Below are 60,392 nucleotides of genomic sequence, written 5' to 3' on the forward strand. Positions count from 1 at the left end.
CTGTATCAACCCTCATGAAAAGCCAGTGTTTCTTCTCCTGCCCTCTTTTGAGACACTTCTCTGCGATTGGCCCGTGAGTGCTGATGACGTTGTGAGGCTCTGGGCTGCAGCTGGGGTTTGAGGGAGCCCAGTGCCTGGTTCTGTTCTCTGTACGCCTCCTTCCTCTGTGCTGCGCCCCACAAACAGCCACACAAAGGAGGGGCCATTTAATTAGAACAGCTTTCTCACTGTCCCCTGAGAGACCCTAGGACCATGCGCGATCCACTCTGCTCAGCACCTGAAGAGTTCCGAGGCCAAAGGCTTGCTCCCGTCACATCCAGCAGTGCCACTGAGCACCTGAGACAGAAGGTCCCCACATCCTACCCCCCACCCCACGACTGTCTTCCCAGCACTTTCACTCAGGGTCCCCCACCCTGGTGACTCTTCGACTCCGTCACGACCCCCAGTCTGCTGCCCCTGCTGCTGTGTTCCTGTCTTACCCCCTGGCTGGCCCGTGGGGTGTCTGAGCCCGAGCAGTCAGCCGAGAGCGGCTCAACCCAGCCCCCAGACGCCACTGCTCAGCCTCCTCCCAGGGTCTGCCGGCCGTGCGCACTCCTCCCATGGCTGGGGTCGGAAGACAGGACACCGCGCGCGCGTGACTTAGTTCTAGCCGCTGGAGTTGCCCCTCGCTGGCGGTGGGCGTGTGAAACAGCGCATCCTCTTTGGGAAATCATCTGGCAGCTTTAAAACTAGAGGCACAGCCGCCCTGAGACCTGTCAGTGCCATGCCGGCATGTTCGGTCAGGCAGAGAGCACGTCCACACAAAGGCTGTGGAGGGGTGTCCGGCCTCACCCACGGCAGCCCAACCTGGAGACCCCCCAAGTTTCCATCACAAGCTGTCGCCCATCCCCACGAGAGACCGCTCATCATGACGGAGGATGGGGGCGGGACAAGCACACAGGCCTGACAATCCCTGTCCATCCCCGACTGCTGCATCAGTCATGGCCCGAAACTTAGTGGCTTAAAGCTGCAGCCAACACCGGTTATCTCATCTTCTCTGGGTCAGGAATTCCAGAGCGGCCTGACTTGTTGGCTCCAGCTGTGTGTTGCTTGTGACGCTGCAGTCCAGATGTCGGCCAGGGCTGTGGTCATCTGAAGGCCGCCGGGGCTGGAGGGCCTGCCGCGGGACGGACGGCGCCCACAGGGCAGGGGTGGGGACCTCTGTTTGGGTCCCTGAGAATTCTCCCTGGGGCTCTTCAGTCCTTCCCAAACTGGCCTTCCCCTTCCTCTCGCTGTGGGAGGGGCTGGCAGGGCGGGAACAGCAGGGTGGGCGCCACGGTGCCCACCTCAGACACGGGCCGCAAGTACCTGCCGTGTGACCCCACTTTACAGAGCTTAGAATCAGGGTAGTGTTGACAGCAGTGGCTCCCACTGTTGCGGGTGGGTTTGCTTGGGGGGCTGGGATGGCCGCGCGCTCTGTCTTGACCTTGGTGCTGACGGCGCANAAAAAAAAAGTAAAGGAAAAAAAAAGATAATCTTGTATATTTTAACTTTAAGTTTACACTTTCCACACATAACCACTCATTCACGTGTGTGTTTTTTCTTTTTTTACTGTGGTAAAATGTGTATAGTATAAAACTTGCCATTTTAACCAGTTTAGGTGTGCAATACGGGGGCATTCATTACAGTCTCAACTCTGTGCAGCCCTCACCACTGTCTGTCTCCAAAGCTCTCCCAGCCCCAGACAGACTCGTTCACGTTTTAATTCATTTATTGGGAAGACCCTTACCGAGCACCATCCAAGTGTCCGGTATGACGTCCTGAATCATGTCCATGAGCAAAAGCTCCCTGTGCTCGGGGGCCGACCGTGCAGGGAGGGGGCCGTCACACACACAACCTCACACACGAGCGGTGGGGAGACAAGGCCTGAGCACAGGGAGCCGGGCGGCTTCTCTGAGGGGCCGAGGGTTGTCCCCTTTCGTCACAGCCCCCAGTGCCCGGGGAGGTGCCTGTTGAGCCTTCACGCTGGCCCGCCAGCCGGACGCTGCTTCGTGTGCACAAAGTCTCCAGCGAAAGTTGAGAGTGTGCCCGGAGGCAAAAGCCAGCGCCCGCTGCTGTAGCTGGGTGTCTGCACAGCAGGAGGTCAGCCCGGCGAGGTGAGCGTGTCTGTCTGTCCGGGTTGGAGATGACAGTACAACTTGAGCCGGGGCGGAAGGGTCCTTGGGAGCTGAGTAAAGGGCCATCGCGCGAAGCTCTGAGTAAGTCATCCTGGCACAGGGTGACTGCGCTGTTTCCCCTGGAAGGGAGGCTTTCGGAGGTGTGCACAGGTGCCTTGGCCCTGGGGTTGGGCGGCAAGAGGGGTGGCTCTGAGGACAGCCCCGTTCAAGGGGTTCTGGGGAGACGAGGGGACCTGGGGAAATGCAGAGCACGTCCCCTTGGGGCCTCAGCAGGCAAGCTACCTGGCAGCCTCCTCACAGGTGTAGCCAGAAAGGACGGGGCCAAGTGTGGCCCTGGGGGGCCCGGGGTTTGTCAGTGGGGGAAACCCTGGCTCAGAATGCACCCCGGGACAGATGAGCAGGCCAGCCAGGGTTAGGGCCACTCTCACGGCTCCCGGTGGACATCTCAGTGCTAACTCTCGGTGCCAAAGAAAAGCCCACCGGCCAGGCCCACAGCGGGCAGCAAGCCACCCTCGTCCACCCCCGGCGGAACCAAGACAAGACGGGCTCACCCGCCTCCCCGTGCCGCGTCTCTCACGCCAAGCCCCCTTCTAAGCGCAGGCTTGTCCTGACTCACGCCACTCCAGGCCGCCACCCACCATCACCGTTTTCAGCGTGTCTTCTCCCCAGTGGCGAACTACCTTGGACTGCAGTGACAAAGCCATCGAAGCATGTGGCTGAGACAGGAGGGTTTCAGCAGGGTTTGCCCAGCCCGTGCCACTGGGAGAAAACTTTCGGGGGGCACCTGGGTCCCCTGCAGAACCTGCCCTAGGATAACCTACTGCAGATGAGAGCACTCGGTTAAAGTGGCAAAGGACTGGGGAGAAGGTGGCTGTCCCATGTCTCGTGGGGCCTGGGGGCATACGACTGACTGTAGGTGCTTTCTTTAAGAAAAATAGAACAAAATTATAATAATAGACTAGGTACGAAACAGCATTTATTTAGAATGAGAAAAGAAATGGCAACATGTTACAAGTGCTTTAAAGCAGCATGACAAGGCACAAAACACGGGAGGAGCTCAGCCTGGCCCCCACCGCCCCATGCTGCCTGCACTGGGGGCCGCACCCCACCTCCACCCCTTACAGAATTAAGCTGGAGCATAAGAAACTTGTTATATACAGTTTGAGGGACTGTCAAAAAAGGCGGTAATTGCACAAATGTTACAAGTATGAATATGCAAGTCTGTTTCACCCACAGACTTTACTGCGAGTTTTATGTGCTAAGGTAGAATGCAGTCTAAGGAAAGACACCGTCTCTGGAGGGCTCTGGGTAACATAGATACTGTTTAACACACCACGTGGTCTTGGGGACCCAGCCAACTGGAGAAAGCCCCCTAGGCTCCCCAAGTGTCCTGTCCTCCTCTCTCCAAGCCCTAACCCTGAAACTATTGGGTTGTTGGAAAAGACACATTTTTGCAACGAAAAACATAGAAAAAATACGTCATGACTTTTCTGACAACCCAATGTAATTCATCAGACAGCAGGACAAGCAAGCACCTGCTTTGCGTCCTTGAAATTTAAATGTACTTGGCAACCTTTGGGATCCATCCAATTCCCCATGTGGATTCCCATGCAAGGAACCCCCTTTTCATGCCCATTAAATACAACCGGGGCTGCAGAACTAACTGGGGGTAGGGACGCAGGTGCAGGAGCTACACAAGCATTCCTGCACATTTAGCTGCACTCGCTTCAGAGATTCGGGTCCCTTGTCACCGTCCCCCTGTGGGAACCTGCAGAACTTATCTGTGAATGCTCGGGGTGGGGGGGCTGTGTCCCTGATCCGGCCAGTGCTGTGGAGCAATCGCCACGGGCCCCCGGGGGGGGGCGCGCTGGGTACCTGGCAGGAGGAAATGTGCTCACATCATTTTATCGAAGGCACTTGATGAGTCACAGGAACTGTACAGAACAAAGTGCGGTGTTGTAAAGACTTCAGGAGCTCCTCTCAAAGTATACTGCTCTGCTACGTGCGGCACTTCCCCAGGTTCCTGTTAAAAAAAAAAATGAAAAGATGGAGTTTCCTTAGGTCTATTGCCTCCTGAAGTTTGATTTAATGTCAGTTGTCTCCATATGGGCGAGCTGGGTCCCTCTGGTCTGTATCAGGGGCTCACGTACCCGCCCACCCCGGCCGACATCCTCGGGGTGCCGGCCAAGCCTGGAGGCTGGACCGCTCACTTAGTCATTTCTCTGAAAATCTCTTTGGACATGATCAAGAAGGAACAAGTGCTGGAAGCAGCCACTCCCACAGGAGTGCGGAAAGCAAGGCCTGGAATTAGAACTTCGTTACCTGCAGTGCCCGGTCAGCTCGCACTTTCCGCAAAGCACAGCCCCGCCGTGGCCACCAGGCATGTGAGTTAACGTCCAATAAAACGTTCACATTTAATAAAATTAAACATCGCTGTTGGAGACATGAAACCAACTGCTAAAACATTCTCTGACGTAGGATGCCAACAGCGACAATGATAATATAAAAGGATCACAGAAAACACACTGGCCCACTTGGTTCCTGAGTGGACATGGCACTGACGTGGGCCCACCAGTGAGGGACACCAGGCAGACTCCCAAACCAAGAAAGGGCCACGCCTTTATGCCGAACGGAAGAAGAAGGAAGTCCACGCAGCTGGCAGAGTGAGTGAGAAACACCAGAATTTAATGTTTAGGTGACAAGTGGCTTTCGTGCTGCCGCTGACACGACGGCTTGTTCAGGGCTTTCCACAGCCAGGGCTGTGCTAAGCTTCCACACCAAGGTGCTATTTGCAGTAACCCTTGAGATGGGTCATCTCGTGGACCCCTTTTTATGGACGAGAACACCAAGGCTCAGAAGGGGAAATAACGTGTCCCAAGTTCTCCTCGTGGTGAATGATGGTGCGAGTCCTCAGGCCTGCCCTGTGCCCATCCCGCGCCTTCAGGCTGCCCCGGGGAGGGGACGTGGGGCCAGCCTTGGTTCTCGCGCCCTTTGTGTGCAGGTGTGCACTTTTAAATCATGTCACTGTGCACATGGACTAGGGACGTATCTCCAGAGAGGTGCGCGTGTGTTTTGAGTAATAACAAGCACAACCCGTCAGAATGGAGAGTGGAGCGCAGGTTGTCGTCCTTGGGCCCGCCTCACCGTCTTCAACGTGGAGGGAACCATTGGTTCAGAGAGAAGGTGGTGAATACCCCACAGAATGTGCCATCTCTTCCTCCTCTAGGACCTGGAAATACTCAACCCCGGAGCTGTGCTGAAACATGCTAGATTGGCAGTGCTTTTTCCCAGGTAATCTAGTCAGTCACTGAGGTCACACCCGGCCTCTCATAAAACCCCATCTGCAATCCAGGATCCAACCCTCAGAGAAGTGTGACTACTTCCCTAATCCGTAAAAGAGGCGAGGCTTTATAATTAGCCGGCCACGTCAAATCAAACCCCATGGAGAACTCAGGACTTGCTCTTGGCACCCCAGACCCCTGTTCGTGGAGACGCTTGTCTCGGGGGTGGAGGCAAGCACCCCGGAAGTGGCAGGCTCAGCGAGCACGCGCTGGGGCCACACGCTCCTCCAGCCACTTCACCTGCACGCTGAACTAGACAAAAACTCTCAGGCGGGTCCCACCTTATCCGTGTCACGCATGAGGCAGGACAGTGAGGCAGAGAGCAGCTGAGTCACCCCAAGGCCACACAGGTCCCACGCTCTAACCCCTCTCCATCTCCTGTCCGCGTCAGGGGTGTAACGCCAGTGATTAAGAAAGACCTGAGACTTGTGTCAACTCATCCCAGTGGCTGGTTACAAATGGATTTCTAGGACAACCCTTTGTTCTGAGCACCAAGGAGGGGTGACTGTGGAAACAGCGCTGCCCGCATAAAGCTGTGTCTAAAAGGACAACTTAGCCAGGCTGAAGCTACACGCGTTTGCCATGTCGGCAGGCGTCGGCACAGCTGAATGGTATGTAGGCATATGCGTCGTTGCAGCTTGACAAATAACCACTGCAAAAGAAATTAGGTTAATTTTGGGTTATCAATGCACATTCTAAATGGAGATCATTTGACACACATGATAAGGTGCCATGCAGGCCATTTCAACCCTGACCAAACAGACATTCCGGGAGGCCTGGGCCGCACCCCCAGTATGTTCTCGAAGTCTTTCCTCAAACACAAATGCTGGTTTCCTGCCCCGTGTTTTAGGAGACACAACCTCTTTATGGAGTCTTTAAAGTCAAGTGGCTTATCAAGGCCTCCAACCCAGTGAGAGTTCCCGGCCTCCAGTCAAGTATTGAAAGTATGTACAAGGACCCCCTTGTGACAAATGTCCTGATGCCGAGGAGCCAGCTCAAGGGGTTCTCAGCACTTGTCAGCGGAGACCAGGTGCTTCCACTCAGGATGACCTCCTGTTTGCTAAAGCAAGGACTGCTGCACAAAGCAGCCCCTGGCAACACAGCCGGGGCGTCAGTGCTCATGTGGGGTGACATGAGGAAGGCGGGTGTGTGTGCAGGTACAGGTGTGTGTGTGCAGCTGTGTGCTCAGGTACAGGTGTGTGTGTGCAGGTGTGTGCGCAGGTACAGGTGTGTGTGTGCAGGTGGGCAGTCAGGTACAGGTGAGCATGTAGGTGTAGGCTGTGAGTAGGGATGCCTGTGGCTCCACTACCCAACCCATGCACACCTGCTGTGCCCATTCACCTCTGAGGATGAGTGAGGGATGTGACACCAGACAACTGTGTGAGAGGCCCTGCCAAGGAGCCAGTGACCGCAGTCATGTCCCCAGAGAAAAGAGTAGAGGGGGAGGGAAGGAGCAGGCTCCCACGACTCCACCACACCTCCATGTGGTCCCGGCTCTGGGACTTTGCAAGACAAGCCTCTTGCAGACAGTGTTGTTTTCGCCTCCTGGGCACTGCTCTCCTCCTGGCCTCTCCCCAGACCTTTGCAGACGCCCCTCCTCCCCGGGAACTTCCTGCTCTTCCCAGCAGGACTTTCTTCTCTCTTCCTACATCCCCTCCATCTTTCTCAGTCTCTTGTCCTCCAGCGCCCAGCAGGGCCCACCTGTACCAATGCAGGTGTTCATCTCCAGCCGGGGGCAGAGCCCACCTGTCACCCGAGTCAGAGCCTATGACATAGGGAAGGTTCGATCATGAATATGAGGATTTACGCCACTATGTCCTTCTAGAATAAACTTTTTCGTTCTCCAAATGAGTCAATTCTCTTTCCTTTTTCAGACAATGACTATTATACAACCCAAAGGTCTCAGGACTTCGCAGCCAAAGGTGGCACCTTGGATAACATCTCCTGGTCCCCAATCATGTTCTGGACACACTGAGGCGGTGACTAGGCAGGCCCCGGGGTGTCACCACAGAGGGGCTGGAGGCCCTCCTGAAAGGAGTGCAGGGTGAAATGGCGTGGGCAGGGGTGAAGGGGCCGGGTGAAAGGTCCTGTGGAAATGAGTGAGCGGCGGGGAGGCACCCTCAGAGGGTGTGACAGGCTCCTGAATCTATCTCAATGTGCTAACATCAGCCCGGCTTCACTTCCTCGGCCCAGGCACCCGTGGCCCCCTGCAGGGCAGGCCTGGGGCGTTGGGGGGACGGGGGTCTCTCCACTACTGTCTCCTATGACTGGACGGCCTTTTGGTTCTGTCCTGGCCAGTCCTCCTGAGGGGCGACTCCTGGACTCACCCCTCTGGGCCCTGCTCTCCTCCACCCTGCTGTCCTGGTCGCTGGCCTCCCGGGCGAGGGTCCACCGCGGCTTGTGTACGAGTGGAGCGGCCCCATTGTACACGGCCCCTCGATGGTCCCACCAGCCTTCCCCGCTGGGCCCCCGTATCTGAGATCAGAGCAGTTACTGACTGAATGCCCCAGAGGTCAGCACAGCGTCCACCAGCACATAACGCCCGCCGCAGTCCCCAGGGCTCCTGTGGTCACAGCACAGCGGAGGGCGACGCGGCCACTAGCCGCCTTTCACGGATGCCGACCAGGAGAGCTCGCGTGCCCGAGTCACGGCTGCTCTGAAGCAGGGTCGGACCCAGTCCCGCTCTTTGCCTCTCTTGTCACTGACACTGTGTCGGATCGTAACCTGCGGGGACCTGCCAGGCTCTTTTCGACCCAGTTCTCTCCCTCCATCGAAACGCGCAGGGCCCAGCATGGCGATGCTGCACCGCGTAGTGTAGGAGGTGAAGGCGTCAGCGGGTTACCAGAGGGTCGAGTCACTCCCTGACCCACCACCCAGGAGCTGGCCCGGCTGAGGCGCCTCACAGGGCACAGACGTCCCCAGGAGCCCAGCGCTCGGGAGAGGTGGGCCGGCGGCCCCCAGCGGGGTCTGGCCTCCCGGTCACCCCAGAGCAATGCAGGGCGAGCGGGGGCTCCTTCCCACGATTTGGGGTGCCCATGCGTCCGCTGAGGGGCTGCTGGACAGTGTCCCAGTCGACCTGCCCCCCCCCCACGGCCTGCCCCTCCGTCTCCCGCCGTGAGGCGCGCAGAGCCCGCTGTTCTCACTACAAAGGTTTTGCGAGTGTTTGAGATGTACACGTTTTGGGCAGGAAGCTGTTTCCCTCTTGCCCTCGCTAATACTGTGCCATAAATTAGGGGTTCCCCACGGGTCTCCCCTTCGCCGGGGAGTAATTCCAGGGACTAGTCCTTAGGGAAGGAGAGAGCCGTGCCCCCCGCCGCCCACTTCCCCAACCAGGGGGGTCTCTGTGGAGCCGTCCCGCCGCTGGTTCGCCCGGTCCCCGCGGCCTGCGCGGACCCCACGTGTCTGGAGCAGGTCTGCCCGCCCGCTCAGGGCCGGCGCGGACGGGGGCGCGGACGGGGAGCCCGGCCCCGCGCCTCGCGAGCTCCGGGTTTGGGCGGCGGGGCGGCCTCGCCGCTGGCCCGCGGGCTCCACACCCACATCCCGCGGGAGCGCGCGGGGCGGCGGGGGGCGACGTGCTGGTGGCCGCTGNCAGACGTCCCACAGGAAAACAGTCGCTCCTCAGAGGAAGAAACTCCGACGGCCAGTAACAGCTGAGAACATGCTCAGATTCTGTGTTCCACAACAAAGCACAAGTCGGAGTAACCGTTTTTCACTGCTCAGGTCACCATCATCACGGTGGGAGGCGGGGAAGGCAGGGGACGGGCAGCAGACCCCCGTGGTCCAGCCACAGGCCTCCCCTGCACCTGCGACACCGCCACGGGGTCCAGTCCGGGCAGCGGCTCCTAAGTGATGGGGAGGGGTGCATCTCCAGGTGACTGACCTCAGGGGGACAGGCCTGCTTCCTTTTTATTGGCTGAATCCTGGAGGCACAGGAGGGCTGCAGCTTGAATGCAGGATGGACTTGTTGGTTGAGGATGGCGGGGCCACGAAACGTGAGGCCGGTGTCTGCCTGACCATGGCTGGGGCGTCCGCCTGGGCCTTCTTTTTATCTGAAGCCCCTGGTCTTTCTGGTTTTCTGTCCGCTGCAGCTGAAGTGAGTCCTTCCTGCCACCGGCTCCCCGTGGCTATGGGTGGGAGAGTTTGTTTATCTGCTTTGAATTAAATTTTAAAATGTAGATATTGCCATCCCCCAGTCCTCAGGCAGCACCCCCACTTTCCTCTGCTGTCCTTGAAATGCCCCCACGTTGGATGTCACTGAAAATAGCCACTCTGGGAGCCCACCACATGGCCGGAACCTGCCTGTGTGTGACCATCGAGGTGGGTCCGGTGGCTGTGGCAGGGCTCCGGGCACGCGTCAGGCATTCGTCGATGCCCCGCTGACCGAGGGTCACTCCTGGGACAGCCGCAGAGCGTGCTGCAGACGTGGGCTCGGGCTGAGCACCGAGAAGAGCGGGCACGCCAGTTATTTACGAAAAACCAGCAATTCCACGTGTGTGCGTGGAGCGCTGACAACTGGCTGCTGGTTCTCTCCCGCACGACACTGAGGGCTCTCTCAGCCCCTCCCCTCCCGGAACCAGCAGACACTGGTTCCCAGGGCTGCCCTGCAGGCGGCAGCTGGCTCCGCCAGGGCCACACCTGGGTTACAATTTGGAGATAGAAAGGTTCATCCAGCTGGATGGCCTACAGTCCAGGCCTCCTCGGTGTGAATGCCTCGAGAGTCCTCAGTCATCCTCACGCTGCTCGCGTGCCTGCAGTGATGTGACTCAAGTCATTTGCTTCACTCCACNTCGGTCTCCGGTCCTGCCGTCCGCGCCCGCCGCGCGCAGGCCCCGCCGCGGTGCCGGGGGAGCCTCCTGGATGTGACTCGGTCGCTCGAGGGGCGCAGTGTGTGGGGACCTCGTGGGTCATTTGCGTGAGCGCCGCGGACGGCGGGGGGCAGGCGGCGGGGGGGGTCCCCTGAAGATGAAAGGAAGGAGAGTTGGCGCCGCTCGGCGGGCGTGCAGACTGGTTCCCGGGCGCGAGCAGGGGCTGCGCCCCGCGGGTGGGTGTGAGCAGAACCCACTGTGCGCGGCGGCCCCCGCGCGGCCCGGCCACTGGCAGCTCGTGGGTCCTCCGTCCGGCCCCGGGGCGGGTGGCGCGGGGAGCCGCGGCCTCCAGCCGGTCCCTTTCCCGCGCGTGGCTTCTGACCCTGTGGGTCCCGGTCGTGTGCAGCGTGTGCGTGTCTGCGGGACCCCTCGCCCCGTGGGCCTGTGTCGTGGCTGCAGAGCCGTCGCCGTCCACGGAAGCAGGCCTGGCCTCGCCGCAGCGCGGTCCCTAGGTGCGCGGGGTCTTGCCGTGTGCGGTGCAACTTTTCTGGGGGTGGAGACTGAGAACGTTCTAATGTGTAAAACAGTTCATCCGAAATAACGTTCAAGTGAACGTTCTTGAAGAAGTCAACCTGAAGTTGTCATTTTTCGAGACACCCGCCTTTTCTCGCACCGCCTTTGCGGTGGGTCTAGTTGTCATGTGTGGGAGAAGGAACGGGGGGGGGGCTAGAGACAGTGAAGAGAGCGGAGGGGTGTCGTCCCTTCTCGTGACACCGAAGGGCAAGTTGCCCTCAGGCTGCTGGGCCTCGTCCCGGTCTCTGTGCACGTCCGCAGCCAGACACCAGCGCCTGCCCACCGTGTGGTCTGGGGGCGCCTTGTTCACTTGCAGCCTCGCTGGTCACCTGCCAGGGGCTGCGCCCAGGATGCTAGGGCGTTAGGACGCAGCCGCTTCCTCTGGACTCCTGAATGGGCCCCCCCCCAGCCGCCAGTCCTCTCGCCCCACGTTCTGTGGTCCTGGGGGCCGTCCTCCCCCCACTGCTCTGCTGCTCAGAACCCTGGAAGGTGCCCTGGGGACCACGCCCTGACTCCTTCAGGTGGTTCCAAGGTCGCTGTGGGCACTGCCCCACCCCAGGCTTGTCACCTTTGGCCCCACAGGGCTCTCTCGCTTCCTCCTGATAACTCTCTCCTGACCCCTCTGCGCCTCCAAATCCCTGTCATAGGTGCAGCCCCTGTTACTGCGCACATGGGGTGTGTGGGGGGTGGGTGGGGAGGGCAGGTCTGTCCTGCCCGGAACTTTGCTCACCACCCAGGTGGGTTGGGCCTACAGCAGATGTGCAGCAGGTTGCTGAGCGAATGAGGCAGCACAAGGGGAGGCTGTGGGGGCGAGGCCGCCCTCCCCAGCTGCCCTCCATCAGGGTCAGGGCTGTGAACCTGCCGCACCTGGGTGACAGTCAGAAGGGAGCAGGTGCTCGGATGCTGTGGCTCCCAGGCAGGACGGGAGACTGTGTTCCCCTGCTGCTCTGTGTCCGCACAGTCGTGTGTCCTTGTACCAGAGGCATCCCCGTGCTCGGACGCCTGCAGCGTGTGTCTGACGGTGTGTGGCTTGGAAATGCTGTCCAGGTTCCAAGTACTGCTCTGCACAGTTTGTTTGAACCAAGCAGTGCTGTCTGCCATGCTTCTCACCTTTATCTACTGTATTAGAGCAGTTTGCACAGTGAACTAGCCAATCCAACCAGAGAAATCAATAAATAAATCCCAAAGCAGTGCCTCCCAAGTCAATAAATAAATGGATTCAGCAATGACTGCGACCCCGTGGGCGCTCGGAAACCCACCTGCTTTGCAGTGAGATAAAGCAGTGCAAGCGAGGGGCCGCAGCTTCCTGCCGGCATTTGCCTGCGAGGGGCCGCCACGTATCCGTGGATTAATGGCCAGTCCATCTGTCATTTAACTGCAGATTTAGCAAGGAGCTTAAGCATCTCTTTGGACAGAAAACAACACCGTAAGATCTGAAAACCATGGAGAGTACAATATAGGATAATTACAGGGTGATTTGCTGCTGCTGAAGTCATGAGGTGGTTTCACATCGCCCGGGTTTTTTGGTACTTCCCGCTGGAACACATGGTGGGCACATCCCCCCTCCAGCTCTGAAGTCTCCCCGTTTCTGAACTCCCTGTAACCAGTGTCGGTGACAACTTACTTCCTGGGAAGCAGACTGACTCCCTGGGCTCCTTGGAAGTAACTTTAGGAGAGGCAGCTGGGTCACCCCTCCCCCAGCCTAGTCCCCATGGAGGGCTGCAGATTCCCGCCCACCGGACCTGCGTGGGGTGGGGGTTGTGTGGAATTTACCCAAAAGTGGGTGATCCTTTCTGTGAGTCCTTATCCAAATGCCTGAGTTTTGATAGTTAAAAAAACAAACAAACAAACAGGCGCCCTGGTTGGTCTCGACCTGGATCCCAAGTTAGGGGTGGCAATTCCGGAGCAGGTGGCCTCAGCGCCCCCAGCCCCCCACACAGAGGGCCTGGCCTTCCCCTCACCGGCCCCCTCGACACCCCCCCCCCGCCCGCCTCATATCTGGGGGCTCCATGCTGCACACTTCACAGCAGCAGCTCCTTATCCAGCCCCAGCTTGTGAGCCAGGGTGCTGCCAAGGGGTATGGAGGGAGGGATAAGCGGGCGGCCCGGCCCTGCCCGCAGCGGGCGTTCTGGACGGGCTGCTGAGAACAGAAACCCCAGGGGGACGTGGGGATGGGGGATTTCCGGCAGAGCGTGTGTCCCGTGGGGGAAAGAAGACCTGGCCTGGGAGGCTGAGGCCCCCAGCGTACCCAGGCCACCTTCTGACCACCTGGGAGTCTGATGGTGGCACCTCAGTGAGGTCTGGCCTAAGTCCCAAGGTCCTTGCATTGATCACTCAGCTCAGCCCTGGCAGGTGGGTGGGGGAGGGTCAAGCAGGGACTCAGGCGCCCTGTCCCCGTGTCCCAGGTGAGGAGACAGACCCAGCTGCAGTGCTGTCCCTGGAGGCCCGGGCAGCGAGGGCGGCTCAGTGCAGACGTCGGAGCCGGACTCACCGGGAGCCTGGCCCGCAGGGAACTAGATTCCCTTCTGACTCACTGACTCTGATCTACGGAGGTGCACACAGGACACTGGACCGGGCTGACGCTGGGGCTTCCGGGCTGAAAAGGCTCGTCTGCTCAGTTTTTATGCTCTTCTGCCCTGCGATGTGGACTTCTGTGTGTGTGTGTGTGTGTGTGTGTGTGTGTGTGTGTACTTACAGACACTCACACTCACATGTACACACATCTGTGCCCAGAAGTGTATACACACACACACACACACACAGAGAGAAGTACACACGGTTTTGTTTTACAAGCTCTGTAATTTCTTAGGACTGAGCAAAGCACAGTCAACGTTGTTTGTCATTTTGAATAATCAGGATTTTGTCCCCCAAACAGTAGCCATGGGAAGCGGTGGTGCAGGAGCCGGGCGCCTTGCCCACCCTGCGTCCCACAGACACCAGGGCTCCGGGAGGGCGCCCCCAGTGCTGCACCTCTGAGGAGGTGCCCTGGGCCTTCCCGCTTGGGCACGTCTGGGCAAGGCCTCCATAAAACCATGTTCCACGAAGCCCGGCGCCTGCCCCTCCCGCCTGACCCAACACCGGGAGCCTTGCTGACCGCTCTGCTCCCCGGCGTTCACCGACACAGCCAGACGGAGTGCCCCCGTCCCCAGAGCAGGCAGAGTTCCCGTGGATTGGCAGGGGCGGGTGAGGGCGCCTGGCCTGGCGAGTGACTGATCTAACGCTCCCCGTGTCCTGTCAGCCTTAGTCCGGGAAGGGCAGCGTTTTGAAGATGAGCCCAGAGGAAAATGTGTGTTTGGCCACAACGTGCTTAACTGTGATCGCAGAGTCTGTCCCGCTAGAGGCTCCAGCCGTGCAGCCCTCGGCGCCCCCGCATTCTGCGGAGTTAAGCCTCGTTCGCTGGTCTTCTGCCTTTTAACCGCCTTACAGCCTCCAGCAGCAGCCCTGTGAGCTCAGGTGAGAAAGGCTGAAACGCTGCTCTCACTCGCCGCGTGGGCCGCCGGTCTTCCTTCAGGCTTTCCCTGGGCTCTGCGCACCGGGGACGGTGACACCCACCCGGCGTCATGGTCATGGGCGGAGCCGCTGGCCTCACCCTGTGCTGATGTGGGGACGTGCCACGGGTGTCCTGGGCCCACAGCCGTTCACTCTTAAAACTCCTATTTCCATTTCAGAGCCCGAGGGCTGACTTATTTTCCCTAAAAATTTATCTGCCTCATAAAAACTTCTAAAAAAAATCTTCCACAACTTTAATATTTCAGACCCCTGGGATGCGGACACAGAGCTGCACCTCTCTGTGCTGTGTCCCACGCAGGGTCCCCGAGGTGTGGAGTCGAGGACCAGCATTGGACACCCAGTGAGGCCTGCTGCCCGGTGCCCGACACAGCTGGGCGTGCAGATGGGCTGAGGGCCTGGTGTGGCTGACACGCGCTGACTGCCCCCCTGGAGTGGGGGCGGGTCTCATATCTTAGCCCAGTTACCCTCCCAGGCTCCCCCAGAGGGGGGTGACTGTCACCTGTGCAGAGCCCCTCTCCCAGCTGGCTGCCCAGTCCGTCCTGGCGCCTTCCTTCTGAGGAGCAGTCTGCCTGGTCACCACTGCACTCAGGAGTGGCCACCCTGGCCAGGGGACAGACCACCCCAGGCTCCTGTCCACTCCTGCTCTGCTGCCCGGCACCACCGACCCAATACCAGGCCCACCCTCGCCCACCAATGTTGCCGGTTGGCCAGGGGCTCCCCGCAGCCGGGGGGTGGGCAGAGCCCCGCTGTTCTGGGGTGCTCTCTGTGCTTGAGGGTGGGGCACAGTAAGAGGTGCCCAGGTGGGGCTGCTGCAGGCGGGGGCTCCACCCCACAGCTGGGAGCACAGGACAGCCCCTTACAAGGGGACTTCGGACAGCTGTCCCCAGGCCCTGCCTGCTGAGCAGATGTAAGCAGGTGGGAATGCGGCCGCTCTTGAATTTCAGGATTCCTGTACTCAGACCTGCAGCTAGGCCTCTGGAGGTGAGGCGGTTCCTTGGGCTGCAGCTCTGAGCTGAGCTGAGCTGAGCTGCGCTGGGGGCAGCGAGAGGCCACAGCCTGTCTGCTGTGTGTGCTCACAGCGTCCGCTCCCTGCCCCTGGCCGTTGCGGTCTGCATCCCTCCTCCACCTTCCCTGCCCCTGCCTGCCATCTCCCCCCTGGGCTGAGGCGTACCCCACCACAGGATGCCAAGAGGGCTGCCTGCTAACCCCAGTCTGCCGTCTGGGGAGGACACACATGGCTTCAGACAGTGCGAATGTGGGGGACGTGCACTTATGAGAGGGACTGGGGCCTTCCCCTCACGTTCTCACGGAGGCTCCTCTGACCTGGGAGCCCCGAGGGCAGAGCCGCAGCCGGGGCCCGAGCGGCCCTGGAATAACCCGGCCAGTGGACAGATGGCCCTGGGCGCAGTGCTGGCTCTGCGGGTCCTGACGCGCGTGGTGGGCTCTGGACGTCACTTGGTCAGCAGCCCAGAGCAGCCCTTCTCCGTGCCCGGCCTGTGCCGGCCCTGCTGCCTCTCTTCCTCCGGGATTTTTCTTCTCTTGGAGGGACATGTCCTCCGGGAGCGGCGCCTGCATCCTGGCCCCTCACAGCCTCCGGGGCCGTTCCTGCAAATGGAGCCCCGTGTTCTGTGGACGTGTCATGACGGCGTCCTGCCCCACAGGTGTCGCCATCCCTGCAGCCGCTCAGCGGGGATGTGGAGGCAGCACCTGCCTTTAGAGCTGAGGCCTGTCCCGAGTGGAATGTTCAGCCTGGGAAGCTCACGCTTCCCAGCGTTTCTGGCCCCCGCCCCCACCCCAGGGCCCTGCTGCATTTTGGTCGATTGTGGAATTCCACTGTGCACGTACGTGCAGGAGCCGCCAGACTCAGGCTCCAGCCGGCGGGCCCTGAAAACCCGGAGGTGAGATCTTCTAGAAACTGAGGAGGCGGAGGGAGGCGAGGGCCAGAGCACGTGGGGGACCCCGAGGCCAGCCGGGAGCAGGGGCGGGGCATTGGTGTCCACGCGGCTGCCCTGCGGTGCCCTTCGCCCCTGCCCGCCCGCTGTCCCTCCCGCAGGCCCCCCTTTGCCCTCGCGCGCTCCTTTGCCTGCCTGAATCCTACCACTCGTTGTAGAGACCTTTCCCGGCTTCCCTGGAGAAGGGGTGCTCGCCCTCCCGCCCACCTCCCCCCTTGGGGCCCAGCCTCTGGCCGTCGGTCTGGTGCCAGTTTTCCCTGGAGACTGAGTCCGTGTGACAGGTGGCTGCCGATGTCCCGAGGGTCTGCTTCCCGGGCCCTCGTGTGGACGCTCGTTTGCGCGTCTGCTGACACATGTCCTCAGGGCCCCGGTGCTGCGATCCCGGCACACTTCACCCCGAGGCCCCGTGCCGCCCACCACGCTGACACTGACCGAGGGGTTGGTTTCATGCTTCCTTTGCCAGATGGAACGCGGGCCCCACGCCTCAGGCTGCCCCCCGGTCCCTGCACCAGGGGCCTGCACACACCCGACCTGTGAAGCCGTCACCGCTGGTGACGGAGCCAGACGCGTCAGCCAGCACGAGGGCCTGGCCTTCCGGCTGGAACCCCCAGGCTCTGGCCACAGGGCAGGCAGGCAAACCGCTGCTGGTGGGGGTTTCTGTGGGGGCTCCTGGGGTGGGGTGTCTCGCTGAGACCCAGCCATGCAGACCAAAGGGCTGCCTCACAAGCCCTGCTGTCAAGCACAGTGGGCTTTCCGGGAAGATGGCTCTGCTACCAGCTCTGGCACCGGTGTGAGCTCAGGGAGCTAGTGACTCAGTTTGCAGACGCGCCCGGACTGCGTGGTGGGTGCTGAGGTTTGATTGGAGGGCTCTTGAATAGGGATGGTGGGGGAGTCAGGGCTGGTTGAGGGTTTGAAAGACAAGAATAGCTGCTTTAGAGAAGCTATATTTAATTTTAGATTTGAGTGGGAGAGCTGGGAAGACACTGCGTGTGGGCAGTGGTAACACGGGCTCGGGGAGTTCCCCGAGTGGAGGCTCAGGCTATTCTGACAGCCACACGGGTGGACAGGGAACCTCCGGTACAGGTGCCACCTGAGGCCAGGAAGCGGTCGGCCTTCACACGCTAGCCATTTGTGTCTGTCTTTTCATAAAGAGGAAGCTTTTTCATAAGAGCAATGGTGTGTGTGACAAGAGAAGACCGACCCGGCCCGCTCAGAACAGCGGGCTTTTGTTTCACTTTTGCTTTACAGCATTCTGACAGTTAGACTCTGTGGAAACTGCTGTTTAGTCCATACTGGCTGCAGCATAGGGTTTGGGCCTGTGGGACTTGGTGTCTATCAAAAAAACAGCCCCAGGAGACTGGGCTGTTTCCACGTGGTCCTGGGGAGCTGCTTCCTGCCTGGACGGGGCTGCCCGTGGGCCCCAGGCCTCAGGTGCTGGCACCGCAGTTTTTCGATATTCTGTCTCTTCTAAACCAGACTCTTGAAAGAGCTCGCTTTGTATGTGTTTGTATAAGTAACAGCATAAAACGCAGATTAAGTCCCTGGGCAGCGTTTTCGTGTTGATCTCATGTTGCCCTGGACAGCTTTCTGCAGGATTGACACACACCACGTCTGCCTCCTCGCCCAAGCTCAGAGGCGACCCCCGCCGGCCCCCAGGTGCGTGTCAGGCATGCTGAGCTCCTGCCCCAGAAACCGCGGCTTTGGAACCCTGGGCACGCGTCCTTCCAAAGAGGAGCCCGTCCCCCCAGACTCCCTGCGCTGCCATGCTCCCCACCCCTGTCCTGGAGTGCTCCCACCCCCCGCTGTGTTTGGGGACCGGCTGGTGCGCCTCTCTGGGCTCCAGCGTGAGCCCTTCTGCGCCCCGCTCCGTCCCCGAGGGCATCCCCACCGCATCCTGCTGTTACTTGAGCTTGGCCTTGACCAGCCGGCTGACCTTGGGGAGTGGCCCACCTCCCCGCCTGCCCAAGCCCATCCACTGTGGGGTGTGGACCCACCCTGCACCCCCCGCCCCAGCAGCCAGCCTGCCTGCCTGCATCTCACTTAGCCGTGCCCGCACGTGCTGCACACACCGTTTGCGGGCGCTAACTGACTTGGGGTACTTGACTTGTCTGTTGCATTGCTCCTGGAACTGCTGCTTTGTGACCTCATGGGGACCTTCGTTCTGAGAGGCACCCCTTGAACTGGTAAACGGTTCCCTTTAGTTCCTGCCCACGTAGGGGGACCCTCTGCCCCCCAACTCTGGGTTTCTGGGCTGGGAGCAGCAGGGGGCCTCCTGGCCTCTGGCAGCTCCCCTCAGTGGCCCAGCAAGTGGGCCCCAGCGCCTCTGTGTCCCAGGATCCCATGTTTGCTGTAGCACCCCCATTCATCCAGGCTCCTCCTCCTGTCCAGGCCCCACACCTGTTAGAGATTCATCCGCCTCCTGTGTCCTCACCTAGGCCTGCCACCCTTGAAAAACACTTCATTCAAGTGCCGTAAGTCTAAACGGTGTGGACGTGAGGCCCATTTTGTTTGTTATGACATAAGAAAATAACTGTCACCTCAGGACCTGTTCTCAGTGCCCCATGTAAGTCATAGCTCCTCCCCCTGGCCGGTCCCTGCATCTGACTGTCACAGAGGCGACCTTCAGCTCACCTGTCCCCTGGTGGCACCCGGGCTGGCATCAGCGGTCTGTCCAATAGCCTGCATCCGTGTGAGCAGCTTGGGGGGCCGGGCCTCCTGCTGCCAGGTCCCTGTGCTCAGGCCCTGCCTGGGTTCTCACCTGCAGCCGCCAGGCTGTGGTTTCACCCTCAGGGAGCTCTGGGGGAGGCCCGCCTGGGCTGTGGTTGGTCCTAGAACCTCTGCCGGCTGCTGGTCCCCTGGCCCGGGAGCAGCCACTCCTCCTCTCGTGTTTCTAGAGGCCTGCGCGGTCGGCTGGGGCCCCTCAGCGTGGTGTCACTGCAGTGTGCATGCCCAATGGGCACGTACCATCACGGTGCCCTCGCTGGCCTGTCCACCCCCAGTGAGGGCGTGTTTCGCCGCAGTGACCCAGCCTGGTACAGGCAGCAGCAGGCACGAGGGACACGCGTGCGCCCTGGGACCCTTGCCTCTTACCCGCCTTAGCCGTGGCTCCGTGGTGGCTGTGAAACACAAGGCACTTGGGCCAGCGGCCCGAGGCGACGCCAGCGGCCTCCGTGGCCTTGGCAGAAGCGAGGGGGTGATCCCAGCGAGTCGGGGATGCGTTGTGACCACAGGTGCCTCACTTAGAGTTCCGGACAGACCGGGGCAGCAGGTGAATTTGCTGTGAATTGGTGAACGTTTCTCATGTGAAATGAGAATTGTCATTTTCACACGTCTCACCACGGGACGTTTCAAACATACTCCAACCCCGTCAGCTTGGGCCGTCCTAACACGGCACCCCAGGTGGCAACCAGAACACGAGTCTCTCTCTCCGGGTCCCGGAGGCTGAATGTGTGAGCTCCAGGTGCGGCCAGGACTGCTTTCTTCTTAGGCCTCTCCTTGGTGTGTGTGTGTGTGCGTGTGTGCCTGAGACCGTGGGCCACATGGTTAGTGTCTGTAAAGTTCCCGTCATGGCACCGTGTCACCCGTGCTCAAAGCGCTCCACCCTGTGAGCTCTGGTGTCTGGGGCCTCTGCCAGCTCTCCTCCTCTTGCTGCACCGCCGAGCTGCAGGGTCCCCTCTGGCGCTTTCTTCCCCAACTTGGAATCAGTGTTGCCCAGGGCCCTGGGTCCTGTTGGCGAAACGGTGTCTCGAGGCCGCGGGCAGCCCACAAAGTTGTCCTGGCACCCAGGTGTGTCACAGCCGGGACCGCTCTGCTGGGGGCTCTGAATGAAGTGTGCAGGTTGGAACGGGGGTTCACCTTCAGGTCTAGTTTAAATCAGCCACTCGACACGAATGTTCTGGGGACGTGTATGTATGTCAGTGTCGTTCGTGCTAAACCTCTTTGTAATGGTACAGCTTAGCCGATTTTCAGTAGTTAAATAACTCAGCCAGGGACTCTAAATGTCATTCCTTGCAGGATTGTGTCAGAAATCCTCGTTTAGCTAGCTCGCGGGGAGGGTGACCACCTGGCACTTGGGAGGTGACGGGGGCTCCAGGTGACGCCGGGAGGGCTGCAGCTGCCGGCAACATCTCTAGAAAGGCGCAAGTCCTGCCACCGCCGGCCTTTCCCTCCCTGTCCACAGCGTCGTCCCCAGGCTGCTGAGGCTTCTGCCTCCTTAGGGACTGGCCCCCTGTCCCTGGAGCCCCGGGCAGTTGTCCCCTGGGAGCAAGGCCCTCCCTCTCTGGGCCTCCGTCCCCCATTGCTGCCTGCACAGGTGTCATCTGCTGGGTGTCGCCCCGTCCCCCCCCCCCCCGGGCAGAATGGCCCCTGTGAGAGGGGCTTTGGTGCAAACAGGTCCTGGGGGACCCTCCCCCGGCCAGGCTGTCTGAGCCAGTGTCCAGCGCAAGGCTGGGTCCCATTGGGTGTGTGGGGAGTGGACACCTGCCCTCTCTCCCTGGGGCACCCCTGCCCCTCCCCGTGCCCTCCTGAGGGGGACAAAATACCAGGATGCCGCAAAGCCGCAGGCTGACTCTCTGGGCTGCCCGAGGAAGGCAGCGCTGCCGCCTCGGAGAGAAACTGCCGCATCTGCCCTGGTCACTGCCAAGCACCTGGCCATGCTGCCCTCCAAGTGCTCGGCCCAGACCGCCCGGAAGTGGTTGGGCAGCTGCATTCTGTCGGACGCTCTTTGTTCTGTGTTGCCAATCTGGCCCGGGTTCTCTAGGACCACCCTCGCCATGACACCACTCTGTCCTCTGCCCCACCCCCGCCAGAGCTGTGGCTGTCACAGCTGCTCCCGCCGTCTTCTCTGGAGCCCCGAAGCACCAGGTCGGAGGGCACAGGCTGAGGCCCGTGGCCGGTGTGCACCAGGGTGTGGGGGACAGTGAGGACGCAGGGAGGTTGGTGACCGGGCCTGGGAGGGACGCGGGCGACAGAGCCTGCGAGGAGAGGTGGGCCGGAAGGTGCAGGATGGGACGGTCCAACCAGTGGGCAGTCTACACTCAGGACAAGTGGCCAGAGCCCACGACGGTTCTAGGAGGAGCTGCAGCAGGCCTTCCAAGTCCTGGGGTGGTTTCTGCCTCTGCCAGAGCAAGGCTGAGCCCAGCGGAGAGTGCACAGAGCCGTGGGGACCCAGAGAAGCAGCCGGAAAACACGAGGGCTCTCAGCACAGGAAGCCGGGACCTCCCTGCACCCTGGAGGGGTGCAATTCACACAGGACTGTACCTGTTCGGTATGTGTGTAAACATCCACACACATCCGTACATACACACATGCACACATGATGTACACACACCCACACACACGTGCAGGCGCACACCAACAGCACCGCCTGTCCCGGCCTCCAGGTGATGCCAGGTGTGCACCACCGTCCATGGGGCTCTGTCTCAGGCTACGTCCTGTCCCCACCTGTCCGCTTCTCATGTCGGTGGCGGCTTGTTTGTTTGCTGAGGGTCAGAGTTGGTGCTGGGCGCTCACATGTCCGTCCCTTTTTGCTGTGAAACTCAGAAACCAGGACTGTGCCCTCGGGTGCACATGGCAGCAGGAGCACTGGTGCATTATCTCAGGTTCAAATATGTGGCCCACGTGCAATGGCCGAGTGAACCCGTGGCCACCAGCCGGCCTCCAGGAACATGTTGCTAATTAACCAAACAACAGCTGCGCCCTATGCCCCGACTCGGGGTGCTGGGCGGGCTCGGGTCCCCCATCCAGTCTCGCCAACTCCTCCCTGTTGGTACACACGGAATGGGGCGCTGCATTCCTGGGGCCCCTTGGAGCCCCCATCCAAGTCCCCAGGCCTCAGATGCATGGGGTGGGGCAGCCATGCGGTCTTTCTGCGGCCCTGAGATAACTTGCTTCAGTCCACAACTTGTATAGAAATCATCCTGGTACCAGAAGGAAAGTGGCTGCAGAATGTGTGTGGGGTGCACACGCTGTGCCATCCGCGTGTGCGGACTTTCTGAGCCGTCCGTCCTGCGCTCTGCGCCTGTCACTCTGCCAGCACAGGCACCAGGCTTGAGGAGCGACTGATGGGAACAAAGAGTGAACTCTCCAGGAATTGGATGCCTCAGCACACTGGGAGGAGAGAGCCAGCCGGCACAGCGGCTCGGGATGCTGGGCTCCAGGACCGTCCCCTCGGAGCCAGAGCCCCGGACGGTGAGGGAGCCGGAACTCCAGGCGCGACAAGGGCAACGGGCGACTCAGGAGCAGGAAGGGAGCGCTGCCTCCACACTGTGCCCTCTTTTCCCACTACAACAAAATTATAAAATAGTAACAACGGGGGAAAATATTTTATACCAACTGTTACAAATAAAGGAAAGGCTATAGACTTGTGGGACTAAATTAAAGAGCTACTTAGAGAAAGTTGTGTGTCCTCAATGTGGATATTGGGAAATAAGGCATTTCTGAAAACAGTGCTTCGGGCTTTTACCACAAAAAGTTAAAGGGACCCTCAGAGTCTGGCCACAGTGTAGGAGGGGCTCTTAGAAGAGCTGAGATCAATATGATTGAGGCGGTCACAGTAGGGACATTGCACATCAAACTGGTTCTGTATGCAGATTAATAAAATAGAGCATCTGTCAACATAGGATAAGAAGGTGTAGAGACAGAAATATTATTAGCAGCAAAACCATAGGTCAGGACTGCTGTAAACCCACAGGGGAACGTCCTGGGCAAATTCACTCAATTTTCCTGAAATCACGCACGATGGGAAATTTGGTAGGGGAGGAAAAACCTGCTGAGGACTTCCAGAGGCTTCCTCACTGATAGAAACATTGAAACGAAATGAAGAGGTGAGAGAAGTCTCGGTGAACAGTAGTCTTAGAAGCACCGAAGCCGTGGTCAGACATCTGCGTGGCCGTTCCTCGGCGGAGGCGGCTGGCCGCATCCTCCTGACGCCCGGAGGACCTGAGGGTCAGCCTCCACGAGGACCCGGCAATGGCTCGGTCCCAGAGGCGTGACACCAGCAGACCCAGCAAGTCCTTGAAAAAGGAACTCGTACAGGCAGCTCTCTTGCCCTGTAGCCACGGCTTGAATGTGGGAGAAGCTGTGAGCACCTCACCCTGACGGTGGCTGAGGGCAGGCGCTGGCTGGCCCACTAGGTGCACGGAGGCCTGCGAAAGGCCAGCCCCCGTCGGGACTTGCAGCAAAGCAAAGCTCTCGGAAAACCAGGGGCGCGAGGAGTGTTCTCACCGGTAAAGACTTTCACGGGCAGCCTGGAGCCAGCGTCAGCAGGACAGCAGGTCTGCTCTCGCTGCTCCTGTCCAACCTCAGGCTGACACGGGAGGTCCCAGCTGGGGCGGAGGTGCCCCCACAAGAGGAGGAGGAAAGAGGGCCGGTAAACATGGCCTCGTTTGCCGCACGCGTGTGTCTCCGGTGTGGTGCCGTCCACCAGGCGGCCACGCCACAGGGGCTCTCAGGCACTCAGCATGTGGCCACTGTGGACTGAGCTTGCCGAGGGAGGGGAGCACACACCGGGCTTGTAGGACCCTGTGACCCAGGTGTGGGGAAGCTCACGGTTTCTGTATCGAGCTCATGCGGAAATGAGAGTAGTTCAGACATACGTACTGGGTTAAGTGAACTATGAAGTTAATTTCATCACTTTTGTATTTCTTTAAAATGTGGCCACTGGGAAATTTAAAATTATACACATGGTTTACACTGCATCCCATTGGGCAGTGCTGGCCTGGATAAGGAGCCCAAGAGAATCTGCAGAGACCCGGGGACAATCGGCAGGAGCTCGGTTGCAGGGGCCAGACCCGGCCTGGCTTGGCCGGCCGAGGGCTCGTGTCACCGCAGACCTTCTGGTCTGTCTTCTCCTCGCCTACATATTTGAAGTGTGTGTTATTGCAAATACTTAAAAACTGCATCTGTGGATCAAGAGCCTTTGTGTTTCTGTCACTGCTTCCCGCCCCTGTCCTAGCTGAGCACCTGAGATCTGCTGGGTGCCTCGCTTTGTGCATTTCCGCTATGGCCATCTGTCCACCCAGGCCTCTCCCTGACGCGGCCGCTCTGCTGGCCGCCGCGTGTGCATCACTCCCACCCCCACCCTGGGATTGCACTGTCCCTGTCACCCACAGGGCCCTCCCCACCCCACCCCCACACACACGGAGCCCCAACCCGCCTTCCTGGCATCCTTCCGACCAGATCCGCGGTGGCACGTTCTCGGCTGGGCTCCCGCCCTGCGACCCCCTCGGGCTGCATGGTTACCCAAATTCCTTGGTTTTCATGGGGGTCCACTCTAGCCAGCTCTACACATGACAGCTGAGTGCTGCGAAAGTGTCCTTGTGTCACATCAGGCCCGGTGCAGGGCTGCCTGTGGGGTGTGAGTCGGGGAGACAGTGCCGCCAACTCCAGGAGGGAGCCCCTCGCCCCGCTGCTCGGCCGTCCCTCAGGTGACATCAGGACGGAGCAGGAGGGTGAGGCAGCAGGTGGCCGGAGACCCAGCCAGCCGTCCTTGAGGGCAGGGCAGGTCTGGTGCTGGTTCCTGGGGACTTCCATGCAAGGAGAGGTTCCCGGGTGACAGCGCTTCCTAAGCGACCTCCCCTGTCTCCGCAGATCGCGGCCATGACGCTGACGCTGTTCCCCATCCGGCTGCTGCTCGCCGCCTTCATGATGCTGCTCGCCTGGCCCTTTGCGCTCGTCGCCTCGCTGGGACCCACCGAGAGGGACCCCGAGCAGCCCCTGGCCTTGTGGCGGAAGTAAGTCCTCATCTGCGGTGGCGTCGGGGGGCGCAGGGCCGTTTCTTCGCCTCCGAGCTTCTCCTGTCCGCCCAGCGTGGGCCCGTCCATGTTCCCTGTCCAGGACCCTGCCGCCTCCTGCTCCTCGGTGGCCGGTCCCTCTCTGCCACACACCTCCATGGCCTGAGGCTTCTAACAGGGCTCTGTGAGCCACGTGGCTGCTGTTTCCATGTCTTGAGCACAGAGACCCCTGTTCTTGTGTCCCCAGCCCTCCAAGGCCGCTGGCGTTGGTCCTTCTCGCCGCCCCTGTCCTGGTCCCGAGTGTCCCCCCCCACCGGCTCCATAGACCTAAGCGCTTCCTTGCTTTTACTTACTGAGCACTCTGTAGATGGACCTGCTGTGAACATGGCTTAGCTAAAGACTCACATGGACCTCCAAGAATTAAGTTAAATTGCTGCGTCTTCCTGTGTGAGTGCCTCGCAGCGTTGCCTTGTAGTAATGAAACCGTCAGGAGGGCATAAGGGCTTTGATAAGTGTTCTCAGCCTTAGAAGGTATCACTCCTATCAAAAACCAAAATGTTGGTGACCCTTCTATGTCTTCACATTGCTAATCAATCCTAAGGGGTCCTTAAATGGTTTGTTCGGAAACAGAAACGTGAGTCGTTTAGAGCAGGGGTTAGCCAAAGGGCCCACAGGCCACACCTGGCTGCCGCCTGTTTCTGTAAATAAGTTTTGTTGGGACTGGTGTGCGCACGCGTGACACTGTCTGGCTGCTGCCATGGAGAGCGGAGTGGTGGTGGCAGAGGCCCCGCGGCCGCGAGCCCGGCGCGTGCTGCCTGGCCCTCCCCAGGTGGGGTGGGTGAGCTCCGTCCTTATTTCTCCAGAAAGAGTGGGAACCACAGAAACATGGGTTCCCGTGACAGGCTCGTGGGAACTGGGCTCTGTCCTCAGCGTGGACATCGGTCGCCCCAATGCCCACGGGCCCTGGTCGGACACAGTGGCCACGTGCAGGCCAGAGGCGGCGCTTAAGGTTCGAGGGTTTGCAGCGTTGGTGTGGCCAGGCTTGGGGACGGTCCTGGTATCCAGGAGACCCTTCCCGTGGGGTCCTCACGTGCTGTCCTCGTGGTGTTTCACGTTCTCAGTCTCCTTCCCTTCCTAGAAGGCCTGATGGCAGGCTGGGGCTGTGTCCCCGCTGTGCCCCCAGCGCCACGCCGGGCTTGGGGGAGCTGCTGGGCCTGTCAGCCATGGTCCCCAGGGCCGTGCGGGCCGTGCTGCTTCATCTCGCCTTGGGACTCAGAGATCACGTTACACCTTGTGAGGTGTTTTTTAATGTTATAACCATAAAATATGAATTTAGTATCAAACATGTAATCAAGCAAAGTCTAGGCCAAGTAGGAATGAGGGTTCCCTCCTGCGAGACTGAGGACCCAGAGCGAGAAAGCAGAGATTTCGGAGTTTCTGACAAACCACAAGCGCCTAGATGAGAAGTTTGCGATTTTGGCCACGGCCGGGCACTTTGTGTCCGAAGCCTTCGCCCTTCCCCTCCTCCCCCGACTCTGTCTCGGGTGGAGCGCCCACCTGCCTTCTCCTCCACCTGCAGATTATGTCTTCAAAATAGATGGCTCTGGGCTGGTTTCCGCTGGGCTAGCTAACTCGAGACTTTTCTTGTCTATGAATAATTCACGGGGTCTCATTGGTGATAAATGGGCCACGGCAAACAGTTCCGACAGCCCTGCCTCACTGATGCCTCGTATGTACGGCCCGGCCTGTGGTGAGCCCACCAGGGACAGGAGGGGCCAGCAGTTTCTCAGGAGCTCTGGTGCCTGGGGTGCGAATCATTCATCTGTGCGTGTGCGTGTGGGTCTGTGGCTGTGTGTATACGTGTGTGAGCCTGCACATGTGTACATGTGCATATATATGCGTGTGCACGCGTGCATGTGTCTATACATGTATGTGTGTGCCTGCCTGTGTATTTGCATGCATATGAGCATGCATGTGTGTGCACGTGTGTATATACATGTCTGTGTGCACTGTGATTGCATGTGTGTGGGTGTGCACTTGTGTGTGCATGCTATATGTGTGACGTAGGTATGTTTGCGTGCATGTGAGCATGCACGTGTGTGTGTGTGTGAGCATGAACGTATGTGCGTGTGCTCCAGCTGCACACATCGCCCATGCACTTCCTGTAGCACAGCCCTCAGGGCCCCACGCAGCAGTGTTTTGGGGAAGTCACTTGTGCTCAGTCCTGGGCTGGCTCTGGTGCTCAAGGGGAATCAAAGGAGAGTGAACACCCCACACTGAACTCTTGCAAGGGTTTGGGACATGGGAGTTAGGAGGAAGCAGGTTTTGAAATAGCGGGGCCCAGAGCACACAGCATTTGTGCACAGCACGGAGCTGGGTTGCATGACACGACCGTTGCACACTGCAGAGGTGTGCAATTCTGAGTGCACGGATGTGAGATTAGGCAGCATTTATGCTGAATGTAACTTAGTGTCATTCAAACCTTCCTAAAATAGAAATCTTAGGTCTTCAATGAATGGAGGCATGACACAATTTCACAAAAGACACTCTTAAGTTATTTTCAAGACAAAGTGTTGTAAAAATTGTAGCATCTTCTTGCAAAACCCAACCACCAGGCTGATGCCTAAGCCACCAGGTGGGCGGACGGTGCTGCCTGTGCCCACTTGTGTTTTAGGAAGAGCGCGTCCTGGTCCGCTCGGGCAGCCTTCACCTAGTGCCACCGGCTGGGGCCTTGAACAACAGACAAGCGTTTCCGGAGGCTGGGAGGCGAGGTCAGGCTGCCGGCACGGCCAGGCTCCCAGAGACGGCCTCTTCCTGGCTGTAGACACCACCTTCTTGCTGGGTCCTCAAGGGCAGGCACCCTGGCCTCTCTGCCTCTTCTTATAGGGACACGGGTCCTGTCAGATCAGAGCCCCACCCTATGACCTCATGTAGCCTTATTTTCAAATAAGGTCATGTTGGGGCTTGGGGTTTCAATATACACGTTTGGGGGACACGATTCAGCCCATAGCAGAGGGCACCCTTTCCTGAGTACTCCGCGTGGGGACTCTGTTCCTAGATCCGAGGAGTTCGTCTCCACGACAAGTCCTGGTGCCACGTGTCCACTGGAGGCCGGAGCCTGGACTTGAACTACTTGGAGCTTTTCTCTGCTCTCCTGGAACCCTCCCCTCACCCAGCTCTCAGCTAGCCGCTGTCCAGAAGAGCCCAGCAGCACCCACACGCCCTATGAGCCTGCTGCCCAGGGACCGCCCCTGCTCTGGCCAGCCCGGCCCAGCACTGAGCTGGAAGCTCGAGGCTCTGGGACACGGCCCCGGGCCCCTGTTGCCCGTCGTCTGCAGTCAGCACCCGGCTCCCTCGGGCAGGCCCGCAGCGCCCCCCTCTCATTGGCCACGGCTCCTTTTCCAGCAACACCATTTGACATGCAGACCTGTGCCCTTTGTACCACATGCATCTCACAGACCCAGGTGACCAGGCCTTGTCTCACTGCTCACACCTTTGTGCTCAGGGACCCAGGTGACCAGGCCTTGTCCCGCTGCTCACACCTGTGTGCTCAGGGACCCAGGTGACCAGGCCTTGTCCCACTGCTCACACACCTGTGTGCTCAGGGACCCGGGTCCCAGCAGCCACCCCAGGGTGTGCAGTCAGGACGCTCCCTCGACCTGGACGCCGTCCCCTCAGCTTCCGGCCACCCCCACCACCTCGGTGGCCCCTTCCGTCTCGCTGCGTCTCGCTCTCCCACCCTTGACTGCAGCCAATCCCCGTGGTCTCCTGGTGAGCCCCTCTGGCTCTGGGACAACTGTCCACAGGCCAACAGTTCCCAGACTCCTTCCTCCAGCCCAGCCCCGAAACGTACCTGTCTGTAGGTGACCTCCAGCTCAATGCGCCCCCACACAGCTTCCGGGCTCGCATCTCCCCACCTGTCCCAGCCATAGCCCCGCCCCCGTCGATGGGATGCCATGGTTCTTCGAGGCCCAGGAGTCACCGGGAGCCCCTGTCTCACACCTCCCATCCACACCCCTGGGAGCGTCACCACGTTTCCACCTCCAGGATGCACTTGACCCTCCACGCGCACCCACTGCCTCGGCCCCAGGCCCCAGAGCAGCCTGTCCCATGCTCCCCTGCATCTCCCATCTCAACACAGCAGCCAGGAGAAGTCAGAGCACGGCCCCCGTCGGCCCCAGCCCCGCAGGAGCTCCGCGTCCGGGTCCCCCAGGAAAAGCCTCGTCCTGTCGGCGGCACCTACAGGGCCTTCAGGGTCTGCCCTCCGTCTCGCCGGCAGCCTCCCCTCCCCCTGCCCCCTCCAGGGCCTCCTGTCCCCAGCATTCACGCATGCTCCTGCCGCAGGACAGGGCCTCCTGTCCCCAGCATTCACGCATGCTCCTGCCGCAGGACCCTTGCACAGGCCGTGCTTTCCCTGGGCCGTGCTCCACCCAGATGCACACGGGCCTCACCATGTCGTGGCCCGGCAGCCCCTTCCTCTGCTATTCCTGACCCTCCCGACTTCGCTCTCCTTTTATTTTTATTGTTTTGTGGATGAGACCTCTTTCTAATTTACTCCATAATTCACTAATTTTTTTAAAAAAACTACTCCCCCCACTAGAGAGTGAGCTCGAGGCAGGCAGGGATTTCTGTCTGGGTTCCCTCCATGCCTGCGGGGAGTAAACACTGGATGAATGAATGGAGTCAGTGGTGAGAGCTGGTGGACCCGAGTCTGTGGGCCTGACCTTCCTGGTCCCTCTGTGTGGGGACCGCTGTCTGCGGGGTCCCTGTCTGCGGGGTCCCTGTCTGCGGGACCTCTGTCTGCAGGGTCCCTGTCTGCACTGGCTGTACTTTGTCTGCTAAGGAAATGGCTGTGACTTGGTCTGTTGAGGATGGTCCCCAGCTACTGTGTGGCAGGGGGCAGCTCCCCACGTCCGCACACTCCAGCACCTCGTGGGGAGGAGTGCTCCCCTCATGGCCACGGCCACCGTCATGGCCACATGCACATCAGCTGACTGTGTTTGAACTTCACTTCCTGTATTTTTTCCTATTTTACGTAATTTCAAAACACCTTTTGCTTTGCCTGTTAGAAAATCACAGTGGGCCCGAGCGTAGCCTCAGAATTGTCCAGCTCATGGTCGTGGCCACTGCTGGGGGCCGTGTTCCCAGCCTGTGTGCTGCCCCTTTGGGCACGGTTGGCGATTTCCTGGGCCTGTTTCTGTCTTTTTTCTTTTTCCTTGGTTTTTGTCCAAGATTTTCTGGAATATGAAGTTTTTTTCTTAGAAAGAGGACATGTGAGAGGAACTCGGATGCATTTCATGTCTGAAAATGTCTGTTCTCCCCGCACAACCAAAGAGACTGTTTGGGCACAGAATGAAAGATTCCAAATCTTGTGTCCTGGGAGCTTGGAAGACGTGGTTCTGATGCCTGCGAACGCCTACGACTCTGATGCCATGACGACTGATGCCATGACAGCCTGTTTGTTCCTCTCTCAGAGGTCTCAGGTCTTCTCTTTGTCCTTGGAAATTTGAAAAACTCTTGCAGGAAATTTCTAAGTACGAGACTTATACAAATATTCGTTGTGCTCAGCACCCTGCCATGGTGTGAAGATCTGGGTCTGTCCGGCTCTGAGGCACGTTTTCCTCATGCCTCACAGCCTGTCCTGCCCGCTTTTGCCCTGTGTGTTCTGGGAGGTTTTCTTCTCGTTTTCCAGCCTTTCTCAGAAATTGGCCGTTTCTGCAGTGAGATCTCTGATTTCCAAGAGCATTTTCTTGTTCCCTGTTCATGACTGTCGGCGACAGTGCTGATGACAGTGTGGGTCTTTAAACCCCTACTGAGCCCAGCCTGGGCTCCTCAGGGCCATAGTCTGTCCCCTGTCATGTGGCTCATGTGGCTGGTTTTCCCCACACGTCTCGAGATTGTAAGGTGTCCTCCCTTGTGACAAGAGGAGGGTGGAGGTCCCCACCCGGGTGTAAGTAGAGCTGTCTCCCGATCCACATCCCTGGAAAAGCTCGGGCCACCCTGGTGTCACCGGCTGCCTTTGCCCTGGGGACAGTGGCGTCCGGCCCCAGTGTTGTGCCCTGAGGCAGCATCTACGCGGTCTTCCTGCATCTCGGGGGGCGGGGGGACAGCATTCCTCCCAGACTTCAGAGGGTTGTCAGGTTTGGCCCTGCCCACCCCCAGTACCTTTCTGTTGGGTGCTATTGGAGCTTTTGACCTGGAGGGTGCTGGGTGTGTGTCTAACAGAAAGATGGAGGTTGGACCCCCACATTTTATAACCGCTCTGCTCTCCCTCCTGCCTTCCTAGAACTGGTTCCTGTCCCCACTGCGGCTTCTGCCGCAGTCCCGTTCTTCCTCCCGGCAGCCTCGTTTCTTCCTCCCGCAGCCCCGTTCTTCCTCCCCGCAGCCTTGTTTCTTCTTCCTCCCGCAGCCTTGTTTCTTCTTCCTCTCACAGCCTCGTTTCTTCCTCCCACAGCCTTATTTATTCCTCCCGCAGCCCCGTTTCTTCCTCCCCGCAGCCTTATTTCTTCCTCCCGCAGCCCCATTTCTTCCTCCCGCAGCCTCGTTCTTCCTCCCGCAGCCCTGTTTCTTCCTCCCGCAGCCTCGTTTCTTCCTCCAGCAGCCCCGTTCTTTCTCCCCGCAGCCTTATTTCTTCCCGCAGCCCCGTTCTTCCTCCCGCAGCCTTATTTCTTCCTCCCGTAGCCTCGTTCTTCCGCCTGCAGCCTCGTTTCTTCCTCCCGTAGCCCCGTTCTTCCTCCCGCAGCCTCGTTCTTCCTCCTTATGCATCAGTGGACATCTGTTGACTTTCATTTTTTCACGTGTTTTTATTGTGAGAACTCACGTGCATTGGGACAAATGATCAGAAGGTGTGTACCTGTGCGACCACACCAGCTGTAACAGTGGGGGTTGAGCTGGGTCCCAGCGTCTCGTGTGTAACCACGCAGCAACTGTATCTTGTGGACAAACGAGGGTCCTTCCAGGCGGCTCCATAGGCCCCTGCTCCCTGGCGACCAGCCACCACTCAGGTCCCTGGGAGCCTCATCTTCCGGAATGCTTTGAGGGTCTTCAGGCCCCTCAGAGATCAGTCCAGTAAGGCGTGGGGCTCTTGTGTTTCTGTGGCAACTTTACCCGGTCTGATCACCCAGGTAACCCCGTGGCTGACAAGACGCGGCTCTTTGTAAAGGTGACCCCTTCTTCCTGTGGCCTGGCCTGTGTGCAGCCATTTCTCATGTGGTTTTCATGACGTGCTGAATAGTGATCTAGTTTGTAGCCGTCAGAGTGTACATGGAAGGCAACGCACAGATTGCAATGCCTCAGTTCTCCTCTATTTTAAAAAGAATAAATAGGAAACACATTCTGTTAATCTAGACTGATTTTTACTTTAACTCCCAAATTTATTGTTCATCTAATTTCATCCAGGAAAGGCTCATTCTAATAACATGACATCTGATTTCAGAAACCTCAGGCTGCGTGTGGGACATGAGACGGGGGACTCCTACACAGCAGGAGTCTGCTTGTAACCACAGCTCTGGCTTTCGCTCCATATTTTAATATGTAGTTTAGGTGTCTTGATGGTTTTGTTTTTTCATTTAAAATGTATGTACTCAGAGTGCTAACAAATGACTCCTGCTACAGCGTCGTGTCTTACTTCTGGCCCGCGTGCCTTGTCCTGTGTATTCAGGGGCCGCGTGTTGTCTTAAAGCTGCTGAGTGACATAGCTGAGCCGGCCCTGCGTTTCCTCAAATAAATGTCAAAAAGCCGCCCCACCGCACATTAACTGGCCAAAGGGGACAGCTCCCTCTCCGTCTGGGACGTCTCAGTAACAGCTGCTGCAGTAGCAGCTGGCCTGGACGACGCAGTGCTGTTGGCATTGAGACCCCACGTTGGTCCCCGAGTGACCGGCCCGTGCCAGGCGCTCCTCAGGAGGTGGCCGGCGCCGGGGCCGCGCGGTCTCACTGGACCACGCCTTCTCTTGCAGGGTCGTGGACTTCCTGCTGAAGGCCATCATGCGTGCCATGTGGTTCGTCGGCGGCTTCCACCGGGTGGCCGTGAAGGGGCGCCAGGCCCTGCCCACCGAGGCGGCCATCCTCACCCTGGCACCACATTCCTCCTACTTCGACGCCATCCCCGTCACCATGACCATGTCCTCCATTGTGATGAAGGCGGAGAGCAGAGACATCCCGATATGGGGAAGTGAGTGCCCCCTCAGCGGTACCGGTCATGCCCACGTGACGGCATCGGCCCCGCGTCCCTGGTGTCTCCCTTGGTGTGATGTGGTGTTTACTTCCTGTTAGCACGCAAGCGCCCTCGAGTGTTATAACGTGCTGAAACACTTCTGCGAGTCTGCCTAAAAGCCTGTCACCACCACCAGAGGGTTCTGGAAGTCTGGGGCAGCTCCGTAGCTGGTCCTGGCACACGGGTCACCACCACACTGCACGGGTGTCTGAGACTGCGTGACAAACGACCAAAACGGGGCTGAGAACAGCACAAATGTGCACTCACAGCTCTGGAGCCAGAAAGCCTGTGTCATGGTGTCGCAGGGCCGGACCCAAGGGGAAGCATCTCGGGCCTCCCTCCAGCTGCCCGTGGCCCCCAGCAGTCCCCAGGTCCCTTGGCTGTGGCCCCTCACTCCCATCTTGGCCTCTGTCATCACGGGGAGCTTTTCCCTGTGCCTGTCTGTTCTCCCTCTTAAGGACACCAGTCAGTGACTAGGGCTCACCCCAGTCCTGACCACCTCAGCTCACCTTGATGACATCTGCAAACACAGTATTTCCAGATAGGGTCACAGCGACAGGTAGCTGGGGCTCGGACGTCACCCTGTCCTTTTGAGGGCATAGTCCAACCCACAGCATGCCCTGGGCTCCCCGACCCGGAGCCCAGGGCCCCCATGCCCTCCTCCATGAGCGGGGACGGAGACTCCTGCGCCCTGGGCTCCGCCTCTCTCCACCTTTCTCCTGATGTGTCCCCCGTGGACACCCGGTGGTGGCACTTGGCGCTTTGCAGGCTGTGGGGCTTCGTGCTGTTGTCTGAGTTCAGCGGAAGCTTCGGTGCTTGTCCCGATTTCCTCGTGGTCAGGCGTGGACCTCGTCCACCCGGTGGTGCGACCCTCAGGCGTCTGGGGGTCTCGCCCGTCACCCCGTCCCGTGGCGGAAGCCAGCGTCCCCTCACGACCCAGCACCTTCTCTTTCAGCTCTGATAAAGTACATACGGCCGGTCTTCGTGTCTCGGTCAGACCAGGATTCCCGCAGGAGGACTGTGGAGGAGATCAAGAGACGGGCGCAGTCCAACGGCAAATGGCCACAGGTGACCAGCCCTGCCTGCATTTGGATGGATTTATTCCAAAAGATGAGAACTTGGGGGCAGAGCGGGGGTAGAAGAAACAAAAGGGCCGGAACGGACCTTCCCAGGGGCTGGGCGTGTTTCGTTTTATTTTTGGTGAGTGTGCAAATCCAAGAATGTGCTAAATATCAGGCACTTTGGATTCTGAAATTTTAAAATTAAAAGAAATAAGGAGAAACAGTTTTGACGTGCATCCCAAATTCCCCAGTCATCTTGTTGACGAGTCTTTATATAAGTTCTGAGTGGGAAGAGCTGCTCACCTGTCCGCCGCGGTCAGCACGGTCTCCCCTGAGTGGTGTGTTCGCCTGTAAGGTGTCCTCTGGCTTCTGACATCCTGGGCTGAGCTACTGGCGTGTGTCTGCAGCGGTGGCTCTGGCTGGCGTTGGCCGTGAACGCATCCTGCATGGCTGCATGTGGCCTCTGGGCAGCTGGGAGGTGGGGACCATGGCTGCCTGTCTGCAAGTCCCTGGTCCAAGAAGGCACATGCTGCTGTCTGTCTGTGTCGCTGCCAGATTTTAATAAACCTGGAGTTAGAGGGAGAATCAACGTACGATGACGTATTCCAGTTTGTTCAACTGAAAATGATTAAAGTATCTAAATTAACGTCCGCAGTAGAGAAACAGCCTGTGACAGAAGACACCTGTGAGCGCTGAATGATGTCTCTTTATTGCTGAACTTTTTTTTTTTTTCGTTTCAAGATAATGATTTTTCCAGAGGGAACTTGTACCAACAGGACCTGCCTAATTACCTTCAAGCCTGGTATGTAGTTCCCTTAATTATTTTCTCCTTGAGAAAGTGGGGGAGACCCTTCCCCTACCCCACCTGTGCCTCCTGGTGGTCCCACCAAAGTGCATTTGAGCCCCGAGACACTCCGCCTGCTCCCTGCCAGCGGGGCTGCGGGCTGGAATTTTCTCTTGAGCGTTTCCCGCCAGCACGGATGTGCCGGGACCCTTCTGGGCACCGACCGGGTTCTGCCAAGCGGGGAGGCCTGGCAGGGGGCCGCATGTGAGGCCAGTGTGAGGAGAGGGCGTGGGGCCTGCTGCCCTTGGGGTGAGACAGCCCCCCGTCCCTTGTCTCTGCAGGCGCCTTCATCCCGGGAGTTCCCGTGCAGCCTGTGGTTCTGCGGTACCTGAATCAGCTGGTGAGCGTGTGCCCCGGGAGCCTGGGAAGGCGGGGGCGCCTGGGAGTGAACGCTGCGAGGCGTCGGAGCGAACTGGCTTCCAACCCGCTGCTGCCCAGAGCGCTCCCAGGGTCTGCACACCAAGTCCCGCGTTCATAGGTCAGGAAGTGTCGGTGGGAGACCCCACCCATGTCAGCAGCTCTCACTGCCACCTCACACCCCGGGCCGTTTTTAAATTAAGAATATTTAGGTTCTGGGAGGCAGGAGGACAGGAACCCGGAGGAGAAGGCGTGAGGTGGCTGTGGTCTGCGTGCCTTTCTCGTGTCTCTGCTGGATGTGCAGAGGGTTTTGTCCTAAGAACCAGATGAAGGGACAGGTGTCTGGGCTCAGAGCTCCTGGGCATCGTGACGGACCCCCTGCTCGGGGGCAGAGCCTGGACGAGGTCTCAGCGCAGGTTCCAGCCGGGGCCCCGTGTCGCCCCGTCTCCACGGCTGCCCATTCCTCCCAGGTGCCAGCTTCATGGCAGCCACATCCCACGCCTGCTGTGAGACCATCCAGGTGGGCGTCCCCGTGCCCCAGTGGGCACTCTTCTAGCTGAGAGTGATCCACACGCACTCAAGTCCCCAGTCCCTGCCTGGGTGCTGTGTGCCCTGGAGGGGAGGACACGGTGGCAGAGGTGTTCGTTACACGGAGCTTTCTCTCCGTCACAGCGTGTCTTTAGGACAGCAGAAAAAGAGACGTACAGGTCAGGACACGGTGTGGTCTGGAGTTGCTGGTACAGACGGTGGCAGAATTACGTGTGACATCTGTGGGCACGAGGCAGCCTGGCCTGTCTACTTCTGGGCCACACCCGTGGGGGTCCCAGGTCTGCACACCGGACCCTGTGCCTGCGGGCGTGGACAGTGAATACATGTCAGTCAGAATGGGTCGCCTCACTGACTGACAGATAAAGTCATGCTCATGGCGTGAGAGAAGCTTGGGAGACGTGCATCCGTTAGCCAGCCTCTGAGAATACGAATCTGTCAGTGTGTAGGATTCTGGGTTTTCCATGTTTTAAGTCTGTGCCATCAATGTATTTTAAGCAAGATGCTGTTACTGGTTCTTCCAGAAGCCTTCAGCTTAGCTGTCAGAGAAGCAGACGGGAGCTGCGCGGGTTACGGGGCACCCCATGCGGTGGTTTCTCGGGAGCCTTTGATAAGGGGGTCAGGGCTGTAGAAGAAAGAAGCCCGTGCGGGTAACCGGTGTCAGGACAGAAACGCGGGGCAGGTGCCATCTGACGTCCCCACCTAGGTGGCCGGTGCGGCTGCTGAGGCTGTGGGTGGAGAGGGTCTGAACTGCCCCCCAGGACCCTGGGCTCACATTGGGGTTCAGGGGGGCACAGGAGACGCAGTTCTGCAGGGGCTTGTTCCACCCCTTCCTGAGCCTGGGGCTGACCCGCTGGAGTGTGTCTCTGACCACGAGTGGTCAGACAAGGGCCTTTGGGAGTGCGGGTGGGTGTGGGGTTGGAACGTGGCTGGCTGATGGTGATGGGCAGGCAGGTGTCGCAGACAGACAGCGGGCTCCGCGTGGTAGACTGAAGTTGCCAGCGGTGCCCTGAAAGGGGGAAGGGCAGAAAAGGAACGGGGCTGGGTCTTAGGCGGGCATAGGAAGTGGTGACCTTGGAGCTGTGCGAAGACAGTGCCCACCTTCCCCCTGTCCCAGAGCGGACTTGGGAGGACGGGAATGCCGGCGTCTTGGGCCCAGAGGTGGCTGGGATGAGGGCAGACAAGCATGGACGCCCCTGCGGAAGGAGACGCCCGTATGGCATCTGCGGGGACTTCTGCCCCTGACTTCCGGTGGGACTTCACCTGCTCCTTTCTTACCCCCAGGACACCATCACATGGACGTGGCAAGGCCCTGGAGCGTAAGTCAGACCCGCGCTGTCCCCTTGTCCTGCCCTCTGGGAAAGCACTCGGTTCCGTTAGCAAATGTGAAACCTCAGCCTGTGACCCGCTGCTGGCTGACGGCGGTTCGGCTCACCCCACTGTGAGAACCGATGTGCGAGCCAGGCCGTCCTCACCCACTGGGTTCCAGCACCAACCCCAGTGGGAAGGTGACCATGAGAATTCTCTTCCGGCCGGTGTCTGTTGGCTGAGTGGTGACCATCCCGTCCTTGACCAGGGGACCCCGGGAAAGAAAGCGGGGAGCTCCAGGGAGCAGCCCTCCCCTTGCTCAGCTCCTAGAGGGAGTCTTGGGGGTGGCATGACTCAGGGCCTGTCCAGCCTGCTCTGCCAGGGGACAGCCAGGGTGGGGACAGCTGTCAGGTGGACAAGATTTCTTGAGCTGGAGGACAGACACGGAAAGTGGTGCTTTGCAGTGCAAGTCAAAGCTGCAGGTATGGGTGTATTTAATAAGAACAGTGAAAACCACGGTTTAATGAAAGTAGCCTTGTCATTCGTTGCTGTGTTACGTTCAGGTTTAGGCTGAGGAAGGCTCAGTATCCATTCCTGAAGCATTCAGTGCCCGCTGCTGCCCTCTCAGGGGAAGGGCTCTGGGATTTTGCTCCAGAATTGGAAGTAATTTAACTAGACGGAATCTTTTAACCAATGCTATCAATCTATTCGTTTTTAAGGTTGGAAATCCTGTGGCTCACGCTATGTCAGTTTCACAATCAATTGGAAATTGAGGTTTGTATGGATACAGTGTTACCCAGTGTTATGTTGGGGGTGTTACAGAGACAGTGTAATACAATGCATCGAGGTCTATAGATATGACATCATACCGTGTTATGTTGGGGTCTGTGCATACACGACATACAATGTTATAGATACAATGTTATGCAGGGGTCTATATAAATACAATACTATGTTGTGTTGGGGTCTCTATAGATACAATGTTATATTGACATCTGTATAGAAACAGTGTGATGTCATCTGTCTCTCTCTGAACTCTTTCCATTTTCCATGGCTCCTTAGAGGTGCTCCCAGTGCTGTTGCATCCAACATTGCTCTGTTGCATGATTTTGAATCCATTCAGATAGGATTTTCAAATCAACAAGGAAGCTACTAAACCTGACATTTTTTAAATAATGGTTAGCATAGCTTAAGGGCATATAAAATTGGCACACATGCAATGAATTTTTCTTTTTACTTTTATTTTTACCTGATACTAATACTGCTGAATTCATACTGTTAAATGTGTTACACTGTCATCCTCTTGTTAGTACTTGGTCAGATTAATACTCACATGGCCTGCCTCCCAGCGTTTATCCTGTTGAATGTCTTGGACAAAGTCACGACACCCATCCTCTCAGCTAAATTAAATACAATCATATTCATTCAGCTTGTACGTTTTATGTGTGGATGAGGATGAGACTTTATTTTCTTAAAAACTAGAGTTAATTTTCTTTTTTTAAATGTATACACTTTTTCTTAAGATTTTTATTGGGGAATTGGGGGAGGGGAACAGCCAAGTTGTTGTCCTTCAATCCCAGCTGTGGAGGGTGCAGCCAGCTCAGCTCCAAGTCCAGTCGCGCTGCTTAGCCCAAGGTGCTGTGTTCAACCAGCTGCGGGTGGGCGTAGCCACCATCCCATGCGGGAGTCGAACCAGCAGCCTTGTTGTTAGGAGCACGTGCTCTCACCAGCTGAGCCATCCTGCCGCCTGTTGGCAGCTGAGCAGCAGCCCGGCTTGGGCACAGCTCACTAGCCCATGTGGGAATCGAACCGGCGACCCTATTGCCCAGCGCTCATGCTCTTAAGCAAGCTCTTAACCAATTGAGCCATTTGGCTGGCCCCTAGAGTTCATTTTCTTAAAAACTCTTAAAAGGGGTTTATTTTCTAAACAAGCTACTCCTGCACCTGAAAATTAAAGATGAGTTGTATATAAGTATTTAATGAGGCTATTTGCTACCTTTTGTTGAATATTGAGAGGAGCACTGAATTTACAAATAAGCCAGACTTCAGGAGAACGTAAGCCACGTAATCCACCGGGGTGAGTGGAAAGGCCTCGGCCCGAGTCCCGGGGTGGCAGACCTGCCTCCTGGGACATGTTCTGAGACTCGTCTGCTGGTGGCCGCGCCCTGAGGAGGACAGGCCTCCCCGGTGGCAGTGCCGCTTCAGGCCTGGTCTCTGATTTAATTAAGAGTTGAAAAGCAGCTGTCTAGCTGTTGAGTCACTTTGGTGGCCTTCCTGGTGTTACCCTTCAGAGGGCAAGGCTGACGTGAGGACCTGGCACGATGCACATGGTTCTCTTAAACGTAGCGGTGGAGAGAGGCTGTGATGAGCATAGAAGGGATGTCAGGAAGTCCCGGTGTTCTTAAACGTCCACATTGAAGAAAAGGGCTCAGTGGTGGTGGTTTCCTCTCCTGCACAGTAGGACGGACTCACTTAAAACTCTGTGTGAATGTCACTCACTCAAAGACACATGTTCAGGGGATGATTTATTGTGATCTCAAAATGCAGTAATGTCAGAGAGCTAATACTAGTCCGTCTCTGACGTGGAAATGATCTGTTTGCTATCCCCAACACCACATGGGACCTTCAGAAAGGGACGCACACAGGTGACTCTCTGTGTGTGAAGAGCAAGACCCTGGGTGACCTCGTGAACACGGTGCCAGCCTGAGAGCTCCTGTTGGGGGCAGCAGGCGCTCCTGGCGAGGACAGTGGGGTGTGAGTTTTCACACGTGTGTGCATGGGTGACCGCTTCGAAGATGATTCGATGGGAAGCGCTTTGGCAGGTCTCGATTTTGTCAGACTCAGTTGTCACTTAGGTGGTGCTGGTCAGGGGGGTGTCTGCGGCCCTCGTGGGAGTAACAGCCCTCTCTGTGCTCAGTTCCTGCCAGTGTACAGGCCTTCGGAGGAGGAGAGGAAGGACCCAGCTCTGTACGCCAACAACGTGCGACGCGTCATGGCGGAGTGAGTGAGCGCTTCCCCCCGGAGCGGGCGAGGGTCTGCCGGACGCCCTGCTGCCTCCACTTCCATAGTGTTGGGGCAGAGGGTTCTCGCAGAAGCCGGTGAACAAGCACTGACTGCCCACTGGGCACGTCCTGTACGTCTCCTGCTTCTGCCAGGCGACATTGCTGCTTGTTCAGCATTTGGAAGATGCTTAATCATCACACACTTTCCCAAATTTCGGATGTGCCCACAGCCCCCAGTCACCCGGGTGCCGCTGTGCGGGCGCCAATGTGACCGGCAGCAGGGCTGTAGCGAGGGTGCTCGCCTGGGTGGGCACCTCCCGGAGCTTCTGTGCTCACCCCGCTCCCACCCCCCGTAGCGTGTGTTGGTGCTGTCGCCCCGTCTTCTGAGTTAAGTGGTTCGCACCCCTACGTGACACGGCTCCTTGGCCTTACGCAGCCAGGCGCTGCCGCGCTCGGCCTGTGACCACCTCCTGATCTGCCGCCACCTGGCTTGTTCCGCGCAGTGGCGGCTTCGGCTCACACCCCTCCCCTCCAGCCTTCGTTCCTCCGTGTCCCCTCCCCCCCGCTGTCCTCTCTTCTTCTCTGACTTCGGCTGCGTTGGTGCCAGGAGAGGGCTCTGACAGGGAGCGTCGCCGTGGGGAGGTACGCACACCCAGGGGGCACTCACCAGGGGCTGTTGCTGAGCTGTGTGTCCGGTCAGTCCAGGCTCCTCAGAAAGGCAGCGCTGGGGACAGTCCAGCAGAACACACCCCTCCCCCGGCCCACCCTCGAGTCCCTTCCCCACACTCTGTACCACACGCCGGCCACCAGCTTTGGGGAAGTCAGGACCCTCAGTGACACCCTTGTTTAGCTTCATGATAAAGAAATAATGTCCGTGGGCTTGCAGGCCCAACAGGTTTGGTGTGAATATTTTCAATACACGTTCAAATAAATTAATCATTAACATTTTTAAAGACATGTACCCTAACGAAACCACCCGTGATAATGGGAGAAGCGTGCTATATTGTAACAATGGGAGGGACAGATAGCCCATGGGGCACCCCGGCCTCAGCGGCTGCAGGAGGATTCCAGAAACATGGAGCTGCCGTGGAGCTGCCGTTGCCTCCCTGGTCCTTGTCCCACCTTCAGATGCGCCTGGGAGGGGCCCCGACACCTCGAGTGCTTGCAGGCAGCCCTGCCCCGTCCCGCCCTGCTGTGGAACAGTCTGGCACTCCTGGTAGGACTGTGACTTCTGTCCCAGGGGATCACGCCTCAGTGTGCGGAAAACCCCAGCATCCGCGGAAGGACCTCGCAGCCCTGTCCCCTCGCGATTGCTCACAGCATTGTGAGCGCACGAGGAGCCCCCACCCAGGGCCTGACAGCCCACCAGCCGTGGGCTGGGTCGTTTTCTGTACTTGGTGCGTTTCCCGCCGTGGATGTTTTCTTCAGCGGTCAGGAAAGGTGCTTCTTCGTGAATGCTGGTGCAGCTCTGAGAATGGCTGAGTCCTGACTGTCCCTGTGACTTCAAGGCAGTGCTAGCTGTGACAGGTGACCCCTGGTCACCTGCAGAACGTTCAGCTTCTCCATCAAGCACCGCTTTGGGCTTCTGTCGTCTCCGTTCAGGCCCAAACGCATGCTTGTTTCCTGTGGGTGCAAACCGACATGACGCTGAGCTAACCACGAGGCTTGGGCTCGGCTATTAGGCATTTATGTTTAGTGCAAACATGAACTTTACACGTTGTCCCCCTGCAGCTGTGATCAGAGTCTTCGCCACCCAGTGACTGTTTCAAGGCATCTTCCGAGGTGGGGGGAGGCTCTTGGGTTTAGGTCCCCACGTGTCCCCTGTCAGAGCCTCTCTGTCATCGCCCCTCCCTCCTCCCTGCAGGCTTCCTTGCTGCTCAGTTCTGTCCTGCCCAGGCCCCACCCAGGAGCCCCTCCTTGGGGAGAGACAGACAGGAGGGGTCCCACTCCAGCAGGGGTAGGGGGTGGGGCGACGCAGGCCTCTGCTCCCACCAGGGAGAAGGGGCTTTTCCTGTTACCCCTGGGTAAAGGGCTCAGGGAAAGCCAGCCTGCCCTCCGTTAAGAGGGGCGGGGGCGGCGTGCCTGCTGACCCAGAGGGATTTGAAGGTGGGGTCACTCAGTGTCATCAGCACGTCCCCTCAGTCTGGCCCTTCCCAGGTTGTTATGGGGAGATGTGCTAGTGTGCATTTCCCCCACCGCCTGCACAGCCTCTGCTGAAATTGCTGGAAACTGTGTCTGCTGCTCCCACAGGAGGCGGGACAGACAGGGCAGCCCCTGCTGGCTGGATAACAAGCTGCTGAAAATGGGCGTAGAAGGATTTGCTTGCATTAGGCATCCTCACGTGTCCCTTTAGTCTGGCTTTTAAAAGCTTTACGTGCTGTGCCCTCTGATGCTGGACAGGTGGTTTGGTTCCCTCAGCCGCGTACCGGCCGGGCTTCCCCAAGCAGAGGACACACCGGGGGCCTTAATGCCGCCTACGCCTCCAGCTGCCTGTCCACGTGTCACCCTGGTGACCCCCTTCCTGGGACACTGGCTCTAGTCACGATTTGCACGTCCAGCCAGGACACACCTGTATTTATGTCAGTTTCTTCTTTTAACTAAAGTGAGTTTTATGAGGTCTCAAAGTAAAACGCTGAAAGCTCAGTGCAAGCACCATTTATGGAACAGAGAAGGGGTCTCAGATCCCACAGAGAGGTCACCTGTTTGCATGCCCACGTTCTCGTGGACACATCGCCGTGCAGTGTGGGTGTCGCGGGGCTCAGAGCAGGACGAGGGACGCGCCGACCTGTGTCGCCTCTGCCTGGGTTTCTGCACTCAGAGAGGACTCAGGGCAGTCCTCGAGGGCAGGCCCTGTGAAGTGGGGTGCTCACAGGGGCCCTCTGTCTCCTGCAGGGCCCTGGGCGTCTCCGTGACTGACTACACCTTCGAGGACTGCCAGCTGGCCCTGGCAGAGGGACAGCTTCGCCTCCCCGCGGACACCTGCCTCCTAGAATTTGCAAGGCTGGTGAGGGGCCTGGGGTGAGTGCCTGGTTCCTATTCTCCAGCAGTTGGTCAGAAAGGACGCTCCCACGAACACTGGGCCAAGCGTCGGGGCCGCAGGCGCGTGCGACAAGGCAGGTGTGCCGTGTTCAGCAGCAGTGAGGGGGCAGCTCGGCTGAGAGCTGCAAACTGGACTGGAAACTTCCACCTGCGCCTTGCAGGGCCTCCCCCCACAGGTGCTGGTGACCCGCTGGAGGTCACAGTGGCCCCCAACGGCCCCCCGATGTCGCAGGGATCGTCAGAACTTAGTGGGAGGGGTTCCTTTTTCAAATACCAACTGCCATCCGCACAAGTTGGTGTCTTGAAGCCCCGGTCGGTGCGGCTCTCTGGCACCACCTGGAGGACGCCCTCTCGCAGACCCACAGCGAGTGCTGGGAGCCGCCCCCACCAGTGACGGTGCCTGCAGGCGATCAGAAGCCTCTTCTTGAAAACTAGCTGCTTGGTCTATAAATGATTTTAATAGTTCGTTGGTTCTTAAACATAACAGTAAATCTGTTTTTGGCATTCTGTGATCATATTGAAAACATTTTTTCCTCTTTTCTTGTTTAGCCTAAAACCAGAGAAACTTGAAAAAGACCTGGACAGGTACGCAGAAGGTGCCCGCATGGCAGGGGGCCGGAAGGTCAGCCTCTCGGAGTTTGCGGCGTACCTGGAAGTCCCCGCCTCCGACACGCTGGGCGCCATGTTCTCCCTGTTTGACGAGGTAGCGCTGTCACCCAGCAGGGGGCTTGGTGGCAAAACCTTCAGCTTTTCAAGTATAAATTGTTTTCCTTGTAACAGACATTCTGTAGACAATTTTGGAAGTAAAGGGGGAAAACCACCCCACCTGGCCCCACGCACCAGCCCGCCCTGCCTTTTGGGGGATTTTCTCCCATGCTTTTAAACGCACATAAACATTTGACATTTAAATTAACGTTTGCTGATAAACATGTCTGGTTTGGGGGGTTTTAATCACATCACTGAAAGGCCCGGTGCCGTCACAGCCGTGCTGGCCTGGCCTGTGACCCTGCCGTGTCCTCCCCCTGCGGGCTCCCCTTCCCTGTCCCCCCACGGGCCTGCCTGTCACTGCAGCAGCCTGCTCGCTCAGAGCAGCAGCCTGGCCGGGCGATGGCAGCATCGCTGAGAACCTTCATCCCAGCGACACTGAGCCCGCGGCTGCCTGGCGCTGGTGTCACGTCACAGCTCGGGACTCGCGTTCACCCCGCGCGCTCACTGTGTAGCTGTCAGCAAGCTAGCTTCCCAGAGCCCAGGCGCGAGCCTTGCTGTTGGCAGGTCTGGTTTTCTCACAGGAAGGCCCTAGCGGGCGACAGTCATCATGCTGTGAACACGTTCTTGAGCAGCTTCGTGTGACAGTCTAATGGGCTGAAAATTATTTGTAACGGCCAGAAACGCCATAGCGGTGCAGTTACCTTGGAGAGCCTGTTGGCTGTGAGCTCTTCCCCTGCAGACACACAACCTCACATCCGAGCAGGCCCGTCCTCTAGCTAACACAGTGGCTAGTGTGGCCCCCCGGCTCTCCCAAGGGGTGCTGGCCAGGCTGCCCCTGAGGGCGTCTCTCTTTCGCAGAGCGGGGCTGGCGAGATGGACCCGCGGGAGTACGTGGTCGCCTTGTCCGTCGTCTGCCGGCCAGCCCGGACCCTGGACACCATGCAGCTGGCATTCAAGGCAAGTGCGGGGTTCACGTGAGTTTATTTTGTGGGGACGGTGACACGGGGGTCACACCAGACCTGTGATGCGTCTTTACAGCCCTTCTAATGGGGTACACGTCACCATTTGCCTGAGTGCTGGGTTCACATGAGCTCAGACCAGCCATTGTGTGTAAAAACATGCCCGAAGCTTCTCAGATTGATTTTCCTGGAAGGAGTCACCCTCGCTTAAAAGAAGAGCACAGGACAGGGTCTTCCCGGTCCTGGCGGGCTGCTCGGTGCCACGCGCTCCGCGGGTCTCCCGGCACGGCCGCGGCACCAATCCACTGACAGGCAGGGAGCCCAAGCGTGACCGTCTCCAGGCGCTGTGCCGAGGCTCCCACCTGAGAGACAGGTTTCACGGGCTGCGGCAGGAGGTGGCACCGAGAGAGGATGGCACCACCTGTGCCCACCTTGCTGGTCCCGCCCAACGGGACAGGTCGTGTGTCACCAGCACTTCTCCAAAGAAGCCCTCCCTCACAGGAGAGCTGGCACTGAGGGTGACAGCGCACACTGCCCTGCAGTGACTGCCTCCGTCCCTTTCCAGAAGCTAAATAGAAGCTGTCAGGGAAAGGCGGTGGTCAGCGGGCTGGCCGCCTCCTGAAGGTCAGGCAGATGGCTCACTTATTTCATTGAGTGCCAGGCAAGGCCCAGGGTACAGGCGCCATCCCTGCCCAGGCGGGCAGACGCTGCCCAGGGAGCCCACCTGCAGGTGGGAGGTGGTAACCGCTCACACCCCTGCTCCTGGGGGTGACAAGCCGGTTCTGGCTGTGCTGCCCGGTGGGATCAGCCTGCAAGAGCTGGGAATGCCAATGCGGCGGGGGGGACAAGTGGGCGCCCTGGACAGGTGGGGCTGGGGGAGCCGTGGGCGGGAGGGGCTGCAGGGTGACGCCGGCCTCTGCCTCGCAGATGTATGGGTCTCAGGAGGACGGCAGCATAGACGAGGACGCCCTGTCCAGCATCCTCAAGACGGCCTTAGGGGTGGCAGAGCTCGCCGTGACTGACCTTTTCCAGGCCATCGACCAAGAAGAGAAGGGGCGGATCACATTTGGTGAGCGGCGCCAGGGACAGCGTGAGGGACAGAGACAATGGACACCCACTCGTGCAGGGCACATCCCAGGAGGGGTGGGGACACACGTGGAGTTCCTGCCCACCTGTGCTCGCCAGGCCGCCCTGTGTCGCGAGCGGCTCGGAGATTCTCAGGAGAAAGGTTCTTCCCGAAACCTGGCCGGGATGGGTGGCAGCTTCGAATCTGATTTCCGCAGGCATGTGACACCAGCCCAGACATACAGCTCAGAGCCCATGATGGACGCTGTTCTGGGGCTGTGGGCGTTGCCAGGCCCAGGTGGGGCATCCGTGTCAGGTCCCCAGGTCAGGTCCCAGCGCGGGAGCAAATCGACAGCCCCACAACCACTGACTGCCAGGTGGCCCCTCTCTGGGGGAGGTTTTGGCTTCGTCACCTGTAGCCACACAAAGTGGAACAGCCCAGATCCTCAGGGGCCAGGACCTGAAACCAACCGGGGGGGGGTGTGGGGGGGCCAGCAGCGTCCCGGAAGGCTCAGCGCTGCAGCCAGTGTGCACATTTCAAATGAACGTGTGTTCTTACTCAAAACAGAAGACGTTTGCTCAGGAAAGGTCATCATTCACGTCTTGTTTGGACATGTTTTAAAACTGTGTCTAAATGTCAGACATGAGTGTGTGTGTTGGTTTAGCTGTGTGTGTGCAGGCACGCGTATCTGCATTAAAGAAGGCCGTGCCTCATGGTGGGATTGGGGGTTGTTGGCGAGGTTTGGAGTGAGCTCTGACCTAAGGCAGACTTTTCCAGGAGAAGCCATTCCAAGTTTCCCTGAAGCCTGCAGGCTCCTGCACCCAGGCCTCTCAGCGTCACCTGTCCTCAGTGCCCTAGAGGGACCACCCCAACTCCCCAACTCAGGGCCCCAGGCCACTGGGGGACACGGAAGTGACCTGCTCAGAGGGCGAGCCTCCGGCACGCCTGGTCTGCCCTGAGCTCAGACCACTGGCAGCGCCTGCCTCATCGCGTGTCTGTCGCCACGTGGACGCTGTCCTGTCCCTGAGCCGGCCCCTGTGACGAGCGGTGCCTCCCTCACATGTGCGGAGTGCCCAGAACATAGCGCTGAACTCCCAATCATGAGGAATAGCTGAAAGGATATATAGTCACCACCCCTTGGCTCCTCTGTGATTTGGAGCACAGCAGAGAAGAACGAAATGGGGTGCCCGTTCCTTGCCTCACCTCCAAGATCGTTGACTTCAGTCCCGCCCTGACAGAGGGGGTGGGGGGCCGCCCGTGTGGACCCCGGGAAGGGCCGCGAGCTTCAGGCGTCCACCCCCAAGGTCCAGTAACCACTGTCCCCTTATCTTTCCAGCTGACTTCAGCAGGTTTGCAGAAATGTACCCCGACTTTGCAGAGGAGTATCTGTACCCCGACCGGCCGCCTTTCGAGAGCTGTGCTCAGACGCCCCCCGCTTCCACCCCCAACGGCTTCTGTGCCGACTTCAGCCCTGAGAACTCAGAAGCCGGGAGCACGGCTGCTCAGAAGAAACTGGACTAGGGAGGGGAGTGCTGGCGTCAGGAGGCTGCACCCAGCGGCCGCCCCGCCCCCACGTGGCTGCCAGCCACGGCTGTTGTGACCTCCTCCGGGTTTCACTCTCATGCAGGCTGCGCGTTCACCGTCCCAGGCCCCAGTTCCAGAGACGGGGTGGGGGTTTCCACTTCGCTTCTGGGTGAGGCGCAGGCCTGAGGGGCCCCCGTGGGAGCTCACCGGGCGCCTGGCCTCCACAGCGAGACCCGTGTGTGGGGGGCGCCCAGCCCGTCTCGGCTGGGCTCCGGGGCCTCCCTGCTGGCAGGCGCCCAGGGGCTGGGTGGACACCAGGGGCGCTTGTCCCCCTGAAGTGCCCTGGTTTTAGGGTTCCATCTCCGTCTTCCACACGGCCCCTCCGGTCGGTGGCGGCCTCCGCGTGCACACGTGAAAACGGGACGTGTTCTGCCTTCTGCTTCCAGCACAAACCCTCTGCCAACACCGTAGGCATCACCACGTGGCTGACTGCCACCTGGTTTTTAAACGTTTCTATATTTGTGGGAGCTTAGGAGTATTTTATAAACTTCATTTAGAAACTTCAGGAAACATTGACCATCTTTTTAAAAAAACACAGAATATTGTTTTTCTACTTCATTTTCTTTCGAGGGTATTTATTTATCGGCCCTTTTTTGATAGACTCGGGCTGTCTGTGGCTTTGCCTTTGCCCTCCCGGCCTCCCCCACAGGCCCCCTCCCTTCTGATTGGGCCCTGAGCTGCTCTCCCATCCTTACCCCTTCTCAGCCCCCCTTTTTTTATAAATGTTACCAGCCTGGTACCCGCTTTGGTATGCCGTCATCCCCTTCACTGTGGCGTCAGCTCCAGGGGGAGCGCTGACTGCGGGTGGCCGACAGGGATGCCGGCTGGTGGCCCCGGCCATTGTTGTGGGTGTCGGGTAGTGTGCCGGAGCCCTGGGGTGACATGCCGCACCCTGTGCCCGCATCTGTGCTGAGTTAGGGCAAAGCACCAGCCTGCAGGGAGGAACTGGAGTGGGGAGCAGCGGAACGGGTGGCCGGGGTGTCTGGGGACAGCTTCATGCAGACTTCCCCGCCTGTCACGGTGACGAGGGTGGCATCAGTCTGCAATAGAGAACAGCACGCCTCTCTGGCAGCATGAGGTTTGGGTCCCCTCTCTGAGCCCAGCACGGGACAGGGGACACCTTGGTGTCACCTTTGCTCTTCCCGAAATCCCCTTGATTCATTTCCTTGGGACATGATTTGAACCTGCCCTGAGGCACAGTCATAGCCACAGACGCTCGCTTGTGCCCTGAAGCAAAGCCTCTGGGTTCGTTGGGGAAAGAAATGTTTCTGAATTTCTAAAACTAATGGGATTTTGTATGTGGGGCATCTCTATTGAAAATGACCACCAGGCCAGAAGCACAGGGGAAAACATGTTTACTGACCTCCTGAGGTGGCTGTGACGTGTGTCTCTACCCAGAGACCCCCATCAGGAAAGACCTTCAGTCCCGGTGTGTCACCCCTGCCTGGTGCCAGCTGCTCACTGCCAGCCAGGACGCAAACGGGGACGGGCTAAGCCCAGGCCACTCCCAGCCCCGCGGCCCGGGCACAACAGACTCAGACACAGCCTGTAGCCCAAGGTGACCTTATAACCGTAAAATGCATCAAGGTTCATTTTCAAAGAGAAAGACGTGCCAGCGACCAATGAAGGAGGTGAACGAACTAGGATGTTCCGGGGGGGCCGGGCGCGGGCTCTGTCCCTCCTGTCTGTGATGAAGGGGTTTTGAATGGAATGCCACCGTGCATTTTCAGGAGAAAATCCCTGATAAGCAGACATCGAATGGATGTTCGCTCCTCCTGACCCACTTTCTCTTTCATGGCGACTTCGCGGCGTTCAGAGCTCAGCCCCTTTCACTGTAACATGACAATGAAATGGCAGGTGCAGCCCCGCCCCGGTCATGGGCCGTGGGGCCGGCGCCATGTAAAGAACTTTGGGTTTGCAATGGAATGAATAAAATAAAATGTAAAGTCGTGTGTACTTGAGGTTTGTTATGTGCAGTTTTTTACTAGAAAGACAAGCATTCCTCAGGCTGTCCTCAGTGCTTTTCTAGCACATTTGGAAAACACAGTAGCTGAAATTCCATAGATGAAGCTCTCAATAGCCAAGCGAAGGGCTGGGGCGTTCCGAAGCCACGTGGACGGGGGCTGACATTTCCCGGAACCCGAGCGTACACGGCTGCCCCTCCCTGGTGAGTCGGCTGTCATTCCCGTGCTCACGCGTGGGCCTCAAACACACTGCAGTCCTGTTAAGTCGTTACAACGGGGACAGCCGGTGGGTCACGACCCCACACTGGACGTGGGGCTCAGGCGATGGAGCCACCGGCGTCGGGGTCCGTAACAGTGACGTTCACAGAAATCAGAGGAGCCGCGGCCACCAGTGCGTGTCTGACCCCACCGATCAGAGACAAGGACACGCACCAAACGGCACCGTGCATGGACCAGCCGTTTTACTTCTTTGCATCAGCCCTTTTTAATATAGTAAATGGGGATTGCCTTTGAAACTGGTTAAATGTATTTAATTTCTCTTAAGAACAACTAATGGCAGGATCTGAACATTTCACATCTAAAGCTGGACACAACTTCCCAGTGAAATGAAGGGTGACGGCACCGTGGCCACAGGCATTAGGTGGTGTGGCTGCACACGGGGCGGGGGGCACCCAGAGCCCCCGTCAGAACCTGGAAAGAAGGAAGTCTCTGCCCCTCCCCCGCCTGTCTCAGCTGCATTCCCTCCCCACTCCGCTGGCCCAACCAGGAGCCGGCCTGTCGGACATGGAAATGGACACTGAGCGCAAGCAGCTGGCCAGTGACCAGTGCTGTCCATCTGCAGCCACTCAGCGTCCATTGTCTCCCCCTTTCTGTGTGTGAGTGAGTGATACCCGCTGTGTTTCCTCCTGACGTGATGCAATGATCAGACCCCCAAACACATGCTTTTACCTTCTCCCAAAAACAAGACATCCCATGCATCTCCACATCCTTCCCGGGCGGTGTCATTCCTGCCACTGCAGTCACACAGCCATCTGGACATTGTCTAATGTGCAAACAGTCAGAGTTCACCATTCACCACCACTCATCTTCCCAATTTAGAGCAGCAGCAGATGTCAAGAAGTGGAGAAGGCGAGTAAGCGGTTAACAAGCTGGGGTGGTGCTTACGGTGTCACGCACGCGCCAGAGGCAGTCGGCATGGCCCCGCCATCCTCATTTCTGTAAGCAGCTGTGAGGATGCGGTCATAGTCACACCTCCCACCCCCACTGCATGTTTCCTTGGCTCCGACCAGCACCCAGGAAGGTCAGGGTTCTTTAGTGAGCAGATTCAAATTTTTACCCCAAAGTATCTGTCTTGCATTTACTAGTCATATTAGTCATGAAGGTGTCAAAAGGAGCCCAGAGGGTCAGCGCCCAGTCCCCGCCTGTCGCTAGCATCGGGGACACCCCTGTCCTGTTGGCTCGGTCGCAGGAGTGGCCCCAAGTCGCTGGTGACCATCTGGAGTTTGAGTGCGCAATTGTGTTCCCAAGCAGAAGCATCCCATCCTTGGGGACTCAGCCCTTTCAGGCAGAAGAGCCTGAGGTGGCAGAGAAAGCAGTGGAACCGCAGAGGGTCGCGGGGCAGGGTGGGCTCATCGGAAAGGCGGTGACGGGGCGTGAAGGGTCAGAGTCAGCCACCAGCTCACCCCACCCCCCTTTCCTCGAGCAGGTCGCCTGCAGCTCCGCCCAGCATCTTCCCCGTGACCCTGTCTGACACCCAGCCGCTCTCCTGGGACTCTGCTGAAGGGATGAGCCGTGCACTAGTGTTGCGTTGCGTCTCCCGTGCAGGAGTAAACACGTCGGGCCAGAGTGAGTCGTGCACCGCACTGAGCTCCACAGCAGGGCTGTGCGCCTGCGGAGGCGACTGTGTGAACGTGACACGCAGCTCAAGCCGCCCGATCGTAGCTACTGAGGGAGAGCACTGCCACTCCCACCATCACCCCTGGTGTCACAGACATGTGTCCTGCTGGGAATCCACCGTTCAAAGCACATCCTATGTGCAATGTCATCGCCCCCACCTTACAGGGCGCCGTCCCCCAGCAGGCAGCACACCTGAAGCTTCAAAAGTCGGTCCTCCGTTGTCGTGCCAGCTGCTTCTAGGAGGAGAGAGTTCAAGAGCATGGCTGCCTTGCTTCCTTTGCGGTAAAACGACCTGGGCGACGGTGACTCAGCCACCCCTTAGGTCCGCAGACGGTGTGGCAGCAACACCGAAGGCAGAGAAGGCAAATCTGTATCTGCAGAAACGTGTTCGAATGGAGACAGACATGCCCCCTCGACAACGGGAGGGTCCAGCGTACTCCACAACACGCCCAGGGAACTGCACCTGTTCTGACGAGGTGACCGTATCAGCCAAGGCCATTCTTGACTGACCCCTGCTTCATCGCAGTCTCTCCACTGTCACTCGGTGAAGTCCAGTAAGTGCACCCACGCCCTGCCCCCCGCCAGGTTACAGAGGAAGCAGCGCGAGCCAAGACTCACAGCAACGTGCGGTCCTGGTGAAGCACAGACCAAAAATAAATATCGGTTTCTTCACATGTGATTGGAGTTCCAGAAAGGGGGCGATTAAGACAAAAGTTACTTGACAAAATAGTGGCCAGAATTTTTCCAAATCTATAAACTCAGACATCCAAGAAGCTCAATAGGTCACAAGCAGAATAAATATAACAAAAATACAGGCAGGCACATTATAGAATTCTGAAAACCACTGATAAAGAGAAAACCTTACAAGTAGCTGGAGAAGAAGAAACCATTATCACAGAACCAGGGTAAGGATGACACGTCTGGACATAGGGGTCAGCACAGAGGATTACTATCATCTGGAGGTGGGCCAAGATGAGTTAAAGGTACGCCCTGTAAGCAGAGAGGTGGAACTAATAAGCCAATAGCAGAGACAAAAAGGGATGTGTTTTAAGTAGTAATTTTATCCAAACTAAGCAGAAAATAAGAAAAAAGAACAAAGTACAGATAACACAAATTGAAAACAAATAGCTAACGGTAAACTTAAATCCAGCCACACTAGTAATTCCATTAAATGTAGACTAAAATGATAGTTACTACACCAAGTAAAAACCACCTAACTATATACGTGCTGTTTAAACATATGTGCTGAAAGTAACAGAGTGGGAAACGTAACATGCAAACATAAGATAAAAAAGCTGGTGTGGTAAGAATAACGTCACACTAAGTGACCTTTAAGACAAGGAGAATTACCGTGTCACAGACAAACGTGGCGCCATGATAAAGGGTTTGGTCCAACATGGAAGATACAATAACCCTAATGACAGAGCTTAAAAGGCAGGAAGCAAACAGTGACAGATTAAAAGGAGAGATAAACAAATCCGTTCCCTCAGTAATCGATAGACCCACCAGGGCAACATAATTTTGTAGAAAATTGGGACAACGCCATTTACCAAAGGGACTTAATTGCCATTTGAAGTGCACACGAAGCAGTTGACAAAATAGACTGAGGCCTAGCAAGAGAGTAAATCTCTATGAATTTCAAAATATTTAAGTCATACAGAGTATGTTCCCTCTTGAAAATGAAGCTAAATAACAGCCTCTGCCCCTTTCCAGGGCAGAGCTGAGCCCCACAGCCCACCAGCTAGATGTCTGCTGAGGAGGACAGCACACGCGTCACCACCGACACCAGGGAAGGTCTCTGCCACATAATGTTGTCAAGAGCTGCGTGGGTTCTGACTAATTCTTTCAAACAAAATAAAAGCGAAAGAGTCCAAAATCTGGCTTCCAGTCAAAATGCAGGAACTGGATTCACCAGGAGACGGGATTCACCCCCACGCCTGGTGACAAAGTCTGATGAGTCTTGTCTCAGGGGTGAGGAAATAGACAAAGCACGCCTCTGGTTGGGCTGAAGAAAGCTTAAAAGCAAGACTAGGAAGAATGCCAAACTGCTTACAAGTAGCTTACCTGCAGCCCAGAACAAAGTTCCAGAATATTCACAAGAACGCAAAATTATCCAGCACCCCAAAGGGTAGAATTCACAGTGTGTAGCAGCCAATCAGAAATCACTGGGATGCACAGAAGCAGGAAAAAGTGATCTATAAGAATAGAGACAGATCCAGAAACGACTTGGGTGGTGGAATCAGTAGACGAGGGTATTTGTTATGCAATACGACTGCATTACCCTGTTCAGAAAGCCCGTTGGGGATGAGGTTGCACACGTTCAGTAGAGACATGAGAGATGCCTTTTATGAGACAAACCTGAATTCTAGCACGAAAACTACAGTGTTAGAAACACAAAATGTACAGGTTGAGAGTAAAGGTAGATTTGCCATCACAGAAGGGACGGCAAGTGAACTTAAAGATACAGTAGTACAAACAACTCAAAATGAAATTAAAAAGACAAAAAAATTGAACCAAGCATCCGTGAGCTGTGGGACTTCAAGTCACCTAATACACGTGCCATTGCAGTCTCCAAGGAAAAGGACAAACAGAAAACACATTTAGAGAGATGCTTTCCCAAACTTGATATGAACTGTGAGCCCACAGACCCAAGGGGCTCAGTGAACCTCACCAGGCGCGTAACGATCAGGGCTTAACCGAACGATAAAAAGAAACGCAGCCAGAGACGAAAAGACACATTTCACACGAGGAGCAAAGGTACACGGGAGAGACGGTTTCTCCTCAGAAACAAGACCAGTGGAAAGACAGTGGGGCAACGTCTGCAAAACAGGAAGAAAAAGCTGCCAACCTAGAATTCTTTACTCAAACAGAAGTACAAGGTGTGATCAAACAATACGGTGAGTGTTTAAATTAAAAAAAATTATTACAGTAAAAGACACATTGCCATTAACCCCCCTCAAAATACTCCCCCTCGCTTCGAACACACTTATCCCATCGCTCTTTCCACTTTCTGAAGCAGTCCTGGAAGTCCTCTTTTGTGAGTGTCTTTAGTTGCCCTGTCGTGGCTGCCTCGATGTCCTGAATCATTTTGACTTTGGGGAAGAGTCAGAAGTCACATGGTACCAGTTCTGGTGAATAAGGTGGATGAGGACACACCATAATGTTCTTATTTGACAGAAATTGCCGTATACCGGAAGCGATGTGTGATACGGAGCATTGTCATGATGAGGATGATTTATGGCACACTTTAAAACACACCTTCTCTTAACTGTAGCTCACACCTGACCGACTGCATGGAACAAGTTGAAACTTGTCACCCACTGTTACTAAGGTTCCCATATTGAAGATCCCTGCCTTTCCACTGGATGGCAATCGACAACAGCATTCACTGTATTTTGTGATTACGATGAAAAGGCTCTGTAAAGCTGTTTTTGGACATATGAGAGCTGAAAAAATTCATCAGTGGCAGACCCTCACTACAAGGAATGTTGAAATAAGTCCTTGAAGCAGAAATCTGCTTCAGAAAGCACTTTGAAATCTGGACCTACACAAGGGAGGGAGGCCAGACCTGGGCCAACGTGAGTGTGCTTTCTCATTATTTAAATCTCTTCAAAAAAAGATTGACTGTGAGAAACAAAATTGATTACACATTCTTGGTTCATAGCGTAGAGGGGTAAAATGTTTGATGAGAAGTAGGCGTCCCCGTGGTGACATCTCTACAGTATGGACTGTGACAGAGGGAAGGTACGTATGGCAACACTAAAGCAACCACTAAATAGCACAACAAACAGATCTGGCTTACAGCCCAATTAAGGGTGGGGGATAGAATTTTTTAAAATTCAACCCAAAAGAAGGCAGAAAAGGAGAAAAAAGGGAACAGGGAACATACTGGGAAATAGAAAACAAATAGTAGTTGGTAGATTTAAATGCAACCATGCAATATTCAAATTAAATGTAAATAGTCTAAACACCCCCAATAAACAGCAGAGACTGTCAGGTTGGGTGTAAAAGGGCGTGCAGAAGAAAGTCAGTTTGCATGTGAAGACACAAGTTGGTTAGAAGGAGGGGGCGGTGCTAACGCTAACTGAGAGGTGGAGAGGCTCTTTTAATAGAAAAGTTGACTTCTGTGCAGAGGTTATGAGCAGGTCTAAACAAAGTCACTTCATGGCAAGGATTCTGGACCCCAGGAGGGGGCCTGACAACAGAGTGTTGACAGGACAAAGCAGAGATGGCGGAGCCACCAGGAGAACCCAGGCACACAGTTACCCTGGGAGATCTCCACACATCTCTCCTAAGGACAGAACAAGTATGGGACCTTTGTAAAGACACGGGAGACGTGAAGCCCTGTGACCTGAGCTGACCTGTTTGATGCTTGTACAGCGGTTCACCCAGTAACAGCAGAGCACACATTCTCAAGTGCTTCTGACTCGAAATGACAGCGGGGTGGCTGACGGGAGGCTGAGCTAGGACAGTGACGGTGTGCTGCTGTCCCTGCCATGGGAAGGGTGGCGTCGCTTCCCAAACTTCCCTAACAACTGGGGGTGGGGATCGGCCTTGCCAGCAGCTGCAGAGACCAGGGTTTGTGCCGATCACTCCAGTGCTGCCCGGCAGCTGCCTCGGGCCAAGCAGGTGGCCGAACAGCCTCCTCCAGGAGGCCGCTAGGAACGTCCTGTCAGCCACCGCTCCGGAGGGCACACCTCCAGAGAGTAATGGCTTCACTCCTTTCTCCTCCCTAGTCACCTGTGACTGTCTGTCCTGGTCAGACCCTAACCGTCCCTCACACAGGGGAGGGGCTCTGGGAGACAGACCGCTGGCCTCTCCCTGGTTGTACAGAGATCTGAAAGCAGGTGGCAGTGCTGCCAAGATGATACAGTGTAAAGCAGCCTCAGGGGGCCTAGAAACCGGGAATAAGAGAGGAGAGGTTTGCGTGAGTCCCATAGCTTCGGGGATGGGAGATGCCAGGACATCTAGACAGCAAGACTGGAGGGCGAGCTGTTCACTTTGCAGCGAGGAGGCAGAGGCTCAAACGACAGCTGAGTGCTGCGGGCTGGGGCATATCTAGAGGACACTCATGCTTCTGTTGGAGAGTTTGGAGATGAATTAACAATAGGAACATGGGAAATTGACCAGTGAAAAGGCGGCAAATTATTAACTCAAAGGAAAACAAAAATTTTCCCCGAAAGGGGATGAAGTGCTAGGAGACTAGCTCAGTTTGAATCGAAGCATCTCGGTTTAGAACCTCCGTGCACTGTGCACGGTTCCTCCCACGTGCACACGTGGACACCCGAACCCTCAGGGGGAGGTATTAGGAGGTGGGGATTGGGGAGGTGACTCAGCTCAGGTGAGGTCATGAGGGTGCGCCCCCCGGATGGGATCAGAGCCCTGATCAGGTGTGCCGGCTCTCTCTCCTCCCACCTGAGGTCACAGCCTGAAGGTCCTCCCCAGAACCGAGCCACGGCAGCACTGTGATCTCGACATCCAGCCTCCAGACTGAGAGAAGCGGTTAAGCCGCCCAGCCAGGGGCTTGCTGTTAAAGCAGCACAAGCTAAGGAACACCAGCCACTGTACAAATTATAAACAGAGAGAGATTTGATGCAGAGAATGAGATTAAAAATTGCTGGATGGTTTGGAGGGGCAAAGATAGGAGGGTGGTGCTATCCAGTTTGGGGGCTGCAGGGGACTGCCCAGCCACGGGGCCTCCTGCCCTTGGACTCAGCAGGTGCTCCCGTGACAGCCCTGACTTGAGCCCTGCCAGCCAGGGCATTTGGGAGACACAGTTCCCGGCATCCAGCCATGTGACATGGGGACAGCAGTGTTGTAGAGCCCAGCCATCCACTGGGACGGCCATAATAACATAGGATGCACAGGGACGTGACAGGGTCGCTGAAGGCAGGACCCCACTGAGCCTGTGGCTTGAAGATGGCACCTGACTTCTCACTCAGGGAGCGACACCGGCGTGTTCCCGGTCTGCTGGTGGTTTTTCTTCAGAGAGCCTGCCCAGTCAGGGCTGCACCATCTCACGCCCTCCCTCTCACAAGGGGCTGCCAACCTGCAGGCTGGCCTTAGACTTCCCGATTCAAAAATCACACGCCGCCCATAAGGTTCACTGCCTGAGGAGCGACAGTCATTTTAGTCCTTTTCACACGGCAAGCAAAAGGAGAGGACAGAGGCCAGAACAACTGGCAAAGGTCGTGTGACCCACAACCTTGCTGCCCTGGCACCCGGGAGCCCTGTCATTCCTGCAGGAGATGACAGAAGCCACGGAGGCGGCATAGGGTCAAGAGGGGCGAGCGAGAGGGGCCTCCGCTCAGCGCCCAGAGAGGGGACAAGCGCCATGGTTCTGATGGTCCCCTTACGTCTAAAGCAACAGCGGCTTCCTCAGAAGCTGAGCTAACAGAGGGGGCAGTCCAGCTGAGGCCCACTGGCCGTATGCAGTCCTTGAAAGATGCACATGGCAACATCCTCTGTCCCTCCCTGCACTGTGCTGCCCCCCGCAGGTCTCTGCGTGTGCAGACGGACCAACCACATGAGCGGCCAAATGCTTTAGGGCGCTGCCATGTTCTGAGCGGTGCCCTGTTACGAGTCCTCTTTGTCATGGGGTGAATTGTGCCCCAAGTCCATGTGTTGAAGTCCTAAGCCCCAGGACCCCACAATGTGGCCTGATTTGGGGATCAGGTCTTTACAGAGGTGATCAAGTGAAAATGAGGGCGTAGGGCAGACCCTGATCCACAGGTGCGGGATGTTTGGACACACACAGAACACCATGTGAGCGTCAAGGCAGAGAGGGGGAGCCTTCTACAATACAAGCCCAGCAGCACCGCGGACGGCCAGCCCACGGCAGACGCTGGGAGAGACCGGAGCACGTGCTCCCTCACAGCCTGAGAAGCAAACCTGACCACAACTTGAACTTGGACTCCTGGCCCCAAACCCAGGGAGGAGAGTTGTGTTTAAGCCCACCTCTGGCACTTGGTCATGGCGGGCCAAGCAAACCAATCATCTTAAAACCTAGCCTCCCAGGGCCCCTCCCACGTGCTATGCCACAGCAGCTGGTCCACCAGGAACCGTGAGCCACGCATGGCCCCAAGGGTTGGCAGGACGTGCCGTGCCCTGCCTGCCTCTGCCCCCTGCTCGGATCCTGAACTTAGGGCACCGTTCCAATCAGGCAAAGGGTGCCCTTTAATCAGGATTAATCAGCTCTTAACCACACCGCTTCTACCTGAGCAGATCCAGAGGGCGGCGACCCTACCTGGAAAGGTGGAGACAAAAGGAGCGCAGTTCTGCCTTCTGTCACCCGTGTCCCAGGTTGTTCTTCGCTATGAGCCCCTAGAGGGGTTGCCAGCTACCCTAACTCATGGGGTCACATGCGAGGGCATAGCCAGGCTACAGGGCTCCTGGGTGCTGGGCTGGATGTAGGTTAGAGAGGGTGGTCATCCTTTGGCACCTCTTGCAGCCACACACTGGTGATGGTGCGCTCGGTCTGTGTCACCCACACAAGCCCTGTGTGCTCTCGTCACCGGTCTCCTTTCCTTGCACTCCGTTGGCTGCTGTCACAGTCATCCCGTTGGGCTCGCATTCCTTCCCCATGTTTCTTATTTGTGTGTGTGTGTGTTCAATATATATCTGAGCTCATGGGTTCTGCCCTGTGCTCCCCTATTTAAAGGGACATCGTTTCCTTGGTGTCCATGTGTTTCCTCCAGCCTGTTGATGAAGGCCCCATCACTGGATCCTCCTGTTTCTTGAAACCTGCGCTGGTGGGGAGAGACAGCCCTGTGTGATGTCACTCCTGAAATCCTGTCCCCTCCCCGAGTGCTGTGGCATGCTTTGTGTCCCTCCAAGTTCACATGTTGAATCCGAACCCCCAGTGCAGTGGTGGTTGAGGCAGGGCCTTTGGGAGGTGGTTGGGTCATGAAGGTGGCGGCCTCTGGCGGAACTAGTGCCCTTATGAGAGGCCCCCCAGGGCCCTGCGCCCTCCGCCCGGTGAGGGCATGGCAGGGAGGAGGCATCGGTGAACCAGGAAGCCGGTCTGCCAAACGGTGCCTCTGCCCCCGCCTTGATCTTGGACTTCCAGCCCCCAGAACTGTGACAAAGAAACGTGCGTTGCTATAAAAGCTACCGTCTGTGGTATTTTCATTACAGCAGCCGGAGAGGCTGAGACACCAGGTCGCGCGTTCTTCTGCTTGAGGCCAATGAGCCTGGAAGACAGCTCCTTCGCGCCCTGTCCTCGGCACCGGGTCCCGTCAGGAGGCTGTGGGAAAGGCAGCGACCCTGGTCTCCAGGTGGAGGCAGGGGCGAGGGGGGAAATGGTACCGAGGAGGTTGCAGGGTGACAAAGGGACTCCGCTGCCATGACACTGCTGAGCAGCAGCGTGCCCTGCAGACAGGGTGGGGAGCTTGGGGTCTCACGCAGACGCCCGACGACAATGAGGGCACCGCGGACAATCAAAGGCCTCACGCCAGCACAGTTGATGCCCGGGGAGCTGGGCCGCCCCGCCTGGCGACGCCGGCGAAGACCACTCACCTGGAGGCCGTTCTGCCCTGGGGTCCCGGGCCTTGCTCGATGGCCTGGGGGGCCATCGCTCCACGTGGCGCCCTAACGGGCAAAACGACTCTGAGTGAGTTTGGCGCCGGAGCAGGTACCGACCGCCAGGCCGCCGCGGAAAATCGTTTTCCAATGCCGGCGCGGTGCGAGCGCTCGGTGCCGATCGATGCGCGGGATGCGGGCAAAGCGCGGCGCCGCCGCCCGGGCACCGCCGGCCGCGGAAGGACAGGCAGAGCC

General features: G+C 57.8%; 1 protein-coding gene across 1 annotated transcript; it reads left to right on the forward strand.

Moving 5' to 3' along the window:
* Positions 1-22,466: 22,466 nt before the first annotated feature.
* On the forward strand, positions 22,467-49,713 carry LPCAT1 (lysophosphatidylcholine acyltransferase 1). Its single transcript, XM_019624374.1, has 14 exons — positions 22,467-22,526; positions 24,927-25,069; positions 33,027-33,241; positions 34,239-34,351; positions 35,086-35,146; positions 35,470-35,528; positions 37,376-37,410; positions 38,119-38,173; positions 40,317-40,399; positions 43,294-43,419; positions 43,990-44,143; positions 45,007-45,105; positions 46,035-46,176; positions 47,510-49,713. Exons 1-14 carry the CDS (start codon positions 22,482-22,484, stop codon positions 47,692-47,694), a joined length of 1,515 nt encoding a protein of 504 aa, XP_019479919.1. The 5' UTR covers positions 22,467-22,481; the 3' UTR covers positions 47,695-49,713.
* The last annotated feature ends 10,679 nt before the right edge of the window (positions 49,714-60,392 follow it).

This window comes from Hipposideros armiger, unplaced genomic scaffold, assembly GCF_001890085.2.
Source record: "Hipposideros armiger isolate ML-2016 unplaced genomic scaffold, ASM189008v1 scaffold_585, whole genome shotgun sequence".
In the NCBI taxonomy this organism is placed as follows: domain Eukaryota; kingdom Metazoa; phylum Chordata; class Mammalia; order Chiroptera; family Hipposideridae; genus Hipposideros; species Hipposideros armiger.

What these genes read in the sequence shown, in the direction of transcription:
- LPCAT1 (XM_019624374.1), top strand. Translation starts at nt 22,482, where the DNA reads ATGCTGGGCTCCAGGACCGTCCCCTCGGAGCCAGAGCCCCGGACG. An exon ending in CCTAATTACCTTCAAGCCTG is followed by an intron (nt 35,147 to 35,469) that starts GTATGTAGTTCC and finishes TTGTCTCTGCAG; the next exon opens with GCGCCTTCATCCCGGGAGTT. An exon ending in TGCGGTACCTGAATCAGCTG is followed by an intron (nt 35,529 to 37,375) that starts GTGAGCGTGTGC and finishes TCTTACCCCCAG; the next exon opens with GACACCATCACATGGACGTG.